General features: G+C 42.2%; 1 protein-coding gene across 5 annotated transcripts; it reads left to right on the top strand.

Annotated features, from left to right (window-relative positions):
* Window positions 1–14,389: 14,389 nt before the first annotated feature.
* On the top strand, window positions 14,390–67,512 carry TRIQK (triple QxxK/R motif containing). 5 transcript variants are annotated; one of them, XM_088675684.1, is made up of 5 exons: window positions 14,423–14,474; window positions 22,397–22,576; window positions 34,617–34,696; window positions 53,560–53,645; window positions 63,087–67,512. In XM_088675684.1, the coding sequence occupies exons 3-5, from the start codon at window positions 34,636–34,638 to the stop codon at window positions 63,198–63,200; spliced, it is 261 nt and encodes an 86-aa protein (XP_088531810.1). In that variant the 5' UTR covers window positions 14,423–14,474; window positions 22,397–22,576; window positions 34,617–34,635; the 3' UTR covers window positions 63,201–67,512. The 5 variants fall into 5 exon arrangements, with proteins under 5 accessions (XP_034981366.1, XP_088531810.1, XP_088531809.1 ...); XM_088675683.1 differs by lacking the exon at window positions 14,423–14,474 and adding an exon at window positions 14,608–14,928; XM_035125475.3 differs by lacking the exon at window positions 22,397–22,576 and having other exon boundaries at window positions 14,390–14,474.
* Window positions 67,513–72,089: the final 4,577 nt, after the last annotated feature.

Genomic DNA, 72,089 nt, shown 5'->3' with positions numbered 1-72,089 from the left:
TACCTGAAGGAGTGTCTCCACCCCCGTCGTTCAACCCGGACACTGAGGTCCAGCTCTGAGGGCCTTCTGGTGGTTCTCTCACGGCGAGAAGTGAGGTTACAGGGAACCAGGCAGAGGGCCTTCTCAGTAGTGGTGCCTACCCTGTGGAACGCCCTCCCATCAGATGTCAAGGAAATCAACAACTATCCGACTTTTAGAAAATGTCTAAAGGCAGCCCTGTATAGGGAAGTTTTTAATGTTTGATGTTTTATTATGCTATTATATTTGTTGGAAGTTGCCCAGAGTGGCTGGGGCAACCCAGTGAGATGGGAGGGTACAAATAAAATAAAATATACTTTACATGGATAGATCTCTTTAGGAAATATGAATTTACTCTCGTGTCTGATACCCTGAGGATATTTCGTGCAGCAAGCACACACATGGAATCTTTGTCATCTTCTGGTTAAAATCCCCCAGCAAAGAACAGAAATGCTTTGGCCACCCCACTAATGGTACAGTAAATTGCATTTTCTCATTTGGAACAATGTAATAGATTTCTCTACAGAGTGATTTATCATGCAACAATTAGGAGCCCTGGGGAATTAGATGACCATTTAAAATTTTATCAGCTTGTTTCAATAAACTGTTAATGTGACCCTAATGTTTGGGAAGCACTTTAATATAATCAGATTTTAGTTGTTCAATCTACTGACATTAATGGCTAACTCATTAATCATGGGATTCTCACAGAGACCTCTGAGTCTGTGCTAAGTTTAGTGGGCCAGTTCTTACAATAATAAAAACAACAGGCAATTTTCTAGACAGCTTTTTTCCTCACTTTCACAGTAGAATATTGTGTTTGTTAGCAGTTGAATGGATCACTAAGTAATTCATTAGGGACTTGGAGTGGAAGGGGAACCTTTAATGTTTGTAGCTCTCTTTTTTAAAAGTAAAAAGGCAGCCTCCATTTTATTTAATCCAGAGTGGTGCAATTAAATACATACTTCTAATATATCAATCTCCAGTAATAAAATGAACATTGGGAAAGAAGACGGGAGGCAATTATGCATTGGTGTTAGGATAGCCACACATTGTCAAAAACCAAGAACTGAATCACCAAAAGAGGACAAAAGAGGATACAGATTTGCATAAAAATTGCACATTGCATATGCAAATTTAGAAATAATTACTATAATTTAAACATAATACAATACATTTTGCCATAGTGGGGAAGACTGTGACCAGATAAAAAACACAAGCTGTTCTTGGGGTGGCTAACCAGATTCCTAGGAGAAGCCCATAAGAAGGACTTATAACAAAAGAGAACACTCCTTTTTATGATCTCCACCAATGGTCTTTGGAGGCCTGCTGTCTTTGATACTGAAGGTTGTATATAATTATAATGACCAGTAGGATGGCAAGTCTTGATGGACAACTTCAAGGCCGCCTCTCTGTCTTCTTGGACTGGACAACCCTTGAGACAGATGACTCTTCCAAATTGGAGACTGTTGCTGCTCAAGTAGAATACGCAGCCACCACAACTGGTGCACATTTCTCTGTGACTACTATGAGCGAGCCACTCTGAGTAAGAGGGGGATGTGATTTCTCTAGTAGAAATGCTATCGTGGTGTTATGTGCTTGGCAACAGGGCCAGCCCAGGACATTGTTGCTCCCTGAATCAAAGGACAAGATGTCCTGTTACAAAAGTTGACCAGATTGGCAGGTGAAACTTCTTCAGCACTTCACCAAAAGGCAGCAGGTAGCACTACTGGATTTAGTTGCCTTTTAAATCAATAGAAGCTTTTTGTGTCGATGTGATACCTACCACAAAAAGGGCCCTGGTGGATAATACCAAAGGCTTATCTAATCCATCACCCTCTGTCCCACAGTGGTCAACCACAAGCAAGGCATGAGCACAACAGGCCTCTTCTAATGACGTTCCTCAGCAACAGGTATTCAGATACATGTTGCCTCTGATCCTGGAAGTAGTACACAACCATCACCACTGGTATCCATGGATTGCCTTGCCCTCCAAAAATCTGTCTAATTCTCTTTTAAGTTCATCATCACATCTGCCTAATTTACACATAAATTCACTGATGTCAGGGACCGTGCTGACTGAGGAGGAATGGTGGGAGCCACCCCCTCCCCCTATTCCTGCTCCTGAATCTTCCCAGGAGCAGGAGGACAGTATAGATTTTGGAACAGTGGTTTGCAGAGGGGCATAGTTCAGAAGGCAGAAGCTGGGAAATACTGGATGGAGAACAGCTAGGAGAAGAAACACTGGAAGAGAGAGGGTTAACAGATTCACAGTCATTGGACAGCATTCCTCCGATCTCCCCAAAGACAGGAAGAGCTCAGAAAGTCTCAGAACAGAGAGAATAGAGGGTACAAACGCAGATTACAAGACATAGGAGTGACATAGATTAATAGGGATGGAGGGGGTGTAGTCCTTAATTGGGAGCACCACCATTTCTAGAAGATGTGTTCTTTGTTCTCTTGCAGTGATTATTAAAGTTTCTAACTGGTAAGACGTTCCTTTCTTTGATCTTCTTATCTACTGCCATGGGGAGGAGGAAGCCGATTCCCCGAAGCCTGACAACTGAGCACAGAAGAGCAGATAGACAGCAATAGTTTGTCAGGGACTAATTATCAGGGACTAATTCAACGTGATAGAGGAAACCTCGGGTCTGCCTTGTTCAAGAGGGACACAGTAGCCTGCAAAGTTTCCCTAGGTAAGGAATTCCACAATGCAGTGACAGCACCAACAAGCAAGACCTGCTTCTTGTTTCTCCTCTTCTAATTTCAGAAGGCCAAGGAGCTTGTAGTAAGGAGCGAAGTGATCTAAGTGTACATCAAAATTCATATGAAGACATTCTGTCAGATATCTATTCTAGACCATTTGGTGACTAGGATGATATTGTCAGGATGACAAATGCTGGGAGTGTATTGGAAGGTAGAACTGAAGGAAACAAAGCCAATGTTATGAGCAAGGCCATTGTATGCACCAAGTTCATGTGACACGAGCAAAATTTGCCACACTTTGTTGCCACTCAACCTATATGGAAGAGGTTTGCGGTGGAATCCTCAATATATAGTTCAGGCATAGGCAACCTTGGCCCTCCAGATGTTTTGGGACTACAACTCCCATGATCTCTAGCTAACAGGACCAGTGGTCAGGGATGATGGGAATTGTAGTCCCAAAACATCTGGAGGGCCGGGGTTGCCTATGCCTGGCATAGTTTATGCCCATAATGAATGACTCAACCAATCCATTCAGTCAAAGGGGGAGCAGCTGGGCAGAAAGCGAGACACATTCAGAGAGAGAAACAGTCACTGGAAGCAGAGCAGAGATGTGTCCTTTCATGTCTGTTATTGGTGTTAAGAGCTGAATCCATATACAGTGTAAGCAAACTTTTATTGACCTTATAAACTCCATGGTTACATAATCTTACATACTACCTACTAGCATGGTTTTATTGACAATTTCTTGGAGAGTTTATATGCCCATGGACCTCTCTTTTATAGACCACTCATATTATGATTGCTAATATAATACACTAGTCAACCCAACTCGAGTGGCCACTGGAGTCTGGACCTGGTATACAATTGTGAAGGTAAGATCACTGTCTTAGTTTCAAATGACAACATACAAGGTTAGCACACTGTGGCTTGATGGTCTCTCTGCCATTGCAATTAAAACCTTTGATTCATTTGTTTTGCAAGTTATGGCCTTGCAAACTCCTTTTGTGGTCCGTGGATGGGAATACCCCAGTGTTGAACTGCTCCAAGGGCAGAGCTATGCATAAATTCAAGGCAAGGTAAATAAACAGGATTGTTGACTTTGTTCAAAAGTCAGACTTGGACTTGACAATTCATATTGTAAAGAGAACAAGGCCAGTTTTTAAACTATTCCAGTTTATTCATTGGTCGATGCTGTGGATGCTCAACTGAATGGTGATTACATATTTATTTTTGTCAATAATAATAATATACCTTTTGTAAATGATACAAAATCATACTAACTTGGAGCAGCTTATACTAATGGGATCTATTTCACATTTCAAGCATCTCTGACAGCAATGAAGGATTCATTTTAAAAATTGATTTTTGATAGCTTTGGGTTTTCTATAATGATATTGCAATCTAAATTATGTAATGCAATATATAAATTATTCACGGTACTGTCAGCATTGCTTAATGCATATTAAGTTTATTTATAAAACCTGTCTGTGTGCTCAATAGATTAAATAAGCAACCTGTCTTAGAGGGAATATGCAGTATTGACAAGTCACATGATATATAGGGTTCAATGAAATGAAAGTAAGTTAGGTCATTATTAGTTTAATACATTACCAAAACCTGTGCGCCCTTTGATAGTCATTTTGTTAGATTGCAAAACTGAACATTCTAAAATAATGGGTATTCAACCAATCAAAACTGATCTCGATCCTCATGTAAAGATCAGCAAATCAAAAATTGGGCTCGTTTTGTCAAAAAGGAGATTGAATGGCCAATTGTGTTTCCAAGGCCAAACTGAAGGTCAGTTACTTCTCAGGGCTGATATTACTCAAGCTTGCAATCCACTGCTCTGTGCATGCAGATTTTAAATGCACTGAGTATGTTCAACATGTCGACATCTAAGGGAGGGGGAAACAAACTCAAAGAGATTCTTCTACAGCAGGCATCCCCAAACTTCGGCCCTCCAGATGTTTTGGACTACAATTCCCATCATCCCTGACCACTGGTCCTGTTAGCTAGGGATCATGGGAGTTGTAGGCCAAAACATCTGGAGGGCTGCAGTTTGGGGATGCCTGTTCTACAGTAATTCAAACAAGATGGTGTAACTGACAGCTCTGGCTCAGTCCTGATTTAACCATGGTGTTGTCCTATGTGGGTTGTATGTGAACATTTACATCCATTAAAAAAACATATCACAAGGGCAAGGTGGTTCCACATCTGGGTGGCCAGAGCAAGAACAAGATATTGTTATTATTGCTATTTATTTATAAGATTTGTTAACCACCCTGAGTGCTCACTGGAAGGACAGATCGTGAAGCTGAGGCTCCAATACTTTGGCCACCTCATGAGAAGAGAAGAATCCTTGGAAAAGACCCTGATGTTGGGAAAGATTGAGGGCACTAGGAGAAGGGGACGACAGAGGACGAGATGGTTGGACAGTGTTCTCGAAGCTACGAACATGAGTTTGACCAAACTGTGGGAGGCAGTGCAAGACAGGAGTGCCTGGCGTGCTATGGTCCATGGGGTCACGAAGAGTCGGACACGACTAAACGACTAAACAACAACAACAACAACAACAACCCTTCATCACAAGATCTTAGGGCAATTCACAGGATAAAAACACAGGGTAAAAACACAAGTAAATAGTTAAAACCAAAACAACAAAACAATGCCCCCCCCTCTCACAAACACATTTAAATGGCTATAGAATATCACCCAGCCTTATAAAACCAACAAATACAAGTATAAATACAAAATACAAATTACCATAAAACACTTAATAACAAGTTGAAACAGCTCAACCTCCAATAAACAACACCCACCTGCCCTTTTACCACCGAGAAGAGCTCTGGTAGAGGGTGTTTTGCTAGTGCAGTGCTGGCTAAGGAGAAAGAAACCATCCAGCTATTCTAGTAAGCTCTGTGCTGTGCTAAATTCCATGGCCTGTGTTTTGAGTATACAAGTGTACACTGGTGATGTTGTACAACTGAAGAGGCAGGGTGGTTAATGAGAAGATATATGTGAAAGTAGAGATGGACTGTGCTCTGGGGAGGAAGAGGAATTTTAATTTAACTTGCAAGGCTTCCTCGACTTTAAAAGAAAATCCTCCTCTGTAGCAATGGCTTGACTGGGTTTCCAACAGAGGGCTGACATGATGAACGGCTTCACGGCAATACATGACAGTTTTAGTGTACATTATCTGCAGTCCATCATGGAATAATGTGTCACATTAGCCGCTGGAGCCTTCCTGGTTTGATTTAGGTGACTTCATTTTGTAGTTAGTTGACTATTTTGAACTACTTTGGTCAAATGGCTCCGGGATTGCTCGGTGACGGGGCTTAGCAGAAGCAGAACAAAGGCTTTTCTTCACAGGGGCACAGGTGCTCCAGAGGTGCAATTTCCCTACACTTACTGAAAATCGTAAAAAAAGGCAAAGAAGAGCTAAATTGTAAGAGCAAAGACAGACAAACCTTTGCGATTACACATGTAAAAAAGTGACACTGTTCTAACATTAGCATTATTAACGAAGATTTGCTTGGGGGTGTACAGGAAATGCAAGAGCACAATGGCAAAGTTATATTTATTGTGTATATGTGTGAAATACAGTGGAACCTCGGTTTCCGAGCGTCTCGGAAGCCGAACATTTCGGAACCTGAACACCAAAAACCCAGAAGTAATTGCTTCAGTTTTCAAACGCGCCCTGGAAGTTGAACGGCTTCCACTGCGTGTTTTTCCATTTTCTCAATGGAAATTGCCAACAGCCCTCTGCGCCTCAGTTGTCGAATGTTTCAGAAGTCGAATGGTCTTCCGGAATGGATTACGTTTGACAACCGAGGTTCCACTGTATAGATGTTCTATCCAAATTTTGGATGCTGGAGAATTCTGGGGGAAACAGAAATGAGAGTGAAAATTGCAGGCGTCCACTTATTCATCATACGTCCAGAATGGATATTAATCTAGTCAATATGATCAGTATTCATTGTTTGTTTGTTTGTTTATGCCATGTTTTATAAAAATTATATGCTGCTTGTTTGTTAAAAAACCTCAAAGCTGCTTCCACAAATGATATATAATTGATTTCATTCCCAGCACCCTGAAATTCGCATTGCATTTACTTGGCATTGAAATTAATGGGGTGGAATAACGTAATGACAATGTTACATGTGTAGTGTTTTGTCACAGCAGACGAATACTGTAATGTAGTTTTTGGCGGGAGAGTAAACCGCAGCGAAACGGAAACATTGCTGCATGCGGTGAATAGAACAGAATAGGACAGAATGGAAAATGATACTTACATCCAAGGTCTTAATACTCATTAGCTTTCACATGAAGCATGCGCATAAATAATCCCCATAGCATCCTCAGAGGAATAGATTCCATAATATCCCCAAAAGGAATGGATTGATATCGTCATACAGCATAAGCACCTTTACCACGGGAGTTAATACTATGGGGATATATTCAAGTACCATATACATTGCATGAACAGATATAAGAGTAAAATAATTTCAACACTGGATCAAAATGAGATCACAATCCAACAAAAGGTGCACAGTTGTGATCCTATACACCAGGAGTGGAGAACCTCTGGTATTTCAGATGTTCTTCAAGTCTAATTCTCATAATCCCTGACCATCGGCCATGATGGGTGGGGCTGATAATTTCAGTGTCCATTGCTTTCAATGTCTTAAGCATGGCAAATCCTTCTTTGCCTATGGATCGTGATTAATAAGACATGCTAAATTATAAAAAATGCTAATGTAAACAGATTAATTTTATTGTACAGTGGTACCTCTGGTTACAAACTTAATTCGTTCTGGAGGTCCGTTTTTAACCTGAAACCGTTCTTAACCTGAGGTACCACTTTATCTAATGGGGCCTCCTGCCGCTGCTGTGCCACCAGTGTGCGATTTCTGTTCTCATCCTGAGGTAAAGTTATTAACCCGAGGTACTACTTCCGGTTTAGCGGAGTCTGTAACCCGAAGTGTTTGTAACCCGAGGTGTTTGTAACCCGAGGTACCATTGTATTGCACTGTAGGTTACTGATGGATACAAAAATGCAAATCTATGTACAGGTATTTAAGTACAAACTGCGTCACAAACTTCTTTCATCACAGCATAATCCTATGATGTCTATCATGAAGTCATTTTTGCTTATGAGATACCTTCCAGTGGTGGATGGTATCTTCAAGTCTTTTTTTAAAAAAGCAATGAACCGTTTGTACAAAACTCACATATCATGAGTACAATCAGCTCCACTTCTTGAGGAAATGTTAGAATGTTCAACATCCATGTTCTCAACAAGTAAATAACACATTCTTTGGCTACATTATGACCAGATTATATCTATTAGTTACTGCTGTGCACCATGTAAATCTCCAGATTCCCCTGGGAGATGAGAAAATCATTTCAGACTTCAATAACTAACAATCAGTTATTGCTCTGGGCAATAATAAAGCTGAATGCAATTACCTAAAGTGAAGTTAGCAGGGTAACAAATGAAATACAGATCTCTCTCTCTCTCTTAAAATAAATGTAGCATCTCTTCATCACACACTACTGCAGAGTGTACTAGTGGCTTTTTAAAATGCATTGCCTGAACACTCTTTGAGGTTTGAAATATATGTGATTAAAACTTACCGAAAGTTACTTTTTATGATATCACTTGCATGATTAACACAGGGGCATGAAAGGCTATGGGCTATAAAACTGCAACAGTAAAAACATTCATTCTAGGAAAATAGACATCTTTAAAGGCTATGCACTTGGCCCATAGCATCGCCTCCTTTGTATAAAGGCAATACACACACGCACACACTGGAAGAGCGTGGAGGGATGTGGTCAAGATCCAAAGGTTCATTCAAGGATTTCCGCACAAAATGAAGGCGTTTTGGGGTACTTTGTTTTTCAAATAGGAGCTCTGCTATGCCCTATGGCAAGCCACTTTTTGAAATAGGAAGAGTTTCTGTCATGCAGCTTGCAATATCACAGGATTCTCTCTTCCCAAGAGTGAATATATACACCTACCAGGCATATGTATGATTGCTGATTTTAAACAACATATTATAAGGCGTTTCTTTAAATCAAAAAAGAAAAAGAAAGCAGCATTTTTGTTTGCCTGTTATGTGGCTGTTTAAATCGCAAGAGCCCTGCCAGGGGAAAAGGGTGATGCAAAGGCCCACCTTTTCTGACTCTTATATTAAAAAATAAATATGAAAAAAAATCATGTATAGACAGAATATTGCTCCGTTGGTCACAGTCTGAAATGTGAAAGTTCTTAATTAGGAGTGTGAGGATTCATTACGAATGGTGGGTGAATAACCTTGAACACGACAGCTCACAAATAATTTCCCCCTCTATAGTGATTTGTGCTATGTGACTATCACTTCAACCTTTTTCATTTACTTGTCCTCATTAATATAATTAATTAATTAATTAATTAGGTTGGAGCTTACTTATTGAATATAATGAATACAGAAAGCGGCCTTATGCACGGGTTCATCAAGCTCAATTTCATTTACTTTGACTCTAAGAATTCAAAAGGGTTTTTTCCCCTGCCCTTGACTTCCTTCGAACTGGACCAGGAGATGGTCTGGTGTGTGCATCTTCTTGGATGGGAGAATGCCTGTGTACACTTTATGTACACCTTAAGTACCATGATAGAAGAAACATGGGCTACAGATGTCACAAAAGAAAGAATTTCCACTCCAGTTGCCTCGTGAGATTCAGTGGAACACATGCAAATTGCAAGCATACTTTGGTGTTGAGCCTTAACGCGGGTGGCGCTGTGGTCTAAACCGCAGAGCCTAGGGCTTGCAGATCAGAAGGTCGGCGGTGTGAATCCCCGCAATGGGGTGAGATTCCATTGTTCGGTCCCAGCTCCTGCCAACCTAGCAGTTCGAAAGAATGTCAAAGTGCAAGTAGATAAATAGGTACCACTCCAGCGGGAAGGTAAATGGCATTTCTGTACGCTGCTCTGGTTCGCCAGAAGCGGCTTAGTCATGCTGGCCTCATGACCCGGAAGCTGTACGCCGGCTCCCTCGGCCAGTAAAGCGAGATGAGCACCGCAACCCCAAAGTCGTCCACGACTGGAATTAATGGTCAGGAATCCCTTTACCTTTACCTTTACCTTAACATGCTAACTTTATCTCACTGGTTAGTGTCAAGGGATCATTTTCTATAACATTTTTTCTCTTTGCCACAACAAAACTTAGTTACCTGGAAACAGGCATACCAAAAGAATGATAATTTACTAGCGGAAGAGAAATTTGGCTCCCAATATTTTGCAAAATCCATGTGGGCTTCAAATCCCTGTTTGGCTTCAGGTAGAAGGAAGGAAGGAAGGAAGGAAGGAAGGAAGGAAGGAAGGAAGGAAGGAAGGAAGGAAGGAAGGAAGGAAGGAAGGAAGATTCCACACCTACATCCCATCAGTTCTACTGCTGTTCTTGGAAAATATTTTGTGCTTGCCGGAGGGAGGGGGAGGGGAGGGGACAGCTACATTTGGGCCCAATCCCATGGTTCATAAGAAGGCATCCTAGGGGGCATGGGATTTTGTGGATCACTGTCTCCTTGGGTGCAATGGATGTCTGCCCATGGAGTGTTCTTCAATTATGCTATGAAAACCTCCACAGTTGTCTCTCTTCTGTTCTCGACAGTAGGAGGAGGAAGGAACATGTTGTGGGTGGATCCTCTCATCCTTCTGACACAGATCCTGCAAGTGTCCCTATTCTCCAGGGAAACCCCTGATTTAGAGAAGCTGTCCTGGTTTCTGATTCGATCTCAGAATGTCCCACTTTTCCTTAGATTGTCCCTCTTTTCATGGGGAGTTAGATGCAAGAATCACCTGGTTCAAACCCCTGTTCAGTCGAGAAGTAAATGGGATGACCTTGGGCAGATAAGTCTCTCTCAGCCTAACCTAAACCGTTTGCTGTGAGACAAAAAAAAAACCACTGCTCTAAACCTCCTTGGAAGACGAGTGAGATGTTAATTCATAGTAATGCGGCACATTTCTGCCACAAATGTTTTCCAATCCAGCTAGACAATCAATGGGCACTTCCAGGTGGTGGCTTATTATGGATATTATGGTTAGCAGGTCATTGAGATATAGCAAAATGGGTTATTGGCAGCAACGTTTTTTAACACTGGATTTTCCCAAGAAAGTGTAAATCTGGATTAAACTCCAAGAGGGGAATACAGGCTGGCATATTGATGAAAATTATGTTGTGTGGACAGGTCAAAAACTTAAATGTGTGAGGAACACTGGTCACATGATGAATAACCATTTAGAAGCACCCAAATGCTCTTAGCCATGCAGGCAGGGAGGCAAAGTCTATTTTGATAATGTTTGGGGAATGAAGAGATAAGCCTTTCCTTCCCATGTGCTCCTTTCCCAGTAAGAAACAGACACTCCCGCACTTATAAGGGAAAGCAGATACATAGCTGCATCCTACACAATGGAGCAAATGTCTAGTTTAACCCTAATTGTAGATTTCATTGGTTGTATCTCGGTCTTCTGGAATTAGCTCTGGCCAAACCTTTGCTTCAGAATCTTTCCACTGATATTGCAAGGCTTTGAATCCAGCTGTAAAACACAACTCTGTCAGTACTGGCATAAAGAAAGAAAGAAAGAAAGAAGAAAATAAATTAAATGCTTCTTCCAGTGACACAAGTCTCATGAAGAATTAACTAGGATAAGCACTTATTCTATCTGGTGCACTGACAATCTGAACAATGCAGACAAAAATAATAATTAAAACATAGCTTCATGCTGAGATGAAACTTTCAAGAGTCTCAACTGTGTTGAGCTTATGATTTTTCTGTTTTTGTATTTGTGAGCATAATTATGTCCCCGAGGCAGCAGGAGCTAGTGCTTGTCATCTCCCATTTCCCCCTCCAAAGGAAGATTAATTTCTTTACATAGGAATCCAAAAGTTGACGCCAGAGCAATAATAATAAATGTAAACAAAGCCTTTTATTTTTTTTATATTCTAAAACGCATAATTTAATGGCACAGCCACATAAATAATGAAAACACTACATATACTTTAGCCAATTAAGGGTAAAGCTGAAAGGTAACATTTAATGAAGTATTGACTCACTATGTCAACAAAATGATGGCAGACATCTGTATGGATGATAGCATTTAGCAAAATGCTATAAAATCAATAGAGAGAAAGTATGGAGTGGGCAGGAGCAGACTGGATGGCTCAGAATCCAAGTAATGGAATATGGAGCCTTTTGTCCTTCCCTCACCAATGGAGAGAGGCCTAGGTGGCTGAACAGGACAACTTTCCAATGGCTGGTCGGAAGCCTGCATGGAATGAGCTTCCTTTCATAATAGACAGGTGTTTGCATCACAAAGTTAACTCATGCTTCTTCAAATTATCCAGAATCAGTAAAGATATAAACCTTTTCACACAGTCGTTAAGGTCCAGCAGATACTCATGAAGATGTAAGGAATGGAATCACAGCAGGTCATTCCCTTTGTGCTGCAATTTCAACGTCAACAGAACCTACACATGTACCACTCACTGTACAGCATGCAAGGCTTTTTCCAAGAAAGCAGAAGCCCTAGCGCCCCCCCCCCGCTGACCTTGGAAAAAACTTATGTAGGTCAACGTATATCCTCAACATGACTAATCAAAGTCAATGCATTAAAACAAACACACACACATACAAAAACTTGTGAACTCTACCTCGACACCAAACATGGAAAAATCACACTCTTGCACCTAGAAGAATTAGCACCACCAGTGGCCAGTATTCACATATAGATTACAATGCTCAATCATTTAAAAGTTTACACTGAGGTTACAAGGAGCTCAGAGCTTTTGCCATCAAGTGGGTGACAGAGTGGTTAAAGGATGTTAAGTGGTAGCTAATTTGTCAAATTATCTTGAGCATTGAAACCAAAGGCTCATCCACACACTTCCACTTTCTTGCTGCTTTCCCCTGGGAAAACCTGCTCTTTACCACTGAATCAGAGCAAACGTCAGTCAGTCGGGTTTTCCATGGAAAATAACAGGTTTTCCTGGAGAAGCAAGCAGAAAACCTCTTGGACCCATGCTTTCTAGGCAAGAGAAGTGTGAATGAGCCCCAATACAGGAATAATCTTGTAGGGTGTTAAAAAAGAACATTGATGTTCCATGTATGCGTACTAATTAGCCATTGGAGAGTGCCTGTCTCCTAGTAATCACAAGTGAGCCCTCCAACAGAATGTGCGTTGCATCGTCCCTTCTAAAAGGATCGTTCCTGTTCAGGGTTCCGCCTATTTCCTACAAACACTGTCATTCTCTTCCATTTTCCTTTTCCAATTATCACTCTTTTCTTGTTTTCTTCTCCCCCCCCCTCCATCCCTTTTGCATTGTGTTTATCAAGTCTGCAAACCCGTGGGTAGCGACTGTGTTGCTTTTCATCTCTCAACAGTACAAAGGAAATTTTAGGTACTCTATATAATAATTATGATGTTGCAGCCATCATTATATAGACAGCTGTGTGTGGAGATATTGCACAAACATACCATTTGTATCTCCACACAAAGATGCACTGCACACACGCTCATTGACATCTGTATCAGCAAGGACCAGACCACCCAGTGTCAGAGCTGGAGAACCATTTTTGCACCAAGGCATTTACCCCCATAGGAATGAGAGGTAAATATCTCATATATGAGGGGAAATACATGGGGCACTTGGGGAAGGCTTGTGCTGGTGAGGTTTTCCCGATGGTGCCACATGTTCCTGCAATTCAGCTTGTGGCTGCCCAGAGCAGGGTCTTTAGTGTAGTGGCACCTGCTACCTGGAACATACTTCCCCCGGAATAACATATCCAACATACAATAATTAAAACTGTACATTTAAAAATAATAATAAGTATTAAGTGGTTTTGTTAATTACATGTTTATGCTATTACATTGTTTCTAAATTATTATGTGCTGTGCAATTTTTATTTTCGTACCATCATATTGGCATCTTTTATATTAAGCAGTTGATACAATCTTTTTAATAAACAGAACAAAAGCTCCCCCCACCCCAGGACTGTAGTGATCATAAAAACTCCAAAACACTGCTACACACCCCTTTATAACGTTGATCATTATAACTTCCGAGGGTTAACGAAGGGTTAGCCCTGACTCTGGGCCAGACTGTTTTTGAGGCGCGCCAGCCTGCTCTCCCCCCAGATTACTTTTTGCCTACTTCAATTTTCAAAAACAGATGTCTGGCAGATATAATAGAAATTATTCAAAATGCAAAAAAAGAAGTGAAATCTTATTAGCTAGGACACGACCCAAGCTGATCTGTATGAACCCCCCATGCAGCCTGTGCCCTGGGCGACTGCCTAACGATAGCACCGGCCCTGCCCGGGACCCTCTTCTGGCGCCGGCGAAGTGCCTCTGAGCATGTGCTGAGGGCCGTTTTTTCTTACAACGCCGCCCACGTATTTGGGGAAGGTTTCTCCATGTCTTTGGACAAGAAATCAAGTTCTGTTTGGAGGCGGTGGGGTGCAAAGAGGAAAAAACTGTTCGCAGTAGAGATTGAGTTGCATGCTCCGATTTTATTTCTGTCCTCAACCTGCCCCGTTTCAGAGCTAAAGTCAGGTCTGACACCTCCTCCATCGGGCTGGGTTGACATTGACGGGAGGGAGAGGCGGACCCGTCCCCGCCCGAACGAGGGGGGGGCGTCCCTCGGAAACGGAGAACCCGCCCGCCATTAGAGGAGGAGAAGGCGGAGGCGGAGGCTACACGTTCAGTAAAGGTACCGAGGCGCTGGTCGGTGTTTGGCGGGATCCGCGTAGGAGGCGGGGAGGGGACAGAACGGAGGGAGAATTGACGGGCGCGGCGCAGCCGGCCCCTCCCACACTCGAGCGCACGCGCCTAGCCAGCCCCCAGTTAACGGCCGACCTAGCAGGAATTCGCCCGCCCGCCCGCCCGCCAGGCTGGCGAAGGCCGGGGCTTGCTCAAGGGACGCTTTTGCCCGGCTCGATTTCCTTGCCTCCCATTGGCCACCGCGGAAGGGCACGGCTTCGCGATTGGCTCGGCCCCGCTGCCAATATTTGTTGGTTTCGAAGTCCACGCGTCCTTTTGTCTTCGGAGGGAGGGCGTTGAAATGCGCCGCGGTGGCCATATTGCTTTAGGGTGGTGAGGTAGCGGGGTGGGGAGGTTAGAGTGGAGAGGAAGAAATCTCAGCTGAGGAGGAAGAGCGGCTAGCTGTAAGCCAGGTGTTATGTACTGAGTCCGAGTATATTTCACCAGGGAAACAAAAAGGGGAAGGATGAGGGGATGTGTGTTGTTAACCTTGCCCTTCAGCATCATTTGTCAGGGTGCGCTTGTTCCCCCCCCCCGTTTAAAGTCATTACAGGTCCAGTTAGCTGCTTCTTGGACACGTAGCGCAGGTCTCGTTTTGTCAGACCCCGTGGCCCATCATGGACCTGCTTAAATCACCCCTGCTTAGTTGCAGGCTTGCCTTTGACACCAACCAAGATTGTGGAGAGGGGAGGAAATGGGGACTGTATTTGGAGTGGAGGCTCTGGACGATAACCCTTGACCTAGAACCAGTGCTTCCTCGCCCCTAAAATGTTTAGGGGTACTCTCATTTTCCTATTCATATTGAAATATTGCCCCTCAATGAGGTCAAACTTAGATTCGCAAAATGTTTATGCGTCCCTCTGTGTCCCCCCCCCCTGAAAAAAAGCACTGCCTGGAATCAGTTGGATCCCCCCCAGCCATGCTCATGTCTGACCATGCAGTCGACCTTCTCTAGACCTGCCAAGTCTTTTGGCATAGTTAGTGCTCATCTACCTCTCACAATTTGAGGGAATGCTAAAAAACAACAACAATACAGCTGAGCTGGAATGGGCTAATCTCTTCTGACTTGCCGCAGGGATGCACAGAGGTTCCACATACCTGCAGAAGATGCACATTGTCCACCCCACCTGATGGATCCCTGGAACCTAAGGGTGCTTTGCACTTATGTCCTGCCAAAAACTAGTTAGTGGTGTATAAAAGAGAAAGGCCAAGTTCCTCTCGGTGAATGACACTGACTAACCTTGTTTGCTTTGTGTGTGTGTTTGGCAGCTTTTTCTCACTGCAGGGAAATTATTAGATTTCCTGAGGCTAAAAGGCTTCTTTCAGCCACAAGATTGTCATGGACCAAACTGGTCAGATATCAGTGGTGAACCACAAGAAATAAACTATATTCTAGTGACTAGTGTGCAGTATCATAGTCCATAAAAGGTGCCACTTTTTTTGTAACCTATCAACACGATGTCTCACAAAGTGGCACATTCACACGTCTCACCCACAACACTCAGTCCTCTGCCATCTCCGTTGTGTAGGTACACAGGAAGCTGTTTTCCTACCAAGTCAGACCATTGATCCATGTAGCTCAGTATTGCCAACACTGACTGGCAATGACTGCAGGGTTGTTATTTTTTAGACAGGAGTCCTTCCTAGCAATACCTGGAGATGCCATGAGTTGAATATGGAACCCTTTGCATGCAAAACGTGTTCTACCACTGAGCCTTGCCCTATGGCCTTTCTTGCTCATCCCCTGGTACTGGCGGGTGCTGCTGCTGTCAGTCCGCATGGTGTTGGCTTGGCAAAACCTCCACACTCCTATTGTTGGGTGGTAGCCCTTGATGTTGCTCCTGGGCCAAGCTGGTGGTTAGGTTGGTGGGCTGGGCAATGCATGGCTAAGGATGGAGCAGTGTGCAAATTGGTTGCTAGAAGCAAAGTTCTAATCATGTGTGATAAGTAGTGCCATACCCATTCCTTAAGACATTTGTCCATGCACCTGGAAATGAATTTTTCATTGGATTTAAGCTAAATTTTAATATTGTGCTGGTAGCTGGTCTGGCCATTAGAAAAACATGCAAACTTGTTAAAAAAGAAGCCAGCCTGCTGGTAGTCCTAGAACAGGGGTGTCAAACTCAAATTCATCGGGGGCCGCATCAGCAGTTTGGTCACCCTCAAAGGGCCGGTTGTATCTGTAGGACTATGTGTCCACTCTTTATTATCATAAATTATTGTCACTGCATTCAATTATTACTGTTTTTTTTGTAATAATGTAAGTAATAACTAGCTCTGAAAGCAGAAACATAGTCAGAATAATGGCAAGTAGATATTCAAATGTACAATTATTGTACAATTTATTGAAAATGATTTTTGGTAATTGCACTGGGTGGTGGAGGCTTGCTAGGGTTTCATGCAGGACCTTTGCAGAGCTACTAGTACCTGGAGATGCTGGGGTCCTTCTGCATGCAGGACAGATGTTCTGCCAGTGAGCCACCACCCTTCACCAAAGGGACTGGCTGAGGTTGACTCACTGGAGCTGCTCTCCTGGTTCCAGGAGAGGGGAGGGGTTGATTTTAGTTTGTAATTTTCTGTCTTTGTTTGTATTGTTTTATTGTATTAGTTTGTTTTCTGTATTGGTTTTAAATTTTATTTTAAGGGGAGGGGTCAATTTTAGTTTGTAATTTTCTGTCTTTGTATTGTTTCATTGTATTTTTTGATTTATATAGGTTTTAGGGAGGGATTTTTAGTTGGGTGTGGGAATCTGTTAAATTTTAGTGTATTTGTAATTTTTATTGTTTTTGGTTTTATTATTTTATTGTGTTTTTGTGTTTTTCTTTTGTTCTGTTCTTTGCTGTTTTTTACAGAGGTTTTATTTTGTTTTTAAGGGGAGGGGTCAGGGCTGCCCGGGAGGGGGTCCCAGCAAGCAAAATCGCTGGGGCAGATTCCACAGGGGGTGATGCACTGGGACAACCGATCTCAGTGGTCACGGGTAGGAGGAGGAGTTACGCTAAGACCAGACAATGTCATTACCGAGGAGGCAGACTTAGTCGTTGTCTGAGGACTATCCCTGCCTCCGGGTCTGGTCCTGACCGGACGGATATTGAAATCAGCAAGGGATACCCACATGACCTGAAGGTGCTGCTGTGCAATGCCAGGTTGATGATGAATAAGACCACTGCCATTTACGACCTGATTGTGGATGGAGGATTTGACCTGGCATGTGTGACAGAGACCTGGTTGGATGAAGCCGATGGGCCCGTTCTTGGCGCTGCTTGCCCACCAGGTTTCTCTTATGCACAGCAACCCAGGCCATCTGGGCGGGGAGGGGGGGGTTGCAGTGATTTTTAGGAAGTCATTAGTTTGCACCAGGCGTCCTATTGATAAGACTGAGTTTTCTGAGTGCATGTTCTGGAAGTTGGGCAATAGGGGCAGTACAGGATTCCTTTTGGTGTACCGACCTCCCCGCTGCACCAAGGATTCCCTGCCCGAGCTGCTTCAGGTCGTGTCGGATGTGCTCGTGGAGACACCTAGCTTGGTTGTCTTAGGGGATTTTAACATCCATGCCGACACGACCTTACAAGGAGCCGCTCGGGACTTCGTGGAAAGCATGGCCACCATGGGGCTGTCCCTGAATAAGTCTGGCCCAACTCATAGCCGCGGACATGCCTTGGACTTGGTGTTTACCTCTATGGATGTTGGTGATCTGACATTAAGTAAAAGCGAAACAAAAGAAGTGCCATGGTCAGATCACTTTCTGGTGCAACTGGACTTCTCCGCAACCCTTCCCCTCTGCAGGGAGGTGGGACCGATTCGGATGGTCCGCCCCCGCTACTTAATGGATCCAATTGGCTTCCAGAGAGTGGCAGGGGATGTTTTATCCCATGTCGATGGCCTTTCAGCTGATTCCCTGGTGGCCCGCTGGAATGCGGAGTTAACCAGCACTATTGACTGTCTGGCTCCGAAGCGCCCTCTCAGATTGCATGGAGCCCGGACAGCCCCGTGGTTTTCCCCGGCGCTGAGGGCGATGAAACAGTCGTTGAGATGGCTAGAGCGCCGGTGGCGGAAAACTCATTTTGAATCAGACCGGACACGGGCTAGAGCTCAACTTCGAGCCTACCAAGTGGCAATGGCGACGGCGAAGAGGACCTTCTTCGCCGTCTCCATCGCATCTGCAGAAAACAGCAGCAGGAGACTCTTTCAGGTGGTTCGCAATTTAGCGGAACCACCTGCTCCATCCGGGCCCAGTACGGGCCACATGATCTCCTGCAATGATTTTGCAAAGTTTTTTGCAGATAAAGTCGCTCAGATTCGGGAAGAGGTAGACTCCACCGTGGGAGCAGGGCCGGGGCGGGGGAGTGCTAGAGTCCTGTCTAGTCAAGTTTTGTGGGATCAATTTCAATCTGTTACCTCCGAGGATGTGGACAGGCTGCTTGGACGAGTGAAACCAACCACCTGTCTCCTTGATCCTTGCCCATCCTGGCTTATAAAAGCTAGCCGGGAAGGGCTGGGCGATGGGCTTCGCGGGTTGGTAAATGCTTCTCTCCATGAGGGAGCCTTCCCAGACCCGCTGAAAGAGGCGGTTATTAAACCGCTTCTTAAAAAACCATCTTTAGATCCGGCCAATATGGCCAACTATCGCCCAGTCTCAAATCTTCCATTCTTGGGCAAGGTGATTGAGCGAGTGGTTGCTGAACAACTCCAGGCACGCCTGGAAGAAGCGGACCATTTGGATCCCTTCCAGTCAGGATTCAGGCCTCATCATGGGACTGAAACTGCCTTGGTCGCACTGGTCGATGATCTCCGGCGGGCTAGGGACAAAGGTAAGAGCTGTTTCCTTGTTCTGCTGGATCTCTCAGCGGCTTTTGACACCATCGACCATAACATCCTTCTGGACCGTCTAGAGGGCTTGGGAGCTGGGGGCACTGTCATGCAGTGGTTCCGCTCCTTCCTCCTGGGCCGTGTTCAGAAAGTGGTGGTGGGGGATGAGTGTTCAGACTCCTGGGCTCTCACTTGTGGGGTGCCTCAGGGTTCTGTCCTCTCCCCCATGCTTTTTAACATCTATATGCAGCCGCTGGGAGAGATCATCAGGGGGTTTGGGCTGGGTGTCCATCAGTATGCTGATGATACCCAGCTCTACCTCTCTTTTAAATCAGAACCAGTGAAGGCGGTGAAGGTCCTGTGTGAGTGCTTGGAGGCGGTTGGAGGATGGATGGCGGCTAACAGATTGAGATTGAATCCTGACAAGACAGAAGTACTGTTTGTGGGGGACAGGAGGCGGGCGGGTGTGGAGGACTCCCTGGTCCTGAATGGGGTAACTGTGCCCCTGAAAGACCAGGTGTGCAGCCTGGGAGTCATTTTAGACTCACAGCTGTCCATGGAGGCACAGGTCAACTCTGTGTCCAAGGCAGCTGTTTATCAGCTCCATCTGGTACGCAGGCTGCCCACTGACTGTCTCTCCAGAGTGGTGCATGCTCTAGTTATCTCTCGCTTGGACTACTGCAATGCGCTCTACGTGGGGCTACCTTTGAAGGTGACCCGGAAACTACAACTAATCCAGAATGCGGCAGCTAGACTGGTGACTGGGAGCGGCCGCCAAGACCACATAACACCGGTCCTGAAAGACCTACATAGGCTCCCAGTACGTTTCCGAGCACAATTCAAAGTGTTGGTGCTTACCTTTAAAGCCCTGAACGGCCTCGGTCCGGTATACCTGAAGGAGCGTCTCCACCCCCATCGTTCTGCCCGGACACTGAGGTCCAGCTCCGAGGGCCTTCTGGCAGTTCCCTCACTACGAGAAGCCAAGTTACAGGGAACCAGGCAGAGGGCCTTCTCGGTAGTGGCACCCACCCTGTGGAATGCCCTCCCACTAGAGGTCAAAGAGAACAACAATTACCAGACCTTTAGAAGGCATCTCAAGGCAGCCCTGTTTAGGGAAGCTTTTAATGTTTGATGGATTTCTGTATTTTAATGTTTGATGGATTTCTGTATTTTAGAATTCCTGTTTTGTTGGAAGCCACCCAGAGTGGCTGGGGGAACCCGGCCAGATGGGCGGGGTATAAATAATAAATTGTTGTTGTTGTTGTTGTTGTTGTTATTATTATTATGGGCCAGAAGTATAAAGCAGCATCCTATGTTTCTGAGGAGAGGGAGAGGGAGAGGGAGAGAGAGAGGGAGAGGGAGAGGGAGGGGAGGGGAAGGAGGAAGGAAGGAAGAAAAGAGGGAGTGGGAGGGAGAGAGGAAGGAAGGAAAGAGGGGAGAGAAAGAAGAGTAGGAAATAAGGAAGGGAATAAAGAAGGAAAGAAAAAGAAAGAGGGAGAGAAGACGGAAAGGGAGAAAGAAGAAAGGAAGTAGAGGGAAAGAAATAATAAGAATGAGGGAGAGGAAGAAAGATGGGAAGGAAGTAAAGAAGAAAGATAGAAAGAAAGAGGGAGCAGGAGGGAGAGAGGAAGGAAAGAGGTGAGAGAAAGAAGAGTAGGAAAGAAGGAATAAAGAAGGAAAGAAAAAGAAAGAGGGAGAGAAGACAGAGATAAAGAAGGAAGGAGAGGGAAAGAAAGAATAAGAACACGAGAGAGGAAGAAAGAAAGGGAAGGGGGGTCGCCGCCTTGATTCAGCGCCAGAAAAGAGCGCGAAGGGACCCAGAGGCAAAAAGCATTTCCCGTGCAGCGTGAGGCAGCGGGTGTCCGTTTTAGGAGAAGTGCGTAAAGCCTCAGAGTTGCACGTTCGTGAGGCTGAGCCGCTGCTGAGCTCACGTTCAGGAGGAGGAGGAGGTGAGGCAAGAGGAGGAGGAGGCAGCGGCTTGCCGGGTCGGTGCCCGGCAGCGCCGTGTGGAGAGTCCCGAGCCTCTGGGACGCAGCAGTGCTCTGTAGCACTTTGAATCCTCCTCCTCCTCCACGCGGCGCTGCTGGGTGCTTTTGTCTGTGCTGCAGTAGCAGCCGTTTCCAGGCGCCGAGCCGTGGCAGGAGGAGGAGGATTCAAAGTGCTACAGAGCACTGCTGCGTCCCAGAGGCTCGGGACTCTCCGTGCGGCGCTGCCGGGCGCTGACCCGGCAAGCTGCCTCCTCCTTCTCCTGCTGTGGCTTGGGGCGCTCCACGCAGCGCTGCTCCGGCCGCCTTTCTACCCCCCCCGGCCCCAGCTGTTTGTCGGCGCTTTGTCAGCGCGGCGCTTCAGCAGCAAGGTCCTGCTGCTGGGTCCCGCTGGCTGGGGCACTCGGCGGGCCACATGACGAGGTCTGGCGGGCCGGATTTGGCCCCTGGGCCTTGTGTTTGACACCCGTGTCCTAGAAGATGCTGCTCCCGCTCTGTGCAAATTGTGAATGTTCATCTGGAAGTCAATGAAAATAAGAATTTAAAACCAAAGTAGAATAAGAAGGCTTAACTTTATTACTCAGGATGGAAAGATAAAAAAGATTGTGTAGTGTGATCCTAAGTAGGTTTACGTTCCATTGATTTCAGTGAAACTTACTGAATCGAACAAACCTCAGTATACTGTAAATAAGACTGCAGGCAGCTGTAGTGTTTTTTTTTATATTAAAAAAAACAACAACAGAGAATAAAGTCAAATATTAAAATGCCTAAGCTGGTTTTGTTAACGTTACTTAAAACATAGGTCATAGGAAGCTGCCTTATACTGAGTCTCTCCATTGGTCCATCAAGTTGAGTGGTTTCTACACTGATTGGCCGTGGCTCTCCAAGATATCAGATGTGACATTCCCAGCCTTAACTGGAGATGTCGGGGATTGAACATGGGACTTTATGCATGCAAAGTAGATGCTCTACTGCTGAACTATAGTTTTACCCTGGGTTAAGGGCTGAGCATGATAGTGGAAATGAAATTTTATGTTAAGGCAGCAATTTCTAAGAGGAGCCTTTATCTACTTCTTTTCAGGTATGGGCATAAGCATACCACTCTGCATCTGCCCCGATTTGTTTGTTTTACCTAGTTTGACCACACAAAGCATTTAGCTCGGCAGTATTATTATTGGCCAAGTTTATTTGCTCTTGTGCTCATTCTGTATGATCTGCCTACGTGGAGCTCTCTGAGATTAACATTGTACAGAAAACTCAGGTCAGTATCTTCAAATATAAAAACAGTTAAAAGTGAAGAGTAAGGCAATACAGTCCATCTCTTGTTCAGTGGCAAAATATAATCTTTTGAGATTTTTTTTTTACTTTGACATATTAAGGAGAATGTGTGGTACTAAAAGCACTTTGAGTGAATTTTTAGGGGTGGATATTTTTCAGAATCTGAATGAATGCCCATTCAAATTGAACATACTATACAAATCTTTGTTAAGAGTATCAAGCTGCACTGTTTTGAAATGTCTTTGTAGCTGTGGAAGTAAAATATGTTGTGTTAGCTGGATTCCATGTAGTGCTGTAGAGAATGTCATTGGAACTGATTACCATAGATTATGATAAATTTGTGTCTATTCATTTCTGGGTTGTATGATGGAAATGCCCCAGGAGTCCGATCATGGATTCAGTTACCAAACATTTCGTGTAGTGTTTTGGCTGTTCCTCGTTTCTCTTTACAAAGCCGATGATCTTGGCAAATTGTAAATAGAAACCTGAGCTGAAGCAATTTTTCAGCACATTAGCAGAAAATTTAGTGCTTATGAAGATGTGATAGTGAAAGCATTAGCTTCGACAAGGAATGGGGATGGTATGAAGTTTTAGAAGTTCTGCACGAACCTTTGCTATTTCATTTCAGCTCCAAGTATTAACATTTGCCATTTTGTTCCTGGGTATCCCAAGGAAAATATGCCAAGCTGTGTGTGAGGTGGACCGGGAGGAGGCAATCATTAACTTTTACTGTTCTAGCTGCATCAGGATTTGAATACAGTACCTTTGTGCAATTTGTAGTAGACTACTGTATTTCAACCAGGGATCTTGGGTATGGTGATTGGTATAGGTGTTTGTTTGAGTCTAGATTTTATAAACAAGGAATGACACAATAACATTCATTGAACCAACTAGCCCTTAAAATAATGTTAGTGAAATCTTTGGTGTTCAGAAGAAAAGAAGCCACATCTCTGTTCTTCATCTTGCTGTCTAGAATTATCTAGACTAGAGGAGTAGGAAGAAGAAACATTGATACAAACCAGGCCTTGCTTGAAGGAAAGCATTCTGTGAGGTCCCAGAAAAAAAGAGAGCAAACATCTAATAAATGCAAAACATTTCTTCACTATCATCTTGCCTCACTGGGGTCTTGCAGGATAAATGGAGAAGACAAAACAATACAAATTACACCCTAGAATGACAACATAGAATTGTCGCTGATCTAAATGTTGTCTTTCAGGACCAAACAACGCACTACATAGAAACACATGTAATGGTATGGAGGTTTTTTGGCCTAGAAGTTGCTTTGAGACGAGTGTCAACCTAAGAAGAGTCTTATTGAATCAGCCAAAGGCCTATCTAGCCCAGCTTCCTATTTCCTACAGTAGACAACCAGATACCTATGGAAAACCCACAAGCAGGACATGAGCACAGTAGTGATTATAAGCAGGGCAGTGAGGGCCTGTACTTAATTATTTCCACACCCAAAAGTGTCTTACTAAACAGCTCCCCCCTAACAACCTGGTATTCTCAGCAGGTGTTTGAAAACTTCAAGAATGGAGGGCTTTTGGGGTGGGGAAAGGGTTAATCACTCCCTGTGTTTCAGTCTCCAGTGCTTCCCTCGTGAAATGGCTTTTACAGCAAAATAAGAGCAATAGCTATTAGGCGATCATCACACACGTTTTCAGGCAGTATGTAGTTTGGCTGTCATACATAAAATTAAAATGCTGTGTTTCTACATCACTCTGGAGTGCAAACCAGTTTGTCTGTAGTTAGGTTTGGCAGATCACAGTTTTAGTAACAAAACACTCTTGAGCTGTTGTGCCTGGAGTAAAGGATGTGTGTTGTTTTCTATAGGATTGTGATGTTTTGGAATAAGAGATAATCCTTCAAAATAAGGCACATCTGGCAGCCCAGTCTGTCGTCTGCAGCAAATCTATCAGCCTTGACTTGGAGAGCTGCCATGAGACTGTTGTGAACTGAAAAAGCATTCTGTGTACAGCTGTATTGGCACACCTGAGCTTCCACACACACCCACCCCTTCACATCAGAATGATTTTCCCCAAACACAGCAGTGTGCAGGTTTCCACTAATTGACTCACAAGTGGCAACTGCCTTTTCTTGTGACTCCCCCAACATGCACACCTGGTGCAAAGGTGCCCTCTACTAAGTTCTCCGTGATCCGTTCTGAAGTTGATGGAAGGAGTTCTTTCTGCCATCTGCAAAAGCCCAACAATATAAGTACCCCCTGCTCTAATTCCCTCTGAATTCTAATCAGTTTATAGAACAGTCAGGAATGGGTCAGGAATGTCAGTTTCAGACTCCTGTATTGATTAGGAAGGAGAAAGTATTATAAATTTCCCAGGCTCCAAATAGCTAAATGGCTTACTGTTTGGGATTTTCCACTCTACGTCTTTTTATAATGCACATGTATCTTGGTTTACGATTAAGTTGTCCTGGTCAAAGAGTGCATTTTTTTTAAAAGCAGAGATTGGATGGCCATCTGTCATGTGTGATCTAGTTAAGATTCCTGCATTGCTGGTAGTTTGACTAGATGACCCTTGTGGTCCCTTCCAACTCTACAATTCTATGATTATGTGTTTCACTTTACTGCACCAGAAAATATATGAGAGCATGGGAACACTAGGAACAGGTTTACTTACATGCAATAAAATCACATAGCATTCCTTGAAGGGTATTAACTTATTAGATCAAGTGCTGGCAGCATAAGATCAGTGCGTCCAACAATGTCCCCACCTGAGCATCCGTGATGGGGCTCCACACCTGTAGAATACTACTCATCTGTCATGGATGCTTTAGCTGTGATTCTTGACAGCCATATGTCAAGAATGCTTTGATTGTGTTTCCTGCTTGGCAGGGGGTTGGACTGGATGGCCCTTGTGGTCTCTTCCAACTCTATGATTCTATGATTCCTGCGTTGCAGGAGGTTGGGCAAGCCGACCCTCAGGGTCCCTTCCAACTCTATAATTCTTTGATTCTACACATGGTCCCATTAATTCATGCCTTCAAATGGGCTTGGGGACTTAGGCAGATAATGGTGCTATGGCTTTTTAAAGTGTTTTATTAAACTATTTTAATGTTATGTTGGTCTGCTATTGGTGTTGATATTTTATTGTGGGATTTCAGTGTTGTACAGTGTTTTGATTCTGATATAGGAAGCTGCCTTGAGAAGGAAACAAGCTCATCTTGCAGGGTGGCCATTTGGGTACACAAGTGTGAAAACTGTTCTGGTGCAAAAGCCTCAAGAGGTCAGATGAGGCCTTCTGATTTAAATGGCAATCCATTACAATGCTCTGCTGTGCTCATGGCAACGCCTACTAAACCACTCTTCTGCAGTTTACTGAACAGGACGTCATATGAAACATTGGGAAAAGTTTTATTGAAGTTAACTTCTCAATCCATAAGGAAATCCCACACAAGTGGAAACAGATAACCACTTACCATGTGCTTAAAACATGCCACATGCTGTTTTTAGAAAGCTGCATGGGGGAAGGACTAACATGGTGGGTAGTCAGGAAGTCGGGCTTGTATAGGAAGCTGTCCCCATAACTCAAGCATTGTCTAAAGTGGCAAAGTCTTCTTTCCTCGATGTCTTCCACCTCCTCCTGCGTATGTAGACCATGCACAGGGCAGGTGCAAAGTCACCATGAGTGACAGGGAAAGGGCTGTAGCTCATTGGCGGAGCATCTGCTTTGCAAACAGAAGGTTCTGGGTTCAATGCCCATTTCCAGGTACGGCTGGGAATGCCTCTTGTCTGAAATCCTAGAGACTACTGAGCCAATGCTCATTAATTCAGTAGGAAGCAGCTTCCTATGTCTTTCCATATAGTTAGAACTGTCACAGGAGGCTTTTAAAAATAACAATTACCTGGTAGTATGCCAATAGTGGTCAAAGAATGAACTGGATTGTTTTGGGCAGCTTTTAATAATAATAATAATAATAATAATAATAATAATAATAATAATGCAAAGTTTTGTTAACATTCCACAGCTTTGGTTAACAAACCATAAATTTCAACATAACCCACGCACCTTCCTCTTTTGACTCATCCCCCAAAAGAAATGAAACCAAGAAAAGGAACACTGAATATTGTGTGTGTGATTATATAATTTTAAAGCTGTGTTTGTTATTCATATGTAATTTTCCAGTGTGAAATGAATGCCATGTGAAGAAAAAGACAAAGGGATTGTGTGTGTGTGTGTTTGTAGAAAAGTTATGCTGTTCCCAGTGTGTAGTATACAAAGAATCACCACTCAAGAGAGCTACAAAAAGTTATCCTCTCTCCATTAAATAACTTGAATGATTACACACTTTCTTTTTGATGTTTTAAACATGCTGCTATGTGTGCACCTTGGCAGCCTTGATGGCCCTGAGACTGGAACCCTGCAAAAATCATTATGATAACGGAACTGCTTTAGAAGCCTCAGATGATTTTGAAAACATGTGATCGATGACCTTTATCGCTACGGCTTTTATTTCAGTTATTTCCCCTCCTGCATCAAAGGAAATAAAATTCAAAAGGGGTGTGTGAGTGTTAAGGATAAAAGAGGGAATTAAACCGTTTCCATATCATGTTTGCTGCTGATCTCCTTAATCACTAGGGCAGAAGAAATAATTACCTCTAGTAGCATACACACACACACACACACACACACACACACATACACATGGAAGTGTGCTGTATTTTATATTGCCTAACAGTGGCAGATTCCTGAACTCTACCAGTTTAACTTTTAACAATACTCAACATGGCACAGTTTCTGTATTTGTGCCCAGACTGTTTACATAATATGATCATCCTGCTGGATCTCCTGTTGCCTGGTATTTTTTTCACCCAAGTTGACTCAATGTCCTCCATCCCGTAAAACCCTGAGGGGAGCAGAACTTGTGGAAGAGCTGATATCCCTCCTGCCCCCACAATAGAAATCTAAGTTGCAGTAAGAGAAAGGTTGTCCCAAGGTTAAGAGTTCCCACAGCATAGCGATCTTTGAAACTGTTTTGCTTAACATGCAGCCTTGCCCGGCAGAAGGAGGAAAAGGCATTGCTAACAAGTGGTGAATAATCGTTGCCTTTGTGACTGCTTGTAAGTTTCCCATTTGGTTGGCCAAGGTGGGAAGGAGGATGCCCGAAGAGGTAGACCTTTACTTTGATCTAGCAAGACCCTTTCCAGGCTGTTATGAAAGCCAAAGGAACTGCAGGGTGTCCACAGAGCCCGTCACTCTGATCCTAAACAATTGCAGTGACATGTCTGGCAGCAGTGCTGCCAGGCATGTTGTTCACAGATTTATACTGATGAAGCCTAAAGGTACATTCGTGTACAGCTCCTGTAAGTCAATGCAAAACAGCAAAAAGATCAATATGTTTATATTGGCAAATACTCTTGTCACCCATCCTAGTAACCCTTGCAGTTCTTTGCTCCAACACAGGAATTTGGGAGTGGATTGTTTAATGGCGAACAGTTGGGTAGACTGCTGTTTGCACATTTTTCTTACTTCTTTTGTACAGACAACAATTGGAAAACTAACCTTTTTTGTGAGGAGGGGGATTGAAATGGAATAGTCATAGAAGGAGCTTTTAATATTACTGAAGCCCCTTATAGCTGTCATTGCAATCCAGAATGCAAGTGTGGTAATGAAGTAATCCACAGTGAGCACATATGCAAGTCTTTGGATCAAGCCCTTCCTATTTCGATGTAGCAGATGTTGAAAACTCTAATATTGCTTTGCAAAGAGGAAACGACAGCTAAATAACATTTATGAATGCATCAACCATGCTTTTCCTGTTAATGGAAAAAGCATAATGTTTGTGTTGTTGGCGTGCAAGCTGTGTGTGTATATGTGATTGATATATAATTACACACAAAACACGCACACACACATTCTCCCTATTTATAACATTGTGGATGTTACCAAGAAAAAAATGTTCCTAAAATATTGTTTCTTCATTTTAGGCACATTGTTTCCTATTTTATTATTTATACACTAGAATCTTATTAATTAAACTGTCTGGAAAAGGTTAGCTTTATTTACACTCAGGATTATTTTGGAATGCACAGCATCCTGCATATGCTGTGCCTACTTCTCATAGCCAGTTGTATATGACTGTTTCTCCTCCTCCACAAAAAAGCAATGCTCTTTATGGTAGTCTAGTGTGAGGCTTATCTCTGATTTCCACATCATTGAATAATGGGGATTTTCTCTGATTCCCACAGGATAAATGGCATTCACACAGCATTCACATAATGCTCCACGACCACTGTCTATCTTTTATACGGAGTCGAGTAAGATGTCTTACACCAGGTCAGATTCTTTGTCCATCGTGACCTATATATAGTTTACTTGAACTGGCAGTGGCTCTCCAGGCTCTTGGGAAAACAAAGTCTTTCTCATCATTTGTTCCTTTAAAAAAAAAGAATACTGGAGACACTAAGAATTGAACTTAGGAACTTCTGTGCCCATGCTCTAGATCTAAGACATAGTAGTTCCCCAGCAATATGTTCAAATTGCAACATAATACGTCTCACATTTGCCATTGTTAAGCTCCCACAGGCAGTCTTTAAATATACAGAGCCAGAATACTCCACATGGACCACCAAACCCAACACTTTCCCTTGACAATGAAGTAAGAGCATAATAGTTGTGCCATGTGGTGTCAGGCTAAGACCCATCTAGTCTAGCACTTGTTTGTTTTGAAAAGTGTCTTTCCAGATGTTTCTGGGGGTTCCACAACCAGAACATATTAATGTTTTCCAACCCCTGCTGCCGCTGCTATTGTTATTCATTATATTTGTATACCGCTCTTCATCCGAAGATCACAGGGTGGTTCACAGCATAAAAATTCAAAATGAGAACAGAAAATTCACAATAAACCAAAACCCAACCAAATAACCCCCTCCCACAAACACATTTAGAAGGCCATAGATATTAATCAGCCAAAGACCTGGTTATAGAGAATCATGTTTGCCTGGTGCCTAAAGATATGTAATGAAGGTGCCAGGCGAGAGAGAGCATTTCACAAATTGGGAGGCACCACATTCTTGTGTTGCCACCCTCTGGACCTCTCGTGGAGGTGGCATACGAAGAAAGGCCTCCGATGATTACTGCTCTTCATTTCTAGCATCTGATAATCAGCAGGCCACTGCTTCTAAAAATGGATGGTACACTTAGTTAAAATGACCAGTAATCATGGTTAGATTCCCTTAAATAGGTCTAATTCTTTTTAAAGTATGCTAAGCTGTTGGCCACCATAATAACTTGGAATAATGAATGATCTGAGTATGAATTTCATACATTATTTTTTTCTATGCTGTTCTAGAGGTTAATTATACATAGATGATAGCTCAACCTTCTTTTGAAATGATCTGAAGAAAGAAACTCCATAGTTCACCAGGCAATTTATTCCCTTACTGACCTGCCATTGTGGTTAACTAAAATTGATCTTTCTGCAGAAGAGGGAACAATGGCTTGTTCTATTGCATGGGATAAGCTATTGTTCTCACCTTATTTCTGCATTAGCTGCTGGCCCATAGCCTAAAAACGTAGCTCATTTGGTTAGCGCAAATTCTTAATTCATTTTCTATATAATGAAGGACTGCCTTCAAGATTTCATTATCTTTATGATCAAAAAATATTTGGTTTTAATATTTAAGTATCTTCCACTATTGAGGAACCCAAATCTATTATAGAAGATCTAGTCTAATTTTCATGAAATTTTGTGTGCCAGATATTGCTATGTACACTGGAAGTTCCGTTGGACCTTATTATTCTTATTAATCATTTATATGGGACCATAAATGTGTAAAGCACAGTGCCATGTAGTTTATAGCTTTTATATTCATTTTTATTATATTATTCATTCACTATATACTGATATATATATATATATATATGAATGGGAATGTGTGATCCCTGAGATAGTGAGGAACAAGGTGATAAATTTCCTCAAAATGTAAAAATAAAGGGTACTTCATGAGTGGCAAGCTCAAATATATTCTCCTAGAGGCTGTGCATAAATTATATAACTTTTTGTAAAGTGAACCAAACTCCATTCTTCCACTTGCAATGCTGGGGGAAAAACAATCTGTTGTGCAAAATTAAGGGGTCTCGTCATTTCTGGACAGACTTGCATCACTCACACCTGATTGGACTTTAAGATTTCACCCAGACTGTCCCGGGCTATTGAAATGAGAATCCCAATAAGGTCAAAAATATATACTTGAAAAAGCACATACGGTAGGTCATGATTCAATGTATTCATGTCTAAGCTGGTTATAGAATTCACCATCTGACATATAGATCCTTTAAAATAACCAAAGGGATTCAACAATGAATTATGCCCTGCCACATGTTGAGGAAAGCACTTGGCTTTAAAGGAGTGCATTATGTTTCAGAGCATAATTCATGGGGAGTGAGTCAGAGATAGTGCAGTTTTCCTTTTGTACCTGCTGCAGATTCTGCTGCTACCACCATAGGCAAAATGGCGAGCAGGGGTGGGAGATAAATTACTTGGAAGGTTAAGCCTGGGCTGCGGGTCAGCTGTTACCACTGCTGCTATAGTGTTTAAATGACTGTGGTCCATGTACAGTGGTACCTTGTTTCTCAAACACCTTGATACTCAATTGCCTAGGTTCCCAAACACTGAAAACCTGGAAGTAAGTGTTCCGGTTTTCAAACGTTTTTCGGAAGCCAAACATCCAATTCGGTTGTCGGCTATTATTTCCGGGGTGCACCCATCAGAAGATGCGCCTTGGTTTCTGAACATTTCGGAAGTCAAACAGACTTCTGGAACGGATTAAGTTTGGCGCTTTTGTTTTTTGCTGTTTATTTTGTGTTTTTGTTTTTGAGGCTTTTTCGGTTAATTTGTTTTTGTGACTGTTTGGAATTCAGTTCAGCTACTGATTGATTGTGTTCAGTGCAGTAACGAAAAATAATTAATTTTAATTTTTATCATCTACAATACTGTCTTTTTTATTTTATAGTATAGTACATTGATTGTTGCTTTCATTTTATGGCTCAATGGTCTCGTTAGATAGTAAAATTCATGTTAAATTGCTGTTTTAGGGGTTGTTTTTAAAAGTCTGGAACAGATTAATCCATTTTACATTACTTTCTATGGGAAAGCGCACCTTGATTTTGGAATGGACTTGCGGAATGGATTACGTTTGAGAACCAAGGTACCATTGTAATGGATTATAAGGGGAACAGGCTTTCACAGCCATGTGACTTATCTCCAGTTAGGTTCTTCCAGGAGAAGCTTTTGTGGGGAGAAAGCATTGGCAGGCTAGAGTTAGTTATTTGTCATATTTATAGCCTGCCTTCCCTTCAGTGTGCGACTTGCTCAAGGTCACCCAACAAGCTTCTTGGCTAAGTAAGGATTTGATCCTGGGTTTCCCCAATTTTAGGCTGACATTAGTGGCCCTTGTGCTGATAACAGGACACTCAGGTTCAAGAAGAGCATGTGACGTTTTTTCCTATATAACCCCACATCAATGTAAGAAAATCACATGTCTTCATGGTAAGAGTGATCTCTGCCAGTCAGGGATCATGTAAGTGAGGGTGATAACAGCACACTGTACAGCTGCTGGTCAGATATGGCCATGTGACAACATCACCAAGTCTATTCAGAGGATAGTTATGTTCCCTGAACTGACATTGCCATCACTCTGAATGGGCAAGCCTTTTCATTCCCTATTCAGACCTTCAGGAAGCCTTTCATACCTGCATAAAGCTTTCACAAAAGATGTTCCTATTACTTTTTGACTCAGGCCTTCCAAAAGCTGCTTCTCAACTCTCATTTGCTGGAAAAGAAAAAGAAAGATAATTATTGTTTTGGTATCAATCACCATCTTTTTATTACTCTTTGGTAGTAGTACAGTGGGGAAAGGATTGAACTCATTTCTTGTTTACTTAAAAAAAACACCTCAGTGGTTTGCATCATTTTACAGAAACCATTTTAGTTTAATGAAAGGCTGACAGTTTTCTTTTCAAAGTATTTCATGAGGTGTAAAAAACTGATACAATGAAAATCATTCCTGAGCAGGATTCATAAATAATGAATATTTTTTCTTATTAATCCATATTTTAGTTTAACTTAGGATCATAGCAAGTTACTTCCTCAGGGAATGCAGGTTTTAGTTTTTGGTGTGGTTTTTTTTTACAAGGGAAGGTGAAGAGCTATGGTCCCCTGGGAATTAAATTGTGAAAACAATCTTGGTTTCGTACATGTTAATATAGATCTGTTATTCCCTTTCCACATCTATTGCAAGACATTTTAAATTGTGGCTGATCTTTTATGCAAATAGCTGTCTTATTAGACATTGTGGCTGTATGTGCTAATGTCTCTCTGGGTTTCTTGGGAGTTTGCTATCTAACCATCAAAGCAGTCGAAATGAATGATGATTACTGCACAGCTTTGAAGAACAAAGAAAAGTCACAGCAATTTTAGAGGTCTTGGTTACTGCAAAATCAGTGACAGCTTGAACCACACAGACATCCAGGAGGGTCTCTGTGGCTCATATTAACTAGGCCAAACTTTTGTTTTGTTTTTTGTTTTGTTATTTTAAAGAACAAAATGGATATTATTTTTTCGCTTCATAGTTTATTTTCCACTGCTGACATTTTGTTGCAAACGTTCCAAGGGTATTGAATTAGCAAAAAGCAAATAAAAACCCTATTTCTTCAAGCAAATAAAGTAAGCTGCGAACTGGATGTTGCACATAAAAGTTTGTGTATCATCAACTTTACTAGCCTCTGTTCCTGTTTTGTGTCATCTGGAATATGGCAGCATTGCAGATTCGACCGGGGGGGGGGGGAACACATAGGTCTCTGTGTGAGGTGAGGTGTAGTGTGGGTGGGTGAGGAGGTTATCCTTATTGCCTTCATTTTATTACACGGGTCACATCTACATTATGAACCTGTATCAGTTTCATACCACTTTAACTGTTATACAGGTAACTTCCCATAAAGAATCCAGGGAATTGTAATTTGGCGGGGATTCTAGCAGTTCTGTAGCCCCCGCCCTGACCGAACCACATTCCTAGGTTTTCCTGAGAAAAGGGGGAGGGAGAGACTGTTAAACCTGTTTTCATAGAACCGTAGGGTTGGATAATCTCGCCCAACTCCCTGCAATGTAGGACTCTTACGCCCAACGTGGGACTCTAACCCACAGCCTCTACAATTCTGTACAATTCTATCAACTGAACTATCTTCCAGTATCCTTTTAAGTCTGTAGTGTGCATTTGTCTTCTTCTTCTTCTTCTTCTTCTTCTTCTTCTTCTTCTTCTTCTTCTTCTTCTTCTTTTCTTCTGCGATCACTCATAGCCAAGTAAGATTGTCTTCCATAAACACGGTTTTAACAATGAATCCGTAAGTGACTGTGGAGGCCAATTCTGGATCCACATGTCCTTCCACAGTGGGGACATTGGTTTCCAGGAGGGAGTTGATCGTGGTGTGGATTTGCCAAGCGTGCCTTCCTCTTAGCACGTTTCTCCCTTGCGTCCTGAGATCGAGTTTCTTCAAAGCCCATGACACCTTTGGTAAAGGCTATTCTCCAACTGGAGCACTCGCAGGCCAGTGTTTTCCAGTTGTCAGTGTTTATACTACATTTTTAAAGATTTGCCTTGAGTCAGTCTTTAAACCTCTTTTGTTGACTACCAGCACTGATCCTTTGGACTCTCCCCAGGCCAGATCCTCTCCCCATCCACACCTACCTGCTGTCTCTCTCACACACCCTTTAGTGTTTTCCTCTAGGTGCAGTGTGTCCCTGGACTCTGATAATGTCCCTTGCTTCCCGGATGGAGGACTGTGAGGGGTGTGTAGGAGCTAACATACTGTACAAAGGTGAAATTTACATTAATTGCTCCACCCACTTGGAATCATAGAATCATGTGTGCATCTGTGTAGTTATTTATTGAGTCAATTATTAGATGTATTGGTATCCTGCCCTTCTACTGCGAGGACAGCATTCAGGATGACTCACACCACTTACAGCCATAGATATTGATAAACTCATTCCATCTTTCCTTACAGAGTTCTGGGACACATAAAAATGGGTAGAAAAGATTCGTCTTCTGCAAGAGGTCCCGTTGAGCAGTACAGAAAACAAATAGGTAAAACATTTCCCTTTTTACTAAATATATTTGTTTCTCTTTTTAGTTTTTGTGCGTGCTACATTCCTGTAGGAAAGATAGTGAGTTGTAAAGCAGATTACTTCATGTTTTGAATTGATTCAACTTTCTAATGCAGGGGTAGCTCACCTTTGCACCCCCCCCCCCCGATATTGCTGGACTATCATTATTGACTATTCGCCATTAGTCTCAAGCCGATGAGAGTTGGAGACCAACAACATATGGAGAGCCTAACCACCCTGTTGTAATGGTTTCACTGGATATGATGTACTCTTATATTAACTCAAAGTATTGGAGGCAAAGTGAAACTCAGTGTAATAACGTGGCTCTTTCAGTTAATAGAGAAGTAGTTGGATATAGCACATACCAAATTGATTAATGGTGAGGGTGGCTAGAACTGTGGTTTGTCTGAATATAGAGAATCTGTTGCATGGAGGCTACATTCACACTAAGTCTGGACCTGTGATGAAGTGAACATGGGATTGCTTCATTGTGCATCCAATTCTCCAGTTTCCCGTGTGGGCATTATCCTTAGGGTTGCCAGACTCAATAGAGGACAGGACTTCTGTGCCTTTAATTGCCCTGCTCTCTTTTGAGTCTGGAAACCTTAAAGAGAAACCAGCAGACCCTTTGCTTGGAAATTAAACAAAGGGTCTACTGGTTTCTCTTTAATTTCCAGAATTAAAGGCACAGAAGTCAGTCCTCTATTGAGTCTGGCAACCCTAATTATCTTGCATCGCTACAGCACATTAGCCGGAGCATCATATGCTGCTGCTCTTGGTGAGCTGTACCACATTAGACTGAAAGCTGTAAATTGGTTTATCGTATAAAAAATGTACCTGCACATTTGGAAATAGTTGCCAGGAAGAAGACGAGGCATTGCTTTGCATTTGTAGAGAAGCCATTGTATATAACTGAGCATTCACAGTATGATTCCCCACTTGCAGTCGGAAATGGTGCGACCCAGCATGAGCCGAATCAGCACAGTGAGTTGTTCAGCAAAGCTGTGCTGGAATGTGGACTGGAACTGAAAAACAGAGACTTGGGTGCAAGTAATCACACATGCGCTTCTCTGCAGGCCCAAACTCTGACACTGTTTTTTCCATCTGCATCTGAATGAGAGCTGAATGAGAGTTGGCCTTCAGTCTGAAACCAAATAGCTCGCAGGCCGTTCCTTAGAGGGCTGAATCCAGGGAACACACGTTATTTGCCTTAGTTTGTTGCAGTGACGAGCATCAATTACTAGATATTCTTCTTCTGCCTAACTTGCCCTCACTTAAGGCAAGTCAAACTGAAAAAAAGAAATAAGAATGAATGTTCTGATTCAGATAGGGAGAAGACTTCTAGATCAGGGTAGATTTCATGTGGCCCTTTGCTTTTCCTTCTCCTGTATGGACTGTAGAGCTCTGCTTCAATTTTCTATCAGGATAATTAAAAGATATATTTTTTATTTTTTTAAAAAATGACACAAACACTTCCTTTGTTCTTACATTATCTGTTTAGGTGCCTCAGTTAACATAGGTTTCATCTGATAGAGTTTATATGGCATGCACACACCACCACCTTGGCATTTTTTGTGGGTGGATAGCAGACAGAAAGGCTTTCTGCACAGCTACTCCAAATATCCAGACAGCATTTTGTCTCTGTGCATTAACTCCTGCAAGTACCTCTTCAGTTACAATAGTGTAATTAGGGATATGGTAGACACTGCAGAGTTTTCAGTCCCACTGCATCATCTCCAATATGGAAGCTTTGTAGGGTGTTTCAGATTTCCGTGGAATTTACCAACGACTTCAAGTGTTTTTCCTCCTCCCCGACCTCCCACTTGGTTGTGCAATGGTTTGTACAACCTGCAGTCAGTTCTGGAAAATTCAACCCTGATTGCTCCTTATCAGATTTGCATACAATACTTGCTTCCTGCCTCTGCAATGAATGCAAGGGGTTGCCAAATTGGCTCAAGCTAGTTAATTTCACCTCTACTGTGAAATGACTTCTCTGAACTCAAGCATGTCAGTTTCAAACTGTCTCTTTGCAGCCCTTGTAGAACTTTTCTGGGTTGTTACATATCCAGCTGCACCTTATTTTTCCTCTATTTGCACATCCAGCTATTGATTATTTTTATTTCCTTGTGGGAATTATATTGAATGGAATTAGACACTACAAAGCATTAGGATACTTTCCCATGCTAACAGAACAGCAGTGCTTACAATGGAGATTGAACCAGGAGGATTCATGTGTCATCCCTAAGTAGAATATCGTGTTTGCACACAGTAGATTGGGGAAAATGTGAAGCACAACATTCCCCTGAGTGTCAAGCCCTAGTTCTCTGGGCATCTGATGGCCGAGCTAAGGGCTCAGATAACTTGGGGGGGGGAATACATTTCTTAAGTTGAAATGCTGCTGTTGCAGTATTAATTACAATCCGAAATGTAGAAGAAATTTTAGTGCTTGAATTGTCATTCTACCAAACGTTACGAACAGTCCAGGTTCGTAAGGCAGATTTGCTGGTTCTTAGTAAAGATGGCTGAATAAGTACTTTTGCACTTGAGTTGTACAGCAGTGGGATTTGCAGCCATTAATAATTTGAATTCAGAAAACATAAAAAAGGCTTACCAAATTAGTTTAGCCTTTGAGGGTGTAAAGTTGTGAATCATCGCGAAACACCACAAAAATAGTCTGTTAATTGCACAACACTTAAAGGCACCACAAGGCATTCAGAATGGAACTAGTTGCCTGCTCTTACATTTTTGCACATATTAGATAATATCAAGGCATATTGTAAGCTTGGAAAAAACATTTGGATCAAAAGGGGGGATATATAGTATTAGTATCTCAATTTATCATAAATTGATTGGTTTTAGCAGTCACACCAAAGCAGAAAAACTATGTAAAGAGAACCAAAGCCTGTGCTGCCAGGTATTTATGTTAGGTAGCACAAATTCATATTCATTAACTACTGAGAATCAATTTACAGACAGCCAAGGCTTGTCTTTAATCCATTGTTTAACGTCAGGGAAGTTCTCTCCGTGAACTCTTCTTCATTACAGCTGTTCTAGTTAAGCAAGTGTGTTATTTACTGGGATGCTGAAACGTTCTATGATACATTATTATTAATCTGAAAACCACCACCGCCATCACCAGTGTAATGGGGAAGCAAAATGTGGACCGCAACTGCTCTGAATACATAAATAACTTCCTTTCTTTAAAAAAAAGACCTCCCATTGTAGAACACGTGTCCTCCTGAACAATCACTGCCATGTGGACTTCCTGCTTCTACCTTAGAAGAAGGAGAAAGGGATTGTGTCAACAGTGTTTTCTCCTCCCATTGGAGGTGGGCTGTCACATATTCCAACCAGCAGTAACTCCATGCTCCACTGGTAACATTCATCTTCTCTAGAAAGATTAGATAAGAGCAGTGTGTACTTGGTCCCAACACCAATTAAGAGCATGAGCCATAGGGATGTAGGAAGCTGCTTTATACCAAATCAGACCATTGGTCCTTCTAGCGCAGTATTGTTGACGCTGATTGTCAGCGGTTCTTCAGAGTTTCAGAGAGGAGTCATTCTCACTCCTTCCTGGAGATGCAAGGGATTGAACTTGATGCATTCTGCATGCAAGGCAACTGATTTACCACTAATCTACATACATTATCAACATGTGGAAGAATTAGTCATGGAGCTCCTGCTCCCTCCCTTCCTTTGTGTACAGTTGTGCATGGAAGCAGCACACGGGGGCATTATGAGGATCAGGCGGTGACATGAAAAAGAGGGTGCTTACTGCCCCTTCCTGATTCCTTCTCCTACCTCTGTGTTCAGTTTTGAAAAATCATAAGAGAGGAGAAGGGGCATGTCTTCCACAAACCTGGACTATATTCCTTGCATTGCAAATGAACACATCCGAAGTTCCGAGGTATTTCTGCCATGTGTGTTACTCTAGTTTATTTTAAAGAGAATGGATGCTATTTCCATCACAGCCAACTGTACAATTCAAAAGAATGGAAGAATACAATCATGAATTAAACAGGTTGTTTCCTTTTGTTGAAGTGAATAGGAAATTCATGCTGAGTGACTGTAGTAACTATTAACCTTTGTCATGCATCCCTTGAGCTCCCAGCACAAAACAGTAAAACCATCAAAGTGACACAGGTTAAAGAAGCAGAAATGTGCTTGTTTCCAGCCCGGCACTTTTTAACAGTACAGTATTTTTAACCTGTCAAATAAATACCTGATTGTCACTGATGTATCCTACAGTCATATAAAACTTATGAACCACAATATATATATACTTAGAGGTTTTTTTTTGTTTGTTGTTTGTTTTTTAAGTGCCTGATGCCTCTTGCCAGTTTCCCACTCTCACATTGGCTGAAGCTGCTGTGATGTCACAAATGATCCCAACTGCTGTGGGGGAAGGACTAGTTTATAGAATGCTGGAAATCAGAAAATTCAGAGAGAAAAAATGGAGCATTAGTTTGGCTTGGCATGTGTGCATCCTTCACACATGTAATACAGACTTTTTACTGCATGGGGGTTAGAGAGATTGATTAGTGGGTAGCATGTAGGGGCTTGAGAGACGATGTGGGACATTAAGAAGGCAGGGGTGTATAATCCTCACAAAAAGGTTATAGACAAACGGGGTGTGTTGTTGCTGGGATGAAGCACCTTGTGGCTAGTAGTCGTACGACAAAACAATAAGAAAGTCAACATGTGACATTCATAGAGCCCAATTCCAGTCTCAACACTGTAATAATAGATTCTCTATTGTGCCTTGGGATGAACAGCTAGGTGGAGGGTCTGTTTTCTCTATCCTGACAGTCATGATCACAAGCTTTTTCTCCACGAATTCATCTGGCTGGCTTTGAAGATTTTGAAAGCTGACCATTTTTTAATTTTTTATTAATAAGGCTTTTGTGCATGTGCCCTGCCATGGCCTGTGTTTAATTCCAGAAAGTGAAATCGTTATGCATTTGTCTATAAATATTTAATACTAATTTTTTATAAATGAGAAATTGATTTTGAAGTCCGGTAATAGCAAGAGTCAATTTGAAAGAGGTTCTTTTGCAATTGTTTTCCATACTAGTAGTAAATGTAATTTATGAGCCTTTTTATAACATGCCATCAGGGAGATGGCTCTTGCAATACATTATGATATTGAACCAATAATTACACTTAATACTTTTTCATATGTGTAGCACCTTGTATCCAACAAAGTCCAAATGCTTTACAAGGACTACTTGACTGTTTGATTACTGGTTACGTTTCAGAAAGTAGACAGTTGATGCAACTTGGATTAATTATAATTGGGCGAGTCAGCTGGACTACTTTAGTCCTGGGGTGTGTGTTTTTTTGGTTGTTTTTTTAAAAAAAGACGGTGAGCCTGGTCTGCCTAAATTGGGAGTTGCAAAGAGTAGGTATATACTCAGAAGTGTTCTCCCCAACTCTGAATTGGTTAGTTGTCACATGATGGTTTGAAGAAAGGTTTCCGGAATCACTGATCTGAAAAAGCTAAGGATGAATGAGAACCTTAAAGGAGTCACCTCTCTTTTGGTTTCTGCCTTGTGCACTGCATGCTTTGGCATTCAGGAATTGGTTCCTCGGGGGAGCTGGCTCTGGGCGTGCTGTCTCCAGGGGTTTTTAATTTAGGGTTCTCTGGCCCAAGGGATCCTGACTGACAGGCTCTGGATTGCCCCCACAATCTGCACTGTCTCCTCAATTCAGCTGATTCCCTATTTGTCAAGAGTCCAGGCCGCTGGTCAGGGTTGGAGGTCCTCCAGCCTCTTTTCTGTGTTTTACAGCCGAGGAGAATTCTGCATTTATTATTTACTTCTAGAGCAACACAGTAACTATAGGTGCTGCACGTGGATCCAAATAAAAGCTACAGATCCCAACCTCAAGCTTATGCTCTAGAAATGATAATAATCAACAAACACAACAAATCAACAGAAAGGTAGAAGGGGGGGAGAGATGAGTTTGAGAATGCCAGAGTTGAAAAAGGTGAGTTTTTAATTGGCTTTTCTACACACATGAGTTGAAGGAGCCAGATGGCAGGAAGAAGTTCCAAATGTCAGGAAGTAGCAGGAAAAAAATGTACTTTGGGGGTTCATGTACTTTGCCGACAAAGGTCCGTATAGTTAAAGCTATGGTTTTCCCAGTAGTGATGTATGGAAGTGAGAGCTGGACCATAAAGAAGGCTGATCGTCGAAGAATTGATGCTTTTGAATTATGGTGCTGGAGGAGACTCTTGAGAGTCCCATGGACTGCTAGAAGATCAAACCTATCCATTCTTAAGGAAATCAGCCCTGAGTGCTCCCTTGGAAGGACAGATCGTGAAGCTGAGGCTCCAATACTTTGGCCACCTCATGAGAAGAGAAGAATCCTTGGAAAAGACCCTGATGTTGGGAAAGATTGAGGGCACTAGGAGAAGGGGACGACAGAGGACAAGATGGTTGGACAGTGTTCTCGAAGCTACGAACATGAGTTTGACCAAACTGCGGGAGGCAGTGCAAGACAGGAGTGCCTGGCGTGCTATGGTCCATGGGGTCACGAAGAGTCGGACACGACTAAACGACTAAACAATAACACACATGAGTTGAAGGAGCCAGATGGCAGGAAGAAGTTCCAAATGTCAGGAAGTAGCAGGAAAAAAATGTACTTTGGGGGTTCATGGAAGAGGAAGGAAAGAGAGAAGGGATATGGAGAGAGGAAGGCGTTGGCAGAAGAGGAAGGAAGAGACTGAAGACCTCTGGGAGGGAATAGCAGTCTTAAAAGAATGTGAGAGGAGAGGAGGGAAGAAGGGAGCCCAGTGTGGAGGAGTAACGTAACAATGAGCAGAATAGATAGAGACAAAACTCAAGACTGAAGAGTTGAAGGAAGAGGCAAAAGAGGGTTGTAGCAGCCAATGCAAAAAAATCACAGAGAGTGAACATGAGCTTTAAGTTCATCATTCTGTTTTAAAACCCCAGTGTAGAAACTGCAAAGTGTAGAAGCACAGAGGGAGTGTGTAGAAACTGCAAAGAAGAGAGCCACAAGGCCCAGCATTTGAGGGAAGGCATGGGGAGTGGAGATGGAGAGGAAACAAAGACCAAACCAACAGCCTCCGAGTGAGATTGTCCTGAAACTATCCTGCTTCAGAGTTGTCTCTCCAGTTCATTGATGCTATGTCTTCTTCACTCATATGGTGACATAGGTTCCCTAAGAGAGCACCCAAGGCTTAAAAACCTCTAACCCAGCATGTGGTTGGGAAGGATCTCCTGATTACTTCTCAAAGTCACCTAGCACTTGATGAAAAAGCCACAAATTCCACAAACTGCATGTTGATTTCTGCTTTTGTGCCCCATTGTAAGAGAACAGGAAATTGTGAAACCATTGGAAGCAAATCCAGAGAGCCCGTCATATATGGGTGAAGCAATGTTTTGTGTAGTTTAGAAGTACTTTGGAAGGTTAAGGACCAATAATAATTTTATAAGGCGTGTCGTAAAATCTCTGAAACAATCATTAAGCCTTCAAACATGATTGCTTTTTAAAAGCTTAGTAAATAAAGCCAATGAAATTCGCCCCCATGTAAAATGGAAAACGTGTTAATGGGGAAGTGAATAACTACAAACTGAATTAAAATTGCAAGTGGGCAAGCTAAAAATGTCCTTATTATAAGCAAAAGGCTTAGGCAAGTTGTGGGTCCCCCTGTTACAATAGTCAGAGATTGTTTCTCTCCTTTGATCCATTACTGCTTCACTATAGCATCTGTGCAGCAACTTCAAACAGAAATGGTGTGCAGGGCGACAGTTCCCAGTGGCTCCCTTGCAAGACCGTTTTTCTGTTCTGACTGTGCAGATGGCCAAAAGAAATACCCACCTCAACAACGTTGGAAAATGAATGCAAATAAAGTTAATGCTCAGCTGAACTACAAGTTCTGCCTTATAGCTAGTTAAAGTCTCAAGATTCAAGAAGAAATTGTAAGCCACAAATTTTATGCATGCAGTTGCAAATGTATGGACCACTTTTTGCATATTTGCAAGGAATGCAAGTCTGCTGTGACATTTTCCACTCTGCTTTGATCTTGCAGAGAAAGGAGTTGCAGTCCCGTGCTTTGCACAACATCAAAGCCCTTTTCCCTCCCTGCTGAACAGCTGATGGTGAGGAGGGGACCCAAAAGACTTGATGAAATTTGGCTGCCATATCTGGCCTGTGGGTTGGGGTTCCCTACCTCTGCTCTAAAGTATTCTATTTAAATCAGTTTGTCTGCTGTTGAGTTACCATAAGTGGCTTGGGAATTCCAGTCCCCTTTCTTGACATCAACATGGATACCTTTGAATCTAGCTGGTTGCTAATATTTCCTGGTATAACTGTTGTTCATTATTTCGTTTCACCTGAGGTCCAATGCTCCAGTTGCTCATAAATATGTACAGCCTCTACTCTTTAGTGTAAGCTGTTATTGATGTCATTCATCTTTTCGTTAAGGCCTGTCAGGTGGCATTTATGTTGAAGCGATCTAGTGTAGAATTACAAGTGCCCTGAAGACTTTGGAGTGCTAAAATTATGAGTGATTTGGGGAGATTATTCATCACAAGTAAATTTAGCGGGAGATAATACCGCTGCATACAAGAAGAGATCTCTTTCCTGTCAATTCTGTTAAATGTTTCAGTTTTTGAATAAATCTTTGAAGAACATGATGGGCTTTTTCGTCATTTTCCACACTATTTCCCACATCTAATATCTTCCTATCATGGCCGTCAGCGGATTAACATATGCAATGCCGTGCTGCTCTTAGAATATACTTAATTAGCATGGCATGTGCAAAAAAAAATGATGATATAGGTGGAGAAGCATGTCCCTTCTAAAGTACCAATACATCAGCCTGGCGTATTTTATTTAAAAAAGAAAAAGAAAGACTACTGCTATAAGATGGTCAACTTTAGATGGGAAGTCAACCCCCCCCCCGTTGTTTCCTGAATAGCTCTGAGATGCAACCGTTCTGGGCAGAATATCTCATAAGACCAAGCCCTTCCAGTTTATAGGAGCTCAGTTCCTCTCAGTTTCAACTTGTTCTGCTTTGTGTTTCAATCTTTATACTTACATCCTTGTCATTTGAAACACATCCTTATGGAGAAAGCTCCATGTTACATTCCTGTACCAATTGTGCACTTCACTCACATTTCTTCAGCTCAGTACTACAGAAATGCTATCTGAAATGTATTACAGCTTCTCTGCAGTCCAGTTGAACGTGGACGACTGGATTGTTGGTCCCAGGGCACTGTGGCAAATCATTCCTTGCATGAAGTGATTTCCATGGACCTCCCTTTGGAGAGCTGAAATGATGGAACAGGCCCTTAGGACCTGCCCATGAACTAGTGAATGTAGCTTTGAAAGCAACACGAAAGTAAAAGCTTTATCTTTAAAAGCTACGTGGATATGGAACATTGAATTACTTAGTGTCCCAATGCCAGTAGCAGCTAACAAGATAAAATTTGCAGCGCACATACTGGTGAAGATCATTGAGATTTCTGATGGGAAACCATTCCCGCTGCCCTTGGTCTGATCAAGCTGGCTTGGACATGCCTGCAATGCTGCAGAAAGCATGCATATCTACTGCCTTGATTGGTTTGCAGAGAGTCTCCCACCACCTTTCTGGCACTCAGTAAGTTTTACAAATGCTCTGGTCCACTATGCATATTTGTGGTTTGAGCGGCCTCCCTACAGAGGCTGCAGCATATGAAGTTGCTCTTCATTTCCCACCTCCTTGTATCACTTCTGCCTCCCGTGTTCATTCAGCCTGCGTGAGATGGCTGCTTTATGGGTTTAAAATTGTAGCTTAACTTATACAAGCAGAATTCTGAGTCGAAACTGCAGGGAGAGTGGAAATAATTGAAGGTATAGATACTGGTGTACTCAAGAAAGTCTTTTATTCAGGCTAAAGAAACCCTTGCTGATAGCATAAAATAAACTTATTCACTTTAATGCATCCTTCTTGTTGGCTTAAAGCTGAAATACAGTTGCTTGAAAATTAATTTACCTCTCATGAATGGCTGGCTGGATTATCTTTGTAGCATAAAATGTAATGATATGTCAACCCTGAGCTCAGAACACGTTGTGTCTATTGTAAAAAAAGTTGTTCCTGAGCACTTAATGTTGTGTTAAATGATGATGTGTCCTTTGCAAATGTATTATTAGTGTCAAGCTGTTCCATCTCTCAAGATTGAAAAATGGCCAGTGATTTGAGCTACCATTAAACCTGAATAAAAAAATAAAAAAGAGAAGAGCTGTGGGGGGTTCCCATGCTCTCTCTTTTGAGTACTAACACTTTGACTATATTCAATATATATCAAAATGTTTCCGTTAGCTGAAGACTCCTAAAACATCTTTAATCGCAGCAATTGAAATGGTATTAAAGCAAATCTCTCTTCCTCTCCCCCCCCCTGCGTGTGCCGGGGGACAAGGGGGGGGGGAGAGCTCTCTATACTAGGGATGTTCATCGTAAGATGTTGCAGAAGACCGCTATGAATGCTGCTTATGTTGCAGTCAATTGGCTTGCTATTAACTTGAACGATGATGAAATGGAAGCCCTTTTATTTGAAGCAGCACTTTTTTCAGTTAATATTCTAAATATCCCCGCTCCCTGTGTGATAGAGCCTTTCGTATCACTTTGTATTAGTTGGAAGAAAATGAGCAACCTTATTTCCTATTATGGAAAGGAGGGATTTATGGCGCGATAGTGAGCAAACCACTTAACGGCGTCTGGTTACATGCATGGCCAAACGATTTTTGAAATGCTTTCACTACAAAATGTACATTTTCTACATTGCTACTACTTCCCGGACAACTCCCTCGTTTTAACGCAAAGGTATCAGCATTATTTATCATGCCAGCTTGGGAATTAGATTGTGGCTCCTTTGCCTGCTGATTGAATGTAAAATAGTTTTCGCGCTTTCTTGCTTGAGGGACGTCTGAAATTGGCAGGGCCGTGGCAGCACAGTTTAGCTTAGCCCAGGCATTGTGGCTAGAGAAAGCAACAGACAGAGTTGCTGGAACAACACCTTCTGTGAAGGCCCTGCAGCTTTTGAATTTCCTCTTCCGTGTAGCTTAAATTTATCTCTTTCATACCACATGTTTAAATGACTGTAATGGAGGATTAGAAAAGAGGGAGAAGTACATGTGAACTTAGCAGTGGGAGATATTGAATGCACCCAACACTTCAGTAATGTTGTCAATGTTTCCTGCCCCCTCTCTATCATTTTAAAATGTATGTCAAGGTTTAAGGATAGCTGATTCAAAATAAAGGACACTGTGTACACCTAATCTTTCTCTTCTAAGGTTTCAAGGTATTCTGCATGTGTGGGTATTTTTTAAAGGTCAGTTTCTGCTCCTGATGCAGAGATCTGCCATCCAGCTTTTGCCTGTGTCTATAAGGCTGTAGGATGGGGGATCTGTCATCTCTTATCATTAGCCATCCTGGCTGGGAGTCGAACATCTGGAGAGTCATAGATTGTCCATCCTTACTATGCAGGATCCTTTTGAAAGTCCTGATAAGTGGGGAGGTGGCCAGCCACACCTGGATTGGGGTGTGGGTTGCTGTAGATTCTAGAAACAAGGATATTTGAGTTGAGTGTTTTTGATGCTGCATTTCCTTGCATTTCAGTACCATTTATTATTGTGATGGTACTGAACTATGGGAAAGATATAATGTTTTTGTTTTAGTTATTATTGTGGTACCAGCACAAAAATATTCAGGGCAGCAGTTTCTTGGCAGTTACAAATTGGAGAGAAAGTGCTGAAAGGGATTTTAAATCTGTAATGTTGATTTCTTTTACTATCTGTCAGTTTTTGGCAAGCAGTAAATAACTCATTTTCAAATAATTTGCCTGTGTAATTAAATTTAGATTGCACACTTCTCCTTTCAAATATTTTGACTCTTCCTTGTCTGCCATTCAATTGTGGCATAATTGGTGCGGTCTGTATAAATGGGCAATAAATTTATGGACTTTTGTTTGAAGATCAGGCAGTGAATAGAACTTGGTAATCATCCCAGGAGGAATTATGATTGAACATGTTTGCGAGAGTTAAAGAACGGAATTTACTTTTGTTTTTGAATTAAAGACAATTAAAGATTTGCAAGCACCCGTAAAAGACAATGAATCGAGGAACAAGTTAGAAGCAAGTCCATTTGCAGGTGAAAAGAAACGCCTTTGAATCAGAACCAGCTGTATTTTCTATGAAAGAATGTGCTTGCTTGATAGCATAATGTGCTCCTAAGCAGCTTACGCTTCACAGTATTCAGAAAATCAGAGTGCATTAATTTTTAAAGTTGCAAATGCAGGCGAAGAGCAACACTGCCTCATGATGATAATGAGGGTGGATATTGGAAAGTCTATGTGTGGGTGGGGATGGGACATAGAAGGAGCTACTGAAATGTGAACATTCATAAAACAATAGCCAGGCATACACATGATAATGAGCTTGGACAGCAACACAAACAAAGGGCACAGATGAAGACCCCATTAATAACTAAAAAGAAGCCCTATATACTCTTAGTTGATTGTTTAATCAAATGCTTGCATGTTTCAAGGTTCAAATATTGATATCCCCGCAGCATTGTTAGGTAGAGTTTGGCAAAAATGAATTCACCTGCTACTGAGAAGCGGCGCTAATGGGAGTAAGTGTAATACACTTATGCAGTAAAGTACTGGGAGTGGACTCCAGGCAGTCATAGAATTATAGAATGGTAGAGCTGGAGGAGACCGCAAGGGTCATCTAGCCCAACCCCCTGCAATGCAGGAATCTTTTGCCCAACGTGGGGCTCAAACCCACAACCCTGAGATTAAGAGTCTCATGTTCTACTGATGGTCATTCTGATATATTCTCAAGCAGCCTTCCATAACCTGGAGCCCTCTGGTTGTTTTAGGCTCCAGCTCCCATCATCTCTTATCCTTAACCATGCCAGATGATACTGATGAGAATTAAAGTCCCACGCAGGACATGAAAGTGCTTGCAGAAGTTCCCTGGTTAAATCCCTGGCATCAGTCCATTTTTTGATGCAAAGAAGAGAGGAGCGCAGTCTTCGCAGCCCCGCGAGATGTGGGAAATCTGTTAGGGATGAAAGTGTTCATGTTGTTCTTTGTTTAGTTGTGTCCGACTCTTTGTGACCCCATGGACCACAGCACACCAGGCACTCCTGTCTTGCACTGCCTCCCGCAGTTTGGTCAGACTCATGTTGGTAGCTTCAAGAACAGTATCCAACCATATTGTCCTCTGCCGTCCCCTTCTCCTTGTGCCCTCAGTCTTTCCCAACATCAGGGTCTTTTCCAGGGAGTCTTCTCTTCTCGTGAGGTGGTCAAAGTATTGGAGCCTCAGCTTCAGGATCCAGGGAGCACTCAGGGCTGATTTCCTTCAGAATGGAAAGGTTTGATCTTCTTGCAGTCCATGGGACTCTCAAGAGTCTCCTCCAGCACCATAATTCAAAAGCATCAATTCTTCAGCGATCAGCCTTCTTTATGGTCCAGCTCTCACTTCCATACATCACTACTGGGAAAACCATAGCTTTAATTATACGGACCTTTGTTGGCAAGGTGATGTCTCTGCGTTTTAAGATGCTGTCTAGGTTTGTCATTGCTTTTCTCCCAAGAAGCAGGCGTTTTATAATTTCGTGACTGTTGTCACCATCTGCAGTGATCATGGAACCCAAGAAAGTAAAATCTCTCACTCCCTCCATTTCTTTCCCTTCTATTTGCCAGGAGGTGATGGGACCAGTGGCCATGATCTTAGTAGTTGTTTTTTTATGTTGAGCTACAGACCATATTTTGCGCTCTCCTCTTGCAACCTCATTACAAGGTTCTTTAATTCCTCCTCACTTTCTGCCATCAAGGTTGTGTCATCAGCATATCTGAGGTTGTTGATATTTCTTCCGGCAATCTTAATTCTGGCTTCGGATTCATCCAGTCCAGCCTTTTGCATGATGAATTCTGCATATAAGTTAAATAAGCAGGGAGACAATATACAACCTTGTTGTACAGTACTCCTTTCCCAATTTTGAACCAATCAGTTATTCCATATCCAGTTCTAACTGTAGCTTCTTGTCCCACATAGAGATTTCTTAGGCGACAGATGAGGTGATCAGGCACTCCCATTTCTTTAAGAACTTGCCATAGTATGCCGTGGTCGACACAGTCAAATGCTTTTGCATAGTCAATGAAGAAGTAGATGTTTTTCTGGAACTCTCTAGCTTTCTCCATAATCCAGCGCATGTTTGCAATTTGGTCTCCTGTTCCTCTGCCCCTTCGAAATCCAGCTCGCACTTCTGGGAGTTCTCGGTCCACATACTGCTTAAGCCTGCCTTGTAGAATTTTAAGCATAACCTTGGTAGCATGTGAAATGAGCACAATTGTGCGGTAGTTGGAGCATTCTTTGGCACTTCTTTGGGATTGGGATGTAGACTGATCTTCTCCAATCCTCTGGTCACTGCTGAGTTTTCCAAACTTGCTGGCATATTGAGTGTAGCACCTTAACAGCACCATCTTTTGAAAAATTTAATAGTTCAGCTGGAATATCATCACTTCCACTGGCCTTGTTATTAGCAGTGCTTTCTAAGGCCCATTAGACAACATTCTCTAGGATGTCTGGCTCAAGGTCAGCAACCACACTACCTGGGGTGTATGAGAGCTCCATATCTTTCTGGTATAATTCCTCTGTGTATTCTTGCCACCTCTTCTTGATGTAGACCTAAAGATTCTGTAAATCTGGGGTGTCCCACTCAAAGCGGGGTGGTTGCGCCATATGCACCAACAGGCCTCACGGGTCAGGGGGAGACCATTTCATAGGTGTGGGACTACCCCACAAAGACCTTCACCCATGTTCCCACATCGAATCTCTCTTTGAGGTATTGCTCCGAGGAGGCCCTTAGATGGTGACCAAACAGTTCAAAAACCTGCAAAACAAGGGTAAGTATACGTATATACCATGAACAGCATCCATCACCCCTTTCATGCCACCTTCAGCTCTGAAAATATCCTCCACTATAATTGTTGCTAGTTTAAATTAACGTGAATTTACATTCCAGCTAGCAATGGTCAAAGATGTTTGCATTGCTTATATAAACTAGATATTTCAGGTGGCAACTTTTGGGGCGCATATGCCATTTTTGCAGTACAGGTGGTTATCTTGGGATTTTTTGGGGGGGGGGGAGTTCAGCTGTTTAAAGAGGTGTTTTTAAAAAGTCCAATACTAAAATGTGGTTTTCATTACCAAGGACTTAACAGATGTCCTTTGTAAATTTTTACACACAGTTGATTCAGACTTGTATTCTCTGGTATGTACTTTCTCTTCTGGCTATAGCATTTAGCAAGGAGAGTGGTAAATTAATCACAGATGCTTTGTTTTGGAGACTTACCAGCTGGAGAGTCATTATTAAAATAGATTGTTTGCAATAAAGAGAGTTTCAGTTGTTAATATCGACTTCAATTTCAGCCTGCAAATATTGTCACTGTTAACTTGCACCAAGGTAAGTTTCAGGGAAACAGTCACATAGATCATTGAATTCAGTTCATTTGAAATCTTAAAGCCACTTTCTCAGACGCAGTCCTATTTCTGCTCATGGTTCTCCTCTGGAATGGGTAGTTGCTAGAATATAATCTTGAAGAGGATCGATAAACTTTCTTTGTTGAGAAAGAACTGGTTATTCTTAGAGCATAATGATGCTAATAATAATAATAATAATAATAATAATAATAATAATCCATTGTTGCCTCTACTTTTGATGCACTCTGATGTGCACTTAATCCATGTAATCTTTTCTATGACACAAGTCACATGCCACCCCACTTTAACTGCACTTACAGTCATGGGTTTGGTGAAGTTTACATGGTTGCAGAAATGGTACCTGCATACAATTGCTCTGCACCACATATTTGCCTCAAAGACGAGTGGCTTATTGAGAGGGCAAGGATGCCTGGCTCTCCATGTTTATGCTTGGTGGGCAATCCACTGCACTTTGTAGTTGGCTGCATGGCAAAGCCAGATGAAGTGAATGGTAAAAGTTATTCAGGCAACCGAGTAATAAAATTAGAAATGGTTTCCAAGACAGGGCAATCAGATGGTCACTTCACCATCTAGCTAGTTGTAGCGCACATTGGTCTAAAGTCAGAGTGAATTTCTGGCTATGTATATTAGTTCATTGTCCCTAAAACCCACAAGATAAATTAGATCCTAAACCCAGGGGAAAGGGAAGATGAATGAATCCTCTTCTAACATTTTATCAACATCCTTATCATCTATATACTTGAGCTCTTCTGCTTTTCACCCATTGCATCTTGCTACACTCCATAATATCTACAGTAAAGTTGTACACATATTTACTCTGAGGAAATGCCAAGCAAATAGGAGAGCTCATCTACACCATTCCCTCTGCTTTCCCAAAGCCTCACCTATTTAATTTTGGCTGATCTCTAGAAACAGCAGGTCTCTGTGATGTACGTAAATCACATCTTAGTTGTCCCACCTTTCATTTTCAGTGTAGACATGAGAGTATATTTCAGACTTTCTGAGATCTTGAAGTGAAACAATTATTTTCCCCTTGTTTTCTTCTTAAAGTCTTATAAATCTGTGTTCAAAGCCCCATGTGAATAAATGTCTGCAGTTTGTTCGCAAGTAAAAGTTTTTAGCAGCTGCATGTCTTAGTTGAAATTGGCTCCAAACAGTATTACAGGTTCAGATATATTTTTAAGCCAAGTTTCACCCTGGAGTGAATTTTTACGAGCATATAAATTCAGTCAATTCATAATGGAAATTCTGACAGGTCCTTTACTATTGCATAGCACATGGTAATATCATAATGACTGGTGGGGAGCTCTAGTCATGTAAACTCTTTCCCCCTTATTCCATGCTGACCATACTTTCCTCTGAGAAAAGAACAATTTTTCCCATGCATTAGACTTTGAAATCTCCACCACTTCTCTGGTATAGTACAGATCACCAGAGAAATCCGCCTTGAGTCTTCTCAGTAAGGAAAATGTTTCCCCTAATCAAAGATATTTTTTTATGGACTGGGAGTTGTTTAAAGACAAAACAACATCATCATCAACAACAACAACAACAACAACTTGCACCTCCAATACCAGAGAGAAAACATAAGCCTTGTTTATGTGTTACTCACATGTAGAGCATGTGTTTGTACAGTGAGGGGTGAGGCCATAGTTTTATTCCTTCTCCTAGTGTCATAAGAACATAGGAGTCAGCTGGATTAGCCCAATGCCTATCTAGTCCAGCATCCTGTTCTTACAGTGGCCAACCAGGTGCTTGTGGGGAACCCTCAAGCAAGATCCTAGCACAAGAGCACTCTCCCCTCCTGTGGTTTCCAGCAACTGGTATTCAGAAGTGTATGCCATTGTGGCTAGTAGCCACTGCTAAGCCTTTGAAGTTGTCCAGACCTCTTTTAAAGCCATCCAAGTTGGTGACCATCACTGCCTCCTGTGGGAGGGAGTTCCATAGTTCACCTATGCATTGTCACCTCTCCTCCTCATCTCCTGCCGAAGCAACCACATGTTGGGCACAATTGTGGGACGAGAAAACTCTTGCACAGGAAGAGTGGGAGCACAGTGCAACCGAGAGACCAAAGCATCATTCAGGCATTTTCCTGAACGCACACTGGGATCGGGGTGGTGGTGTACATCTTTTGTAGATTCACCCGCATTCTGCCCCAAGTCATCTGAACAACTGGAGGGGCAAAGGGGATAAGTTCCTTCTTTGCCCACTCACCGAAACTGGTGGTGATGGTGGGGCTTCATTTGCCCTCAGTGGCATCATCCTATAGCCATGTCTAATTAGCTATATGGCTACATGGCTTTATAATGTTCACCACATGCTCCCAGGTGGTCACACCACACATGGATGCTCCCCTCTCCAGCAAATAAACCTGGGAACTGCAGTTTCCCCTTCATAGAGCTATAATTCTCAGCACCCTTACAGTTCCCAGGATTCTTTGGGGTAGTCATGTGCTTTAAGGTGTGGCTCTGCCCACGAGAGTGAAAAAGCCCATTCGAGGTTGGTTTGTTGATCTGTTTTGGCACTCAGGCCACAGCAGAGTAGGAAAACTAAAAAGGCAGTAAAAATGTCCATAAGTATGGAAGGTAAGTTCCCCCCCCTTCCCAAAACAGTAACTTTAGCATCAGAAACTAAACCTCTCAAGCATTGGCCTAGCAGTAGTCCTGAATGCATTTGCTTAAGATCAGAGCCCTTAATGACTACAAGGTTGCAAAGCATAGCTTTCAGCTAATCTAACACTGATCGGCCAGCCAACCGCCATAATGCAGTCTTGTGACATGAGGCATGAAAACAATTTCAACATGGTCAAAACCTGTTATTACTAGGCAGGGCCTGCCTTTTATTTTTTCTAGAACTGAATTCGGGCGGAGGCCTAATAACCTTCCAATTTACAAGCGGAGTGGTTACGAACTCTTGAAAATTGTCTCGGAAAAAGTAAGAGTTTTATCTTATGCCTAATTAACCCCACAATCCATGCAAATAGTATGCACAATTGTTCTCAATTGCGTCAAACTTTTCTCATCATGGGCTTTCCCTTTTTAAATTTTCTACATTTGGACGTGGCATGATGTGGCATAGCATCAGTCTTTTATGCCGCCCATGTATAAATAATAAATTGCTCAAATCATACTGTCATATGTATTCCCTATTAGAGCAAACATTTCAAAGTTTGTCACTCTGCAAGCAGCTCTAACATACAGTGGCCTTTTTGTGCTTTGTAAAGGAAAATTTGGATATGCTGCAAACATTAAAATAATTGTCCCTCATTTACTATGGTGTGTTTTCAATAACTGTTTTTTTTTTCTCTCCCCCCCCCCTCAATAGGAAAACAAGATTACAAGAAAACCAGGCCAATGTTAAAAGCAACAAGATTAAAAGCAGAGGCCAAGAAAACTGCGCCAGGAATGAAGGTATATCTAACTGATAGCTTACACCGACATCCTAGAGATGTTGAGTTTCTTTTCCCCATAGATGTCCTGTGTGAATATTGATCTTTGAAAGATATTGTTTATGACACTTCAAAACCCTAAGTGGAATGCCAGCATCTAAAATATTCATGACTGATTTCTTTTGCGTTAACCTACAGCCAAGCTGGAATAACTGAAACTCGGGGGCTGCAATCTGACACAGCTTTGCTTAGGAATCAGTCCCATTTTGTTATTTATGAATTAAGCTTCATTTTACCTGTTTTTAAGATCTCTCGCCCCTACGCCACCATAAAGTCCTAGGGCAAGTTGCAACAATGAAATATGCAATTGTAAAACCATTCCAATTATAAAACATGGAAAGCCATTCCAAAGGCAACAGATGGGTATAAATTCAACAAAAGAGATGGATCCCACAAGACAAAATACCTTCACTGTCAAAGGCCAGGGCGAAGAGGTCTCTATCCAGCGAAGATGCTACTTGGGGTCTGTTATGAAAAACTCCTTCGGGGATGCCATCCTCTCCTTGTGTATGCAGGGTGCATAGAATAAAGCTGCAAAGTAATTTCGATAGGCAGCATATATATATTTTTTTAAAAGCTTCTTGTCAACTACTGTGTGTCATGGAATAATTTTTTTAAAACAACTCCCATAGGCACACAGTGAATGCTTTACAGCCGGCATCCCCAAACTGCAGATGTTTTGGCCTACAACTCCCATGATCCCTAGCTAACAGGACCAGTGGTCGGGGAAGATGGGAATTGTAGTCCAAAACATCTGGAGGGCCGAAGTTTGGGGATGCCTGCTTTACAGCATAGAATAATAGACTTGGAGAACTGGAAGGGATCCCGAGGATCATCTAGTCCAACCCCCTGCAATGCAGGAATCTTTTGCACAATGTGGGGCTCAAACCCATGACCCTGAGGTGAAGTCTCTCATGCTCTACCAAATGAGCTATCCCAGTTTGGCTCATATCTATTCAGCAGTTAAGTCCCAGCAGGCTATAATCCCAAAGAACTGTGCGTAGGATTGTAGTCTTCATTACTATTGCACATCATTGCTTTCTTTGGTTAAAAACCCCACAATGCTTTGATAAAAGTGCCATGGGTGCCAGCACAAAATGGCTTCCACAGGCAGCAAAATATGAGCTGCCCGAACTCCTAGAGCCAGTGTGGTGTAGTGGTTAAGAGCGGTAGACTCGTAATCTGGTGAACCCGGTTTGCGTCTCCGCTCCTCCACATGCAGCTGCTGGGTAACCTTGGGCTAGTCGCACTTCTTTGAAGTCTCTCAGCCCCACTCACCTCACAGAGTGTTTGTTGTGGGGGAGGAAGGGAAAGGAGAATGTTAGCCACTTTGAGACTCCTTCGGGTAGTGATAAAGCGGGATATCAAATCCAAACTCTTCTTCCTCTTCTTCCTAACTGGTGAGTGACAGAAACTCCATCTTCTGAAGCACACTGAAGGGAGCCTGACGCAACGTTCTGACGCCGCATGTGTGATGTTGCACAATGTACTGGTGCCACATGAGCTACATTGTGTGATGTCCTAATGTCCCTCCGTGCCCAGCTTTTAGAAGGGGAGGGACTGTCCCCCTCAAAAAAAACACAACCCCATAGAGCGGGCCCATAGTGCCTCAGCTTCCTGGAACCGGCATGTATGGCAAGTACAGTCACCTATCACACACGCACACACACAACCCTGACTGATGACCATTTTTTGTATAGATGTAACTGTAAATAGTTACAGTTTTGTCATAAATACATAGAACTGATATCCAGCCTACAGTTTTCATCTTTCTGTCCAGCATGGAAAACTATTGCCTTCTCTTATGACCCAGCAAAGAAGCTGGTGGACTCAAAATTATTTTGGAACTTCCTGTTTTTAAAGCTTAAAGAAAGGAAGGTGAACAAGTGAAGGTGATAAATAATAATATGAAGGATATTTATAATATTTTCACACCCACACATGACCCTGTTGTAGAGTTTGGCTAAACATATGTAGTTTGTTTAAATTGCTTCCAATACTTTCCTGTCGATTTATTTTTGGTTCAAAATAAATTAGCATAAAATCATCTTAGCAACCCATGCTGAGGGAAGGATGCAGATCAGGAAAAAGAGATGCAAAAATGAGCTATTCCTAATGAGAAGAATGTCAGTAATGTTCAAAGAAGTACATTTCCTTGTTTCTGGCATATGAGAAATCAATTCCCCCCTCCCCAAGTTATAGCTTACAGCAAATGGCAAGGTATTACTACCATGCTGTAACAGCTGTTGAGCCGCCAGATGATGTATTTGGTTGTCTTCCAAAATTTGCTATTATAATCACGAAACAGTGGTTTCTTTTTGCTCTCTGATAGCTGATCTCGATCAAGCATTGCCACACAATGTGGTCTGCTTTCACAACATCGTCTCCTCAGTTAGTGCAGTGTGTCAGGTGTTAATGGGGGGGGGGAATAGATTGCCTTTTTTGTTGTTTGTTTAAAAGGCAGGTTATTAACCTATCAAGTTATGCAATTTTCTCTGTCCCTTTCTGATTTAATTTTACCTTTCTGATTTAATTTTACATCGTAGAAGGGGCCACAAGGGTCATCTAGTTCAACCCCCTGCAATGCAGAAATCTTTTGTCAAATATGGGGCTCGAACCCACAACCCTGAAATTAAGAGTCTCATGATCCACCAACAGAGCTATCAAGACAAGTGGCCTCACAGCATAGGGTTGAGGATAGCCTCAAACAATGCATACATTGGAGGCTTGAATTCATTTGTTCATTCTTTAGATTTGTATAGTGCTTTTCCACACAAAAAAATCATGCTCAAAGTGGTTTACAAAACAGCAACAACACAGGAGCACATTTCAAATGCTACTAAAACAATTTCATAATAACACAGCAAAGTATCATAGTAACAGTTTCATACTAACATAGCAAAACAATAGCAAGCAGAACAACAGCAAATATAACATAAAAAGCATATAAAGAATTCCCAGCAGAGCTGCAGGGAAAGAACTATTTTTCAACTTCAGTAAAATAGGTGTACTTTACCCTGACTGGACAATGGTAGTTAAAGAAGATAGATTGTGCAGCACGTGGCATGTAAAAAGTGCTATGCAAATTGTTAATGAGAATTAAAGGAAATCTTGCAGAAGCAGAATTATACTTCAGTGTTGTGTTTTCAGTGTTGAAGCATAGGTTTGAGTCATATATGCACTTTCCTCACACGATTTCTGGACCCTTGATTGTACAACTTGATTGGCAACTGAATGAGAAGCAAGCTTCTTGAAGTATTGATGTAAAGTTAAACCATGGTTTAGTGTTGCATGAGCAAGCCATTTCCAGATGTCTCCCTGCCCTCATGTCCTCAGGTTCAGTTTGTGTCCAGATGAGAGCAAAATATTACCTTCTGCCAACCTAGCAGTTCGAAAGTATACCAGTGCAGGTGGAGAAATAGGTACCGCTGTGGTGGGAAACGTTTCCATGCACTCTGGCTTCTGTCATGGTGTCCCATTGCTCCAGAAGCAGTTCAGTCATGCTGCTTCTGGAGCATGTATTAAGCTCCTAAAAACTGTCTGCAGATGAACGCCTGCTCCCTTGGCCTGAAAAGCGAGCTGAGCGCAACACCCCATAGTCACCTTTGAGTGGACTTAACCGCCTGGGGGTCCTTTACCTTTACCTATAAGTTACCTTGACATCAAAACCTGAAAAATAATGGTTTATACTTGCCCTCTAAACCAGAATTGCAAAGCATGGCTTGGTTATGTTTTAGCTCTTTGGAGTATAAGGGAGGAAAAACAGCTTATTAGTTTGGATATTGCAGCAAATTATGGTTTGTGTTAAAGAGGAAATAACTGGATATGAGTAACTGAAAAGAGGAGGAAGTAGAAGGAGGGCGGATGTAAGCCTGTAGCATGTTCTTGGTTCTTGAAACTTTGCTTTGGGAGACTGGGAATGTTGCATTTGAACCAACTTGCTGTGTTATGAAAGTCTAGCCCATGGGTAGGCAAACTAAGGCCCGGGGGCCAGATCCGGCCCAATCGCCTTATAATCCGGCCTGTGGATGGTCCGGGAATCAGCGTGTATTTACATGAGTAGAATGTGTCCTTTTATTTAAAATGCATCCCTGGGTTATTTGTTGGGCATAGGAATTCATTCTTTTTTTCCCCTTCAAAATATAGTCCGGCCCCCCACAAGGTCTGAGGGACAGTGGACCGCCCCCTGCTGAAAAAGTTTGCTGACCCCTAGGAATGGGTTAATCCAAACAGTCTCTAAATTCAGCAGTCCCTGGTATCTTAAATTCAACTCCCACAATGCACGTTAGCTCATACAACCTGTGCAAGGACCTGGGTATCCTTAAACCTAACTATTAAAATGATGATGATGATGATGATGATGGTGATGATGATGATGATGATGATATAATAATAATTGTTTATACCCTGCCTATCTGGGTGGGTTTCCCCAGCCACTCTGAGCGGCTTACAGCACATACAAAATTGTAAAACATCAGACATTAAAAACTTTCTGATACAGGGCTGCCTTCAGATGTCTTCTAAAAGTCAGATAGTTGTTTATTTTTTTGACATCTGATGGGAGGGCGTTCCACGGGGTGGGTGCCACTACCAAGCAGGCCCTCTGCCTGGTTCCCTTTAACCTCACTTTGAAGGGAGGGAACCGCCAGAAGGCCCTCAGAGCTGGACCTCATTGTCCAGCCTGAACAATGGTGTAAAATCAAATGCCTGTGATCTAAATGCCAGGTTCAGGGTTTTGCATTCTCTGCCAGCATGCCAGTACAATATTTCTACGGGCTATATTTATAAGCAACCTGTGGTAACATATACACAACTTGCAGTCATTTCCCTATCTATACTGAAGGAAAGATCCATATTGAAAATAGATTCATCACATTTGAGGCAGCAGTAAGTTGGAGCAGTAGGAACTGAACATATTAACATATGAAGAATAAGGTAGACTATTTAGGAGCTTAATACAAAGTTTTTAGATTTGGCGGGCACAGAAGATCAATTAAGCTTAGAACAACATTTTTATTTCATGGAGTTTCAGAAACACTAATTTAATTAAACATTATTCTTAAAATAATCATCATCTTGATTATTGCTTATTTTCCTATTATTTACCCAGGTAGACAGGTTGAGTTTTCACCAGGGATGGCATTTTGCACAAACTTTGCTCTTTAAAAAAAATGTATGGTTCCCCCCCTTACTTTGAAACGGGCCCTAAACTTTTCTAAACCAACCCCAGTAGGGTACTTTTAATTTCAAAACTGGCATGCTAATTAGTCTATCCTGTCACATTTTGATTGCCTATCATTTTTATGCTGGATTGAAAGTAACAAACTTTCATTTAGTCATTGCCATTTAATACTTTTTAATTTCCCCAATGAGTGATTTTTATCTTTTGTTGATAATGTCAACACAGTAACTTGTGGGCAATAAATATCCAGTGTTTTTGACTCTGTGTTGTTGAAGCAGGATGACTGTGGTAGACTGCAAAATTTATGTGCTTTCCTATGTCTATTAAAACCTCTCCATGCGTAAATAGTTTTCCTGTTAAAAGAAAGGCATCAGGCCAATGGCCTGTCAAGTCCAGATGTCTGTGTGAAGCCCACAGGCAGGAACTGAGTGCAGCAGCCCTCTCCTCACTTCTGATTCCAAGCAAACTGGTATTCAGAGGCTTACTGCCTCCAGCAGCGAAGGTAGAACACAGCCATCTCTTCTAACTCCCATTTCCCTCAGCTCCTTGGTCTTTCTTCTGATAAAAGTTAGTTTAAGCCAGGGGATCTGCCCTATCTGCAAAGACAGATGCAAAGGATTCATCCGGCTACTCTGCAAACGCCTTATCTTATGCTGCAAATCAGAAATGATTTTCTGTTACTCAACAAAAAAATAGAGTCAGCATCCTTACTGTGAATTTATTTAGTTCTGTCACACTTTCCCCTTAAAAACAAGCAGTGCTTGTTACATAGGGTAGCATCCAATGGTGATTGTCAGCTGCCAGATGGGAATTTGTCAGCAGAAAAATGAGGGAGGCCATTTTTGCAAGAACTTCCTTCCTCCTGCAGTGACCTGCATGCCCTGCCTCACTAAGTATGTTCTGGATTATTCTCTAACCTTCTGGAGTATAGCAGATTTCCCCCATTTTTTTTGACAAAGTAAAGAGAAGGGTGCTCATTCCTTTCTTCTCTACTGCCCCTAATTATCAGATTGCAAGAAAGAAGAAGCTGAGGAGGAGAGCAAGGAAGGATAGAGGAAATCAGAAGACTATGAACAACCCAGAGAGTGGGGTTACCTGAGGTAATTTTGCCCAGCAGCCCCTTAAGCAGTATGGCTGGGCCCAGGTAGGTCTAGGACAGGCATCCATTCATTTTCTTGTATCTACTACAGTTGTGCTCCTAGACCAGGCACCCCCAAACTCGGCCCTCCAGCTGTTTTGGGACTACAACTCCCATCATCCCTAGCTAACAGGACCAGGGGTCAGGGATGATGGGAATTGTAGTCCCCAAACAGCTAGAGGGCCGAGTTTGGGGGTGCCTGGTCTAGGAGCACAACTGTAGTAGATACAAGAAAATGAATGGATTCTGCCTAATATGACCATTGCATTTTGACATAGAGAAGACATGTGCCTGCAGTCCCCCATCGCTTTCTTTCTTTTTTATTCCCATTTCTTTCTGAAAACAAATTTTACATAGCTATTTTCTTTGAAATTCCATTAGATAAAACCAAGAGAAGTTTCCAAAGTTTAGACTAACCTGACGATCCTTATAATTATGGGTTGGGAACGAAAGCATGCCAGCAGTTTTTAAATGGCGTTGTTTTTTCAAACCTGTGAGTCACATTATTTGTGTGGAAGAGGAAATTTCTGCTACCTGCAGAATGACAATCCACTGAGAAATCTTTGCCCGAAGAAGCGATAATATTTGAAAAGTGTATGCGGTGGCATGTACTGAATTATGGATATGAAATACTGATAAAATATAAAGCGGATTCATGTAAATGCAAATGAAGTGTGTTCCAGAGGAGTTTGCGATTGGGGGGGGGGAATTGACAGAGGAACGTTAACTCTTTCTCGGGGTGACACTATTTTGCTTTCTCTGATGTGAGTACTTTCAGAAGTGCTTGCAGAGAGAGAGAGAGCTTGCATGCTACGTGAAAATCATTAAATCCAGCTCAAAGATATAAAGTAGGCTCGAGTTACACAATGTGCAAACACGTATGTGTGAGAGAGGCCTTAATTATGTATGCCGTTCAAATGAGGAAGATGTCCTCCCAAAGGCCTCATTTATGCATGTCAACCCTAGAGCCAGTCCTCGTTGTGTCAGGTCACAGCCTTCCAGCATTAGATGAAACTGCGTGGGTACAATGGCTCTTAGCTTTAAATAGTCTTTTCAGAAGGTGGAAGAGCCCTGGTCTTTGTCCACCTGCCCCACATTCTTCCTGCAGTAAGTTTGAGACATGGGCTATAATTTAGAGAGCTGTAAAGCTCATTTTACAGAATAAGTTCCAAGTGCCTTGGGGGGGGGTTCCTTAACATTTTTTAAAATCGGTATGGTAGGTTGCTTCCCAGCTCCCAGAAAAGATAGGGAACTTTCAAAGTTCACACATATTGCCTAGGGAGAGGGTGCTGTTAAAAATGTGTGATGCTGCTGGCGCGCACTTGGATACCTTTAAAGTACTCTGTGAATTCTGTCCCTCTTCAGAGTCCTGGGCAAAAAGCTTGCTAAGCCTGTTATACAGTAATCTTTCTTCTTTAGCCTCATGGTCACCAGATTCAGTACTGATAACCAGACTAGAAGCGACTTTAAATGCACTTTTTAAAAATGTGCAGTTTGAAAAAAAAAGGGGGGGGGTTGAACAAGATTAGGGCCACAGTGGATGAAGAGAGAGAAATGAAGCCTCTGCTTCTGCTGTGATTCCAGTGAAAAGCCCCAGCCTCACCCGAGTGGTTGGTCCTGTTGGCCTTCATAGAAGTTGTTGGCCAAAGCAGTAGCTTGAGGGCTGGGGGTTGTCATCAGATTAGTGGCAGGGGAAAAGGGATTGAATTCTTCACCTCCAAAAATCCTGTGCTGTTCTTCACCCCCACAGCTACAGTATTTACGCTAATAAAGATGTATGTGTGTTAAACATAAAAAATGCATTAATATCACATCTACTTTAGCCCTTACTGTTAATGCATGTTAACCACCGAATCATAGAATTGTAGAGTTGGAAGGGACCCCATCCATGACAGATGGCCATCCAACTTCTGCTTAAAGGGAACTAGGCAGAGGGCCTTCTCGGTAGTGGCACCCGCCCTGTGGAACGCCCTCCCACCAGATGTCAAAGAGAAAAACAACTACCAGACTTTTAGAGGACATTTGAAGGCAGCCCTGTTTAGGGAAGCTTTATAATGTTTAATAGATTATTGTATTTTAATACTTCTGTTGGAAGCCGCCCAGAGTGGCTGGGGAAACCCAGCCAGATGGGCGGGGTATAAATAATAAATTATTATTATTATTATTATTATAAAAACCTCCAAGGAAGGCGAGTGCACTACCTCCGAAGGGAGCGTGTTCCACTCTTGCTGTCAGAAAGTTATTCCTGATGTTTAGTTGGAATATCCTTTCTTGTAGCTTCATGCCTCCAGAGCAGGAGAAAACAAGCTTGCTCCATCTTCCATGTGAAAGCCCTTTAGAAATTTCAAGATCATGGGGAAGGCTAGTGTCACGGTGGCCGGAATAGGCTACTTCAGAGTAACGACTCTACACAGCTCTGCATTTTATCTTTTATTGGTGCTGAGTATTTACAGTGCTGATGGCAGTGCTATTTACAAAGACACATCCTCTTCCCCCGACGCTTTCTGCGAAGTTCCGGAGTTGGGGGGACTGGTCTGCCCCCCTTCCTTCCCCCTTCCTGTCCCACCTGGGACGATGGCTCTTCTACCCTACCAGAGCCTTGGACACTACTTCCTGTTTCCCCACTTGAGCTGGAGCTTTCCCTCTTTTCAGCCTCGCTCGGGGCTGGGCTGGAACTCAGGAGGGGAGGGGCTTCGCAATATCCCTTGCCCCTCACATCCAGGTTTGCTCATGTGGTAAAACAAACCAACAAACCAATAGTAGTCTTCAATTTAGATTATATCATTATTTGGTCAGGGTGTTTGTTCATGGTTGTTGTTTTTTAAAGTGCATTTTGACATTGGTTAAGTAAACTTGTAGCTCTTTGCTGTTGATCTTACAGTGGGGCCTTGCATGAGGAGGGGCATCAAACTGTGCTTGAGTAAATTACAGGGTAAGTTTCCTACCATGAGAATTCACAATGTGTTGAGTAAATTGCATACAATGTTAATGCATTTATAAATGAAAAATGTCATTTGTTCTTAATTAAACTGAAATGATGACATATCTAACTTTTTTTAACCCCTATCTTATCATTGCTACAGGAAGTCAGCCTCATCCTTGCAGCTATATTGGTATTTCTGGTGGCATGTTATGCTTTCTTTTATCTTAACCTTTCCGAAGAGGTTGACCTTGAACTGGATCAAGATGAAAACTAGCAGATGTCTTTTTTTGCAAGCTTTTTCTTTTCTAGAAAAGAAGATTATGATGAACAAGCCATCTCTTCATGGAGGTGGCCATAACTTGAACAAGTTTGGAACACTTTGGAACACTTTTGATACTCATGAGAATATTGTAGCAAGGCTTACAGGTTTTAATGATGAAGCCCATTGACCAAACCTCTGTTATTCAGCCTGGTTTATTGAGTGATGTAGACCCTTTTCATAGTTTGTTTCATAATTTGAGCTGGAAAATATTTGATTCCGGAATATAGTTTCCTACATTTATGAGCATTACCATGTTGGAGGGCAGACTCTGATTTCCCTGGACTCATCTTGGAATTAATTTGTTATTTTCAAAGGATGGCAACAAGTAGAAGTCACAAAGAACAAGACAAACCGAAACCAAATAGGATGGAACTGGATGAAGTTACATTGTCTGTGCTGTCTGTGGGCATGCTTCCATTATTAACGATGTTAAGTTGCATTAAAGGCAGTAGGAAAGGTTCAAGCATATGTATAATTCTTAGACCAATACCAGTGAGAATTTAAATGAGCTTAACTATAGCTGGATCATACCCAGTAATTAGTGAGAGCAAATATTAGTATGCCAAGGTTTACTTTGACTTTGCGAGCAAAAAGTGTAGACAAGCTGGAGAAGAGGGATTCGACTAGACCAGCACAATCTTCTCCATATTAATGCATCAAGTGTACCTTCTTGCACCATTGGGCATGATGCTGCAAAAACACACATAGGTTGCATTGATTTCAGTAAGAGAGTAAAATGTGCTTAAATCCCATTTAGAATAAGGAGATTGTAAAATGCTGGATGTTGGCTGGAACACGCTCATTGTTATTAACTGCAAAACAGCCCAATGCCAAGATCCAGAGCTCAAAGGAGTCCAGAGGATGCTAACCAGGACATCACAATTTATGGACAATTAATGAATAGGTAAGACCTACTGAGTTCAATTGGACTTGTTCCCAGATAGGTTTGTATAGGATTGTAGCATAGGTTGGTTGCAACCTCTGCAAGTGTCAATTTCAACCAAGCAGTCTTAATTCATGGGGATTTTTAAAAACTAATTTGCAAAGATCACCTTGAGTTAACCACCTTGAGTTTCCATTTGCAAAGAAAGCAGATTTTTACAGAGAAAATAATTAAAGGTAATTTATGGTATTGGCATACAAGTTGATATACTTGGATTTATTTCCTAACAGCAAATTAAACTGTGCTCAAGTATGGCCATCAGAGAACCAAGAACCAGACAAGAGAGGTGTAATCAAATATTTTAAGATTGGAGCTAATGGAAACAGATGGGTCACTACACTGCTCTTCCCTCTCCCAGTGGGACCTTCGTCTAGAATCATAGAATCATAGAATCATAGAGTTGGAAGAGACCACAAGGGCCATCCAGTCCAACCCCCTGCCAAGCAGGAAACACCATCAAAGCATTCCTGACAGATGGCTGTCAAGCCTCTGCTTAAAGACCTCCAAAGAAGGAGACTCCACCACACTCTTTGGCAGCAAATTCCACTGCCGAACAGCTCTTACTGTCAGGAAGTTCTTCCTAATGTTTAGGTGGAATTTTCTTTCTTGTAGTTTGAATCCGTTGCTCCGTGTCCGCTTCTCTGGAGCAGCAGAAAACAACCTTTCTCCCTCCTCTATATGACATCCTTTTATATATTTGAACATGGTTATCATATCACCCCTTAACCTTCTCTTCTCCAGGCTAAACATACCCAGCTCCCTAAGCCGTTCCTCATAAGGCATCGTTTCCAGGCCTTTGACCATTTTGGTTGCCCTCTTCTGGACACGTTCCAGCTTGTCAGTATCCTTCTTGAACTGTGGTGCCCAGAACTGGACACAGTACTCCAGGTGAGGTCTGACCAGAGCAGAATACAGTGGTACTATTACTTCCCTTGATCTAGATGCTATACCATCAAAGCATTCTCTGCTGTGGCTTTCAGTGGATGTTTGCATAGAATGTGAAGAGCCTCGACTCAGTAAAAGCTACTTGGAGTCAACTCTGATCAAGCTCTACGTTCCAAAGCTTCCAAATTATCAAGAGTTGCCAGAAGAAACACTTCCCAAATAAGCATGCTTTAATAATTTGTAATTGTAGCACATCTATACATAGAATCACACGCCAAACCTCTCTGTTTAGAAGAACCCTTCTATTCCTTTTTTAAAAAAGAAGTTTATTTTCAGTGTCACCCTGGCTCCTTTGTGCATATATATCAGCAGTCATCTTTTTCATTCATTGCCAACTGTTCAAGGCACATGTGTTCTGTCAGAAATGGCACCTGGATGACAGAAGCTCAAGCATTCACATATGCCTCTGAAGCAGAGTTCCTTGCCTCTTGGGCTATCTTAACGAATGTAAATAGAAAGTTCAGTCGATGTTGATTTTAATTAGCGCATTGCTTCATTAATATAAAGTTGAAATTCTGTTTTAATTATACCATTGCTGCTCTTGCAATATCAACATGGAAGATACATGGTTGCTGGTTGTTGTTGTTTTGTTGTTTTTTTAAAAAAAATCTCTTTGGCAATTAGGCAGTCATTTTTCATAAGTTCAAATAGCGGTTAGCAAACCTTTCCCATACAAATTCCCAGTAAATTTGAAACACCCTGGCTCCTTCATACTTTCTTGTATGATACAATTCTAAATATACTGTATAAGTCCCCCCCCCCCAAAAAAAAACCCTCAGCTCCAAGGAAAAATAGATAATACAAAAAATGCATCTGAGTATATGATAAGGTCTACATTTTTTTTTACTTGTGATGAATTTGTGCAGAATTGATGGTTGGGAAATTTATGATGCTGTTCACATGGTTCATTCATTTTAATGGGGCATCAGAGAAGCCCTGTGCTGATTAGGATATGGAAGCTTAATAGAGAATTGTTTGATATGTTTATTGAAGCCTTGAAATTCATTTTAACATCCTGACCATAAAGCTACTCTGCTCAGTCTGTGGACCAAATCATAGGTGTTTCTTTCGCTGTTGTTTGTCATAAAGATTTTGAAAGTCAACTATTATAATGCATCCAAGTTGAAAGACATAATAACATGAAAACATTCCAAAAACAGGAAACACAATGCAGATCAATCCAAACTGAAAAATTGGTGACTTTACATGTAAAGTTTTACTTCTTTTGGCAGGATAATTCAGGTTTTTTATGACTAAAGAAATGATAATATGGTACTTGACTGAAATTGCAAAAAGAGAGAGAGAGAGGTAGTGTTCTGAATGCTTCCTGGCATTTTTTTTGTGTGTGTAGTGAATTCTGCTTGTAATTGTGAGAATGAAATTGGCAAATGAATAAAATGGCTATGATTATTTGTATAGGTTCCCCTCTCAATGGAACAATAAACAAACCGGGGTCTTGGTTCATGCAGCTTAGAGAACTGGCACCATCATTGCACTTTGGCACCCAGCCTGCATGACTTCTCCCATCTGTGGGGGAAGAATTATGAGATCAAGTGTTTGCATAGTGCACTAGTGATGACTATAGTCCTTCCTTTTCCTCCTCAATGCACCCCTGCCCACTCACGTTCCTGCACACCAGCCTGACAGTGAGCCCAAGGGAAATGGATGTTGCTTCTCCATCTCCTCCCTTTTGTCATTGCTTGCATGCCAGAAAGGGCAGGTGAACAGGCAGGACTAGCAAGGAGGAAGAGTAGCAGAACCAAGCAGTTTCAGAGCATAATAGGGCTCCAAGGGGTGTGGGCCATGACAAATGCCTAGCAATTTGTCATGGCACCAGCTTTCCTTGGGGTGGGAGTGGAGGGGTGTTTGATTGTTCCTTGTTCCTTGTACCCAGTGCTTTTTTTTCTTAAAAATTGTTTAGGGGCACTGGCGTAGCAAGGGTGGTGCGTTGGGGGCGGGTCGCCCCAGGTGCCACCCTGGAGGGGGGTGACACTGGCGCAACCCCCTGCAACTCCCAAGCTGAGCCCCACCACCCGGTAAAAACCCTCGCTTGGCATGGCAGCAGCTGGCTCTCTCTCTCTAATAATAATAAAAATAATATTGTGAATGCATATCTTTTTATGTGACCATTTAATTTATCCTCAGTGTGCCATGTTTTATATAATAACACATAGATTTAAAATGTTTCCAAGAAGGGGAAAAGGAACTTTATATGGTAAGTCAATGTCCTTAACCAGTACCATTCTCTGCTAATGTTTACTGAATCCCAAAATTGTGAAGAGACAGCCAAAATGTTAGGTTCCAGTGTCTCTCAAACAGATGCCTCAGCATTATTTTGTAGCTTGTTTGGATGAATAAACATGCACAACTGTGAAATGTTACATTGTAGGAGCCTTTTTATTTTTTAAAAAATGGGCCAATCTGTTTACTGTCCCCAGTTGAGACAACAGTATCAGTTATTGCCAGTTTGGGCAGCACTGCAATTACTAGTACCAGACAAGTACCTGGGAGCTGCAATAGCCTTTAAAACTTGTAACTTTGGGGGCTATTGGATAATTGTATTCAGTTTGCTTTGCATGTTAAATCAAAGACAAACATATAATTATTAAAACACTGTCCTATTTTTTCCCCTTTTTGTGTTTACCTCACCCCCCCAAAATAATTTGGTGAAATTGTGGAGGTGAATTCATGTATCAACATTCCACTTTACTTCCTGAAAATAGGAATTGCTAAGGCTGCAATCCGAAGGACACATATCAGGAAGAAAGTTCATATCTCTAGTAAACATACTTGGAGGGTCAAAGTGTTTAGCCTTTATACCAGCCATTAGCCAGTTATGGTTGGGTCTACAGAAATCAGGAAAAGAACTTAGGAAGGGAAACTTGCCCTTTGGTTTTAGACAGAAGCCTTGTTAATAAGTCCAGACGTTTCTTGACCAAAAAATAATACAGTCATACCACGGTTTAAGTATGCCTCGGTTTGAGTATTTTCAGTTTTAGTACTCCGCGGACCCGTCTGGAACGGATTAATCCACTTTCCATTACTTTCAATGGGAAAGTTCGCTTCAGGTTAAGTACGCTTCAGGTTAAGTACAGACTTCCGGAACCAATCGTGTTTGTAAACCGAGGTACCACTGTAATAGATAAACCATTTCACCCATTTGAACTTGACTCTATTAAGTCATTTGTAACATATAGTATCTGTAGTGTTAAAGGGAAGGGGACATAGGACACTGTCTTATACTGAGTTTGATCATTGGTCCATATAGTCAGTATTGCCTATATTGATTGGCAGAGGTTCTCCAGGGTTTCAGGCAGAAGTCTCTCAATCCAATCTGGGTCATTCTGCATGCAGTACAGATGTTCTATCGCGGATCTCTGGCCCTTCCCCCAGAAAAGAGCCACCCCTGCTAATTTTCAAATGGTCCCTAGCATCTCACCTGAGGGTAATGAATTGAGATAGATAGATAGACAGACAGACAGACAGACAGACAGACAGATGGTAGATACTTTAGATAGTACAATGAAATTGAATGCCATCCCATAAAAACAAAACAAAAACACATTTACAGCCACACACACACATACACACACACCCATCACAACTCCCCAAGATCTTTGAATAGTAGCATTTGGGATGTTTATTTTATTTCCTGGACTATTTGAAGTGGTGTCTATCTCAGTGAATGGAGGATAAACATTTTAATGTAATTGTAAGCATCATTCCTAAGGCTTTAATGGGTCAAGAGCTTGTGACTTCATCTTAGCATTCCGGGGAGGGGGGGGTGTCAGCGCCCACACTTTGAGAAATCACACGTGTTAACAAATACCGGCAGGGCCTGCCAAACTCTGCCCCCAATTGGTACAGCAATACTCCCCAAAGAGAGTACATTCTCCTAGTACAGTGGTACCTCGCTAGACAAATGCCCTGCTAGACGAATTTTTCGCTAGACGAATGGGTTTTGCGATCGGAGGTTGCCTCGCAAGACGAATTCGTTTTGTGAAAAATTCGTCTAGCGAATCGCGGTTTCACATAGGAATGCATTGAAATTCAATTAATGCGTTCCTATGGGCAATAAAATAAAATAAATTTCAATGCATTCCTATGGGATTTGCTAGACGAATTTTTCGCAAAACGAATTGACTCACAGAACAAATTAAATTCGTCTTGCGAGGCACCACTGAACTTCGATAAACCCTTTTCCAGGACCACTGTTTCAACCAAGTATTTCTTTGGAAACATTTAATGAGCTCTTAACAGACATTATGGAGCCCAGTAAGGAAATGGATTTATTCATTTATGGATTCAAGCAATGAAACAGTGGTTAATAGACACGTTAGAGCTGAAGTTCTCAAGCCATTTATCCTGGGGTACTCTTTATCCCAGAGTACATTTATCCTGGAGTACCCTGTGTGACAGCTGCACATTGAGTTTCCATGTTTACAAAATTGATTTCATGAATTCTGAAGCCAAGCACTCAGTTTACCACGGCATCTTTTTGCAGCACAATAGGGGACCTGCTGGAAGTTGCACTTAAATTAGTGTGCCTTGCTTTCCTGGAGTAATCTCTCGATGACAAATAGATTGTCAGATTGAGATACACCTCAATAGATCAGCTTTCTGAAGACATTATCTCCTGAAATGACACGGGGCAGAGGCAAAAAACCAACATCCAATTATAAGGAAATCTCCTCTCAGGATAAGTTGCCAACATTTTGGATTCATTATTAGATTTAATAATGCTACAAAAGAGCCCTGGAACTCTCGACTTTTATTTATCGCAACTCAGTGGCATTTGAGGGAGAGGCGATGCGGCACAAAGGTAAAGAATTGCCAGAGAAGAGCAGCTTGAGAATGGCTAAGATTAATGAACAGATAAAGACATATGATTGCCTGCCTTTCCAGAACAAGCAGCTACCAGCTCATTAAGCCGGTGAGAACTCTTGAGACAGTTGTTACAAACAGCCTTGCTTTGAGCAGGAAATAGTGGCATCTCAGTTCACATTTATAAAGGCTTCTGGCACGACAGCAAGAGGAAAGCCTTAAAGGATGGCACATTTATGCCAGAATGTGTGTGCTCGAAGGTGAGCCTAAGGAATGGTTGTTTTAAGGGAGAAATGCATTTCCTAGCAAACTTGTCCCAATCATCATAATAGCGACATAATTTTGTATATATAGTAACTAATTGCAAACAGATTCCATAGTAAATTATCCGTATCAGATAAACACACAATCCTTCCCAACAATTTATTACAGTACATTTTTTTTTAAAAAAAAGTATGCATTTTGTTATTACCTTCCTATACTGTAGTTCAAATCACCTAACCCTGTTGATTTGTCCATGGAGTTTTCTTGGCAGGGATACTGGAGTGGCTTGCCAGTTCCTTCTCCAGGTGGATCACGTTTAGTCAAAACTCTCCACTATGACCTGTCCATCTTGGGTGGCCCTGCATGGCATAGCTCATAGCTTCTCTGAGTTATTCAAGCCCCTTCGCCACGACAAGGCATTGATCCATGAAGGGGGATTGAGGGCACTAGGAGAAGGGGACGACAGAGGACGAGATGGTTGGACAGTATTCTCGAAGCTACGAACATGAGTTTGACCAAACTGTGGGAGGCAGTGCAAGACAGGAGTGCCTGGCGTGCTATGGTCCATGGGGTCACGAAGAGCCGGACATGACTAAATGACTAAACAACAACAACAACCCTGTTGATTAACATTTCACTCATTTACACTCTTTAGCGTGAACAAAGAGTAGTGCAGCTGATGTGTTTTCTTGAGGCAATGTTGGTGTCAGCTTTTAGACTACAGAACTTTTCACAAGCAGAGCAGAAATGCGCATAACTCTCAGGCATGTGAATAGTGAGGTGGGTGACCTGAAGGATTTGGAGGAAGAGTGTGATACAGATGTAAGCGATTCAAAAACAGATGCATGCACATATATTTGTCTTGAGGGCATACATAGTGGGGCCATAGCTAAGATGGGATGAGAACTCTGGATTCCTTAGGTCTGGTCCTCTTTCCACTGTGCTAGTGTGGGTCTTTTTCAGTAAAAGGCAAAAGATTTATACTATCTGAAGAGAAACCAGAGTGGGTCTTTTTCTATGGGAATGATACGCATCGCATGCATGTATATACTTGGAACACTCGGGGCCAAACAAGATGACATGTGCTAGTAACATGGAAAACGCCACATGATCAGGTTTTACTGCCTTGCAACTCCTCTGCAGCAAAGTGAAAATTGATCTTGCAATTGGTTTATGCTGAAGCTGGCAGCGTGAATGGAACTGGTTGCAGCTGCTGACAAAGAGAACCAATCAAATGAAACACGAGCAGAAGACACAGAGACCAAGTATAATAGCCCACAAGCACCTGCATCTCTGCGGGAATATCCAGGTTGCATGCATCCAAGGAATTTGGATTCTGCTCTGCTCTGCAATGAACACTCTTGGGTTCATTGAAGCTGTGTATATTCAATGGATATGTAGAAGCACGGGATTTGTTACACAGCACAGTATCCACCAACTGGAGAAACTCGGTGACTTAAAACTGGGCGGTACCCGGAGAAACTCAGAAGTTACTAGGGCAAATGAGCAGGTAGGTTGGAGTGGCATGCGGAGCAACTTTCCTCCCCTGTCTAGCCGAAGAACAAATTATGCAAACAATAAAAATATGCAAGTTTGCATTCATGTTGGTTGCAAAATTACATTTCCATAGCTGTCAAGTTTTCCCTTTTCTCGCGAGGAAGCCTATTCAGCATAAGGGGATTTCCCTTTAAAAAAAAGGGAGAACTTGACAGCTATGCATTTCCCTTGGCAGATAAGGAATTTATTCATTAGTAGATAGCTCTGAAGGTCAAACTCTACAAACAGAATTTTGGGGTTATATCAAGCTAAGTCATTCTCCGAGTGGATCTATTAAAATCAAAGGACTTCCCCATCTGTACATCATG

This window comes from Zootoca vivipara, chromosome 8, assembly GCF_965207765.1.
Source record: "Zootoca vivipara chromosome 8, rZooViv2.hap1.1, whole genome shotgun sequence".
NCBI classification, from domain to species: Eukaryota; Metazoa; Chordata; class Lepidosauria; order Squamata; family Lacertidae; genus Zootoca; species Zootoca vivipara.
This window is presented reverse-complemented; position numbering and strand designations above follow the sequence as displayed.

Bases quoted from the DNA above. Each gene is read 5' to 3' on its own strand.
- TRIQK (XM_035125475.3), top strand. From the start codon at position 34,636: ATGGGTAGAAAAGATTCGTCTTCTGCAAGAGGTCCCGTTGAGCAGTAC. The intron at 34,697-53,559 runs GTAAAACATTTC...CCCCCTCAATAG, and splicing joins GCAGTACAGAAAACAAATAG to GAAAACAAGATTACAAGAAA. The intron at 53,646-63,086 runs GTATATCTAACT...TCATTGCTACAG, and splicing joins AAACTGCGCCAGGAATGAAG to GAAGTCAGCCTCATCCTTGC.